Source organism: Panthera pardus, unplaced genomic scaffold (assembly GCF_024362965.1).
Source record: "Panthera pardus isolate Hobbes unplaced genomic scaffold, ASM2436296v1 HiC_scaffold_13, whole genome shotgun sequence".
In the NCBI taxonomy this organism is placed as follows: domain Eukaryota; kingdom Metazoa; phylum Chordata; class Mammalia; order Carnivora; family Felidae; genus Panthera; species Panthera pardus.
Window position 1 is genome coordinate 150,736,377 of NW_026526688.1, and position 72,089 is coordinate 150,808,465.

General features: G+C 35.3%; 2 pseudogenes; both read left to right on the top strand.

Annotated features, from left to right (window-relative positions):
• Positions 1-13,883: 13,883 nt before the first annotated feature.
• Positions 13,884-15,755, top strand: LOC109275115 (actin, clone 302-like; annotated as a pseudogene).
• Positions 15,756-19,842: 4,087 nt separating this feature from the next.
• Positions 19,843-57,708, top strand: LOC109275125 (D-aminoacyl-tRNA deacylase 2-like; annotated as a pseudogene).
• Positions 57,709-72,089: the final 14,381 nt, after the last annotated feature.

The following is a 72,089-nucleotide window of genomic DNA, read 5'->3' on the forward strand; positions in this document are numbered from 1 at the left end:
TCAAGTTGAACTAATGCTGATAGTCTAATCTCATACAAGAGCAAATATCTAGGCTTTAATTAGCATAAAACAAAGTAGCTGTGGCAAATTAATTGTATATAATTTTTTTTAAGTAACTGCCAAAGAATAATGCAACTATGCCTTATGTGGTCTTTTAACATCATGGTGATCCCTATTAAACTTTCAATGTCTCTTTTCAGGAAGAGAACATGTTCAGATAGGGGGCAGAGGATTACTCCCACCTTCATAGGATTTGTCATTGTCTCTAGCCACAACAATTGGTTACTTTTTGCATCCCTAGTTTACCCTTCATATGCCCTTCAGTACTCCATCTCCTACATATCATCATCCTCAATTTAAGAAATGTTTCTGTAGGACTTTCACAGCACATTCTAACTTAGGAGATCTATGCCCCTTGCAACTCCCTAACTTATTATGGTCTTGTGCATTTATGATATGATTTCATAGAAAATATATAGCTCATAGGTCTTAACAGACTTTTGAAAATAATCTCTTTTTTCTCCAGTGTGTGTGAATCTGCCTATAAAACACATTAATGCATCATAAAATGAATCCTAAAACTCCATCTGTGTGTTATTTTGGTGATGTAGCATGTCTTATTCAAGTAAATGGCCATGATATATTCTAAAATGAGGATAAGTGGAAGAAAGATAGAAGCCAATAGTAAACCAAAGTACTTTAGTATTTAGTGTGTGGTTATAGAAGAATATTTGCTGCTGTGAGAATTGTTAAGTATATTCATGGTTTTCCTTCTTTTTGCTAAATTATAAGTCTCCAATATGCAGGCTAAACAGAGTCTCTGTTTATCTCTGAAAATGTGGTATTTAGAGTGATTTTTTAGTAGTTTGTGACTCATGTGCAAATATTCTCCACTTAAATTCTTCTTGAATGTTTTCAGTTGCTTGGAAGAAAAATTAAGAATTTTTCTTTTAAGAAAAGTTTGTGTTATAATCCTTATACTGATATAAGACCATGTTATAATTAATAGATCATAATGTTAAAATTCACAAAGATTTCTCTGATTTAATTTTAAGGTTATTGCTTTTGTGGTCTAGGTAATCAGTCTTCACTCTCATTGATATTAAAAACAAAAACATTGGGTTAAAAAAATCAGATAAAAATAACCTCTAAGAGTAACATGGATTTGGATAAAAATAAAATAGAAATAAATATGATTATATTCTTATTAAGAAGTAAATAATAGTAGCACATCCACCAAATATATTGGTGGTTTCAATAGTAAAAATAATTCATTAGAAGGGGCCAGCTAACATGTTTATTTCCAAAGAATCTGTAGTCTTTAAAAGAAATATTTAAGGAATAACAGCATTATATACTGAAAACACTTTTTTTAACTTTATTTTGAGAGTGAGAGAGAGGGAGAGCATGCATGCAAGTGTAAGTGGGGGAGGGGCAGAGTGAGAGAGAAAGACAGAGAGAGAGAGAGAGAGTGAGAGAGAGAGAGAATATCCTAAGCAGGCTCACAGAGTCCCACGAGGGACTGGGCTCCATCTCATGAACCATGAGATCATGACCTAAGATCATGAATGACCTGAGAAGAAACCAAGAGTTAGCCACTTAACCAACTGAGCCACCCAAGAGCCCTTGAAAACCCTTTTTTAAAAGTCTGGTTTAAGCCTTGCAAAAGGTTTCTGCTACTACCATTAAAATTACAAACTTTAAATTGCCATTGTATTCACCTGATAGGTAATAATGTAATGCAGGGAAGCATTATCTTCATTCTAAATATATTTAAGTCTTTATAAAATAATAAAGACAAAACATATTTAATGGCAACAATAGGTTTTAGGGCTCTGTTAAACGTGAGAATAATTTGATCATTTTTCTGAATTATGTTCCCTTCCTGTTTGGTTTCTCAACAGCATTTTATATGGAGACATTTCTTGCTATGGCTAATAACTCGTTTTGCAAATAGCCCTTTTTTCAAATTATAAAGATTGATTATACAATTGAACAGTACAAATATTCATATATTTAGGTGTCTGTGAAATTGTTTTTCACAATGTTGAGTAATCAAGTTGACAGATTTGAGTGTGTGTGTGTGTGTGTGTGTGTGTGTGTGTGGCAAGCGCGTGTGTGTGTATGGGTATATAGCTGTGTCATGCACCCTGTCAGTTACTGGTATGGACTCCATGAAGGTGAAGACTCTTTGCTCACAATCCATAAACCATATATCCAAGCTATTCTAATTCTTCTCATTTCTTTCCGTTGTCTGGAAGCTTGCATACACTAAGCTAGGGACTCTAAAGCTATACATCTGCTGCATATAGATGTTCTGTTATTAAAATTTACATAAGGAGTATTTTCCAAATTCATGGAGAAGAAAATAAGAAATACCATTTTCTAAATTAAGTGTTATTTCTTAACCCTTTGTCATCTGCTATAAGAGCTTGAAGCTACATAGTGAAGGTTAGGGTAATGAATGCTAACAGAAAAACTGAAGGCATGTTTAGAACTGTAAAGCATTTTGTTAGACCAAGTGTGATTTCCATTTGCCTTTATGTAATATTGGCCCTTTCCGCTGGTAAAAAATGATTTATATTTTGAATCCTAAAATCCAATGTCAATATTTCCTAGTGTTCACCAAAGAATGCTTTGACTTCCAGATGCTCAGCCACATGAACACTGAGAATATCTGCACTGAGCTTTTAATTTGACACTTCCTCAGTCTCTTCATTTTCTCCTGTTTTCCTCTCTCCAGAATGCTGACTTACATTCTTGCTGTTGGGGATTGAAGTGAAGTAATTCTACCTATTGTCTCTACGGCCAGCTCTAACTTAACTGTTCTGCCCAAGGACAAAATGTAAGCATTCGCCCTCATACCCAATTCTCCAGTAAGGAAAACTGTCTGAAAATCACTGCCTGCCCCTCCCCCAATGTCTGCTGCTATTTTCCTCTTCCAACACAGAAGGTATCTTAGATTTTCTGGGAACAGACTCTGAACAGAGATTTGCATGCACAAAGCTTATGAGGGATACTCTCAGGAATAACATCTGTTGGGAAGGAAGCAGGAATGTAGGGAAAGAAGAAAATTACAGTGTGGTTGGAATAATGCTATTGGAATAATGGCCTTAGCATTATTCCTGCATGGAACTCTGGAGTTAGGGTGACCATCAGAAATGTCTCAAATTGAGGCATGAGCCTGGGGTGATTTACTGTCCCTTCTGATGGCTCATTGGATGACTGCCAGTCCAAGGGAAGCATATAACCTTGGGTGAGGTCACTTTCACCTTCCAAGGTATTCTAGCAGTGCAGGCAAGAATGCCTTCTTCCCAAAGGCAGGTTGTATGGGTGATGAACCAAAGCATTCAACTGACTACTGACTAGAGTCAGTCACGAAAATTTGCTGGCCTTTCATTTTCCTAATTGCTATGACACAGCTTTCTGTGGAAAGAAGTGCCATTTTGTTTTTAACCATTAAAGTCTTTTAAGACAAATAGTTTAAGGTATTCAAATAATTAGTTTCAATCATTTGTATGTAAGTATACAGATAAGGATAGATAAATATGTGGAGATAATCTTATGAAATAAATACTGGCATTTTGAAAGTGATTCCCAAATTCAGGTTATAGCCAATAACCAAACAATGCTGCATCGTGTGCAGAATAGGTGAATTTTTTTTTTAATTCTAAATGTTTTATCCTCACAGATTATCTAGATCAACTAAGTGTTATAAATGCATTTTCTTATTCTTCTCTGGCCTGAAGCAAAGGAATATAAGAAAATACCAAATATTACTTATATCTCAATACTAATTATATTGAGCTATAATATGTGTAGGTAACAGGAATCATTGTTTTCTATCTGAGAAATGTTTACTTGGAATCAAAATTGGGGAAAACTACTTAGTATTATAACAGGATACATGGGGTGCCTGCATGTCTTAGTGCTTGAGCATCTGACTCTTGATTTTGGCTCAGGTCATGATCCCAGGGTCTTGGGATTCAGCTCCATGTTGGGCTCTGCACTGAGTGGGAAGCCTGCTTGAGATTCTCTCTCTCTCTCCTCCTGCTCCTCTCCCCTGCCCGCATGCTCTCTAATATGTTTTGTTAAAAAAAAAACCACAGAAAAACAAAATCAGGATAAGTAAACCATAAATTTATTCTTAGAACTTTTATAAACCTTATTGTGAGAATTAAAATTTCGTTATAGCTTTCAATCAAAATTGTTGTTTTGATTGCACTCTGTTTAGATAAAATCTATCGCCACTTGTGTCTATTTTGAGATCTATTGTTATTGAGGAAATCTTATTATATGACCACATTTTGAGGCATAACTTTGATTTGTACCATATTACTTTCTCTTCCTGTACTCCTATAGCCAATTGAGAATTCTATCTCAATATAATAAAGCAGATTCCATCATTTGTAATGAAATAAACCTGCTATGGGTTTTATTGAAGTGAGGATAAATCCTGAATATTCACTTATGATTCTTACATTTATTCGCTCAAAAATATTTATTATTCACCTATTATGCATGTCACATTTGGCCTTAATCTGTTGGAATATTTGGAAGTCTACTGAAAAATTATATATCTCAGAAAGGTCAGTGGAACTGATGATTAATAGATTCACTTTATAGAATATCCAAATTAGCTATTTCTAATGTCCAGAAAATATAGAAATTTAATAAATTGAATTACATATACTTAAGTATTTAGTGTCAAATAATTTCTATTGTTTAGCCACCTATTGTATCATGTATTTGGTTTGTAAAAATTATCTACACTGGAAACACTGGTGAGCAAAGCATTGGATTAATTTGTGGTGGCATCTCATTCATACTGTTTTAGGCAAAAGGTATTCTAAAAAGGTGAACAATTCCAGAAAAACGGTAGTACATTTGCAGTTTAAAGTTTTGCCACAAGTCAAAACTATTGAAGCCTCAGACTGTTCACTCTAGTGTTAAGGTGAAGTTCGAACAGTTACATAGTTTTTCAGGCATTTTGGAGCAATAATCTAGTAGTTCACTGCTTGAATACTGAAGTGTCACTTCTGGGAGTAACAGTCCTACTGAGTCACATCTTATAATTGGAAAAGCCCGACTCCTAAGTCAGAAACACATTTATGTTACATTTTCAATGTGTTTGCACTGGCAGCTATAGAACTTAGGAAATTTTATGTTCTTGTACAATTTATACAGGTAATGGATTTATTCATCCTCTTTTTTTTTCTTTTTATATGTAACGTTGATTTAGGTGATAACATACATTTAGGCGTATTTTTAATTCTATAGCAGTCATTACTCTAGCTTTAAGAAAGAAAGAGCAGACAATTTATGTTCAAAAACTCAGATCATAATAGGTTATCTTTTACATTTTGAAAGACTTTGTGAGTTTTCACCTGCCACAAATATCTACAAATGCTCTGTTTAACACAAGTGTATTCTGCAGTGGGCAAATTTGCACATTCATGGGTTATGCACAAATCTCCTATGAAATACGGAGACTACCTGTCTCTTTCCGAAAAGGCTGCAACCAGTTTTCTCTCCTTGTCATCCCTGGGTCTGAAATAACAAATGGAAATTAATTATTTTCAATGGATTATTACCTTAGAATAATTGATAGAAATTTCAATGTGTGGAAAGAACCCTTGGCTGAGAAACTATCGTGGCTAGGGGCACCTGAGTGGCTCAGTGTGTTAAGCATCCGACTTTGGTTCATATCATGATCTCACAGTTTGTGAGTTTGGGTCCCATGTCAGGCTCTGTGCTGACAGTTCAGAGCCTAGAGCCTGGTTTGGATTCTGTGTCTCCCTCTCTCTCTGCCCCTCCCCTGCTCGTGCTCTGTCTCTCTGTCTCCCTCTGTCAAAAATAAATAAATATTAAAAAATTAAAAAGAAAATATTGTGGCTAGGGAAATATTAATTATTCTAAATATTATGCTTTATCAAAAGCACATCCATAAACAAGTAGACAAATTTAGAGAGGTTAATAAAAATTACTAAAGATATGCTTTGCAAATTTACTTTAGTTAAAAGGGTCCTATCTGAGTTAAGTACCACATCACGTAGAGGACCCTGAATCCGACCTTAATTTAGGATCCTATACTCATGAGCAACTCCTGAAATAGACTACTTATTTTAACTGGTAATTATACACACACACACACACACACACACACACACACACACACACACACAATAGTGATATTCTAGTGAAATAGAATTCTTGTGTACAGGACCTACCTTGCGTTATATAATTAAAGTATGCTGTGTCATCATTCTGACTGTTGTGTTGTAGTTGGGGCTCATTAACACAAAACATTGCTCAAGGTATTTAACTTCTGAGTTTTGAACCTAACTGAAAAGAATAATTACAAATGCAAAGTGTAAATGAGGTAGAATCACGTTCTTCTGAGTTTGCTTTGCTTAATCTATTTAAAATTTCTGTGAGTTGGACTTGCCCAAACATTAACCATAAAAAGGACAAAACACTCTCACAAGCCGAAAAACATTGTAATTTATAAAAAATAATATGATGCCCATAGGGGACTAACCTTAAATCAATGCCAGGTTGGGTTTCGAAATATTTTTAGCGTGTTTAAGTTGTACAAGATTTAGATGCTTTGCAGAGACATAATAAAAGATGACAGGTTAATTAAATATTGGAGATGCGCCAAAACACAGATCCCTCCTCATCACAGGGTTCAGCAGGTGCTTCCTTCTCAAGTGTTATATCTCAGTTGTAGGGAAGTTCACAAACTAATTAGGATCATGCTGGATGACTGGTTATTACTTGAATAACTTGGTATTCAGGGTTTAGGAATATTAACATGATATAACACTGGAGGAGCATGCAAACATTTACTAATAAAGTTTGTATTAACCCACACAAGTGCTATGCTTGTTTCTTTGTGGGTTTTTTGTTTTTTGTGCTTTTTTAGAAATTTCACTTAAAACGAGCAGAAATAGCACATGGGGAAACAAAGATACAAAAATCTGTCTCACAAAAAGCAACCAAAAGTAAATCTAAGAGATCATTATTTCCTAAACTTGTGATGACGTGGTTAAGGGGTTGTTATATTGCAGGGTTAGCTTTGTCTGAATATTATCAGTTCCTTGATGATTTTTTTTGATAGACCAAATAATCTAAATTATAATCTTGCTTACACTAGAGTATCAGAATTCTAGGAACTTCTTAGAATTTTCTAATCAGATTATCTCCGTTTATATTTTCTTTTTTATCTGTTTATACACTCCCACCTTCCACAGATGAAGATCTCTTTGAGGAACTTCATCTTTCATGTTTGCCAAGAAAATCTAGTATCAGAATAATTATAAGAGAAACTCATTAAGTATTTAAGGTAAATTAATAACAGATTACAATGTTAATTATAGATCACTTACTTCAATGTATAATTTTTATATTATTGCAATTTATAATTAGTAACAGATTATATAAATTGAATTTTTAGTAGGTTAACTTTCTATGTTTTGAACTAAATTGCCTGAGGGTATCCAAACACATCTTTATTCCTCATACAGAATCTCTTGTAAATCCTGTATCTGTGGATTTTCAGTGAATCACACATACAAACACATACTATAAACACTGATTACATTTTTATAACCTTTTTCTTTTCATTCTGAAGTGCAATCAAGTCTCATTTCTGTGCACCCAACCCATGCCATATAAATAAATCTATATTAATGGGACACTTTAAAATAGAGTCATAACAAGAAAGAGTAAATCACACAAAAAGTCAGTCATTTATATTTACCATTTAGAATCCCTTCACTCAAAGGCATGCATATTTTATAAGGAAACCATAACTGCACCAGATTTTGGAGAGAAAATTATGACTCTGCTTGACCATGTGGTACCAGACAAATGTACCAGTTTTGGGTCCCAAAATGGTGAAATGCCTTCAAGCCAATCTGAAAGAAATAATAACAATTTGAAATAATGTGTGCTTAGTTTTCATTTGTACACCTCTGAGTACACTATTAATTTTGTGGTTAAAGGGCTATTACAGAAAAGAACAGAATGAAGTAATATTCAGCAGGTGCTAGACAATATGTGCACACGATAAGCATCAGGGAGCCACCTGGGTTTGTCTAACTCCAGCCAAATCAATCTTTTATCCAATAATGAAAGATGATTCAGACATAGAGGGAAAGAGAGCACAGCATTGTATATTATTCCTAATGCAGTGATATACTTTTAGTGCAGATTAACTATTTGAAATCTCTCTTCCTCTCGCTCTCCATATACATATATTTATATACACAGATACATACATATGAAAATATCAATCTGTATAAATATAGATAACTGTATTTCTACAGGCCTTCTTTGAAAGTTGAAATGTCCTAAAAGGAACTGGCTAGGCTGGATACAGCCTTTCTTTTCTCTAGTATTGAATTAAGAAGGAAAATATGTGTCATTCCCCAAGCAATAGCAATCAATAAGCATTTATAGCATGCTTATTAATATTTTTGAGCATTATTAATGGTGGCTAGATCTGTGTAATTAGTGTCAGGTTATAGAATTAATTTATTTGTTCACCAAAGATTTAGGGAGTTTAAGCTGTGTCTAAGAGAGTTGCTACTGTGTGGTACATGGGATTCAGTTAATTGTGTCTTAGTTTCTTTCCTTTCATTTACAAAATAGAGACAATAATAGCTCTATTTATTGAGGTTGTTTAGGAAGATGTAATAAGCTGATACAAAGAAAATTCTTGGAAGAATGTCTATTAGCACTTAGTAAGCACTGAATATATGGTAGAATACAGATAACATGCTATTTTTTTTGTTTTGATTAAAGAGATAAGCTCTAATTTTTTTTATGTTTATTCATTTTTGAAAGACAGAGACAGAGCACAAGCAGGGGTGGGGCGGAGAGAGAGGGGGACACAGAATCTGAAGCAGGCTCCAGACTCTGAGCTGTCAGCACAGAGCCCGACGTGGGTCTCAAACTCACAAACCGCAAGATTATGACCTGAGCTGAAGTCAGATGCTCAACCGACTGAGCCACCCAGGCACTCCAAGAGATAAGCCCTAATTAAATCTTATACCAAATGCTGAGGGTCTGTCCAGACTTCTTCGTTTATTAGATACTATTTAAGTGGGAAAGACAGGTATTTACCAGGGGTTAGAATATTTTTTCCCTGAAATAATATTACTTTGATAGACATGGACTTTTAACTCTGTGAAGGCATTCTTTGCAGTGGGAAAGAAGAGCATGATGATTTTTAAGATTATGGCTTTGCCAATTTTTTTTTTTTTTTTTTTGGTCTTTTCTATGGTCAGCAGCTTTTTTCTCCCTCAGGTTATAGAAGAGGTAGCACACACCTCTGATATTACTTCACAGGTGATAATGCTGTTTATAAACCATCGGTGAGAAATGGTTGAATACCAATGTACAGTTTGCCTTACTTGTAGGAGGTATGAGAAAAGGTTAATACAGGGGATAAAAATGCTGTTTCCAGTATCCCAGTGGGTATTAGAGCCGAGTAGCTGAATGCTCTCATCCTTGGTAAGAAGCATGAGACTTGAGATGTAATAAAGTTTTATGATTTTGGTAAAATCATTAAATTCTCTGGGCCATTGTGTTATTATCTTAATGATGAAGACACTAGTTTAGTAAGGTACCATTGAGTACTAAAATGTTAGTATCTGTTCTGGTACACTTTTTGTAAGCTAAAAGAATGTCTCCTTTTACAGTTTACTGCAGTAGACGTGGAGTGACAATCATTCCTATCATTTTCAGTCTTTGAGTAGACAACCCTTATATAGAATTTTAAAAGAAAACGTGAAATATTCTCCATATTTCCTAGTCATGTCAACTATAAAATACTTTAAACTACTTCAAGGAAGTGGCGGGTGCAAAAGTTTCTGTTACTGTTCAGCTGTAGGACAGAAATGTTTAACTCTTTGGAATATCAGTCTAGTTTTCTGAGTTCATCATAAACAAACTAAATATTTTTATGAAAAGTGTCAATAAAAATCCCAGAAATGGTTGTGTTACCAAACAGTATGGAGCAGATGATATATCAGTATTTAATTTCCTACTGCATTAGATCTCTGCTTCCAAAGAAAATTATAAATTACTATAGATATTTTCTGAATATGTGCAGCTCCATTCTTCACTGAACAAACTAAGTTGAAGAATGTAGCTTGAAGTGTATTGAAAAATTAAAAAAAAATTATTAGGGGAAGAAGAGAATATTTTTTCCTGGTCTAAAAAATGTATTTAGAGAATATGCATCAATTTAATCTTTAAACCAAATTTATTACAAAATGTGCTAAGGCAGTGAACATGTTTTAAATGGTGTTCGTCTTTTTAAGGCGGGAAATAAGTTGCCTTTACAATTTAATTCTAATCCATTTGGTTAGACAAGTTAAATGTGAGAATGTAAATAGAGAACCTGAAGAGAAGAGGAAAAAATCTCTTTGGAAACAGGCTATTTTTTTGTACCACTCTGTTAATTTGTCAAGACAAGGGTGTGAGCAAATTCAGGGTCAGAATGATTTATGGTGATTCATTCATTTTAATTATCTTTCTAAAGTTTTGAATAAACACTACTCAAACTCTTTTGGTCTTCTCTTTTTGGTTAATGGGCCTTTTATAAGAACATTGCATTGTAATTAAGTGATCAAATTCAGGCTGCTACAATAGAAAAAGCCATAAACTGCTTTCAGATTTCAGGAAGTGCAAAATCATCTCATTTCCTCTGACACCATAACTTTTATTGTTTGATTCATGCTTCTTCAACCTTTCTACCTCGTTTCTAAAACAGACCTTAGGTAACACTGAAAAAAAAAAACTAGAATATATAGAAAACTAGAAACAAAGAGAAGATTATTTCTGGGAGGATAATGAGAATCAACTGAGATTCCAAAAGAAAGACACTTGGTCATGGAGAAGAGGACAATAAAGAAAAGCTCAAAAATATTGCTCATTTATTTCAACACTATAGAAGTTTTCAAATCCAGTTTTATTGCTTAGGAATGAGCACTTGAACCATAAATAATGGTCCTTTATTTTTAGAAGGTATCCAGGATTAGATATAACAATGCCTTCATGTGCTTCAAAGTAACTTATTCCCCCAAGCAATCATGATAAATAGAAAAGTCCACTGTCATCTGAAACATTTAACTCTTCTATTGAGTTTCCCAAGTGTGTGCTCATTTTCCCCAAAGTAAGATTAAAAACAATTGTATGCAAACATTTCTGTGTCTTACACTATTCTAGTTTCTCTGAGGTATAAACAATAAATTTCCCCAGTGCCTCACTCATTTCCAGATCTTATTCCAAAAGAGTGCACAAACTAATTAAGAAAAATGCATTTATTAAAAAATCCTGGGAATTTTTTGTTATCTCAGATGAGCACAGTACTTTGCAACAATTAAAAGCCTGCTTCGACCTGCATTAAAAGCTTTGCTAAGGGGCGCCTGGATGGCTCAGTCTGCTAAGAGTCCAACTTTGGCTCAGATCATGATCTCACAGTTCATGAATTTGAGCCCCGGGTCAGGTTCTGTGCTGACAGCTCAGAGCCTGGATCCTGGAGCCTGCTTTCGATTCTGTGTCTCCCTGTCTCTCTGCCCCTCCCCTGCTTGTGCAAGCTTTCTATCTCTTTCTCTCTCTCTCTCTCTCTCAATAATAGATAAACATTTAAAAAAAATTAAAAAAAAACTTTGCCTATAGTAGCATCATATACTTTGTTACTTCCAACTTCTTTGATTTGAGCATATATATTTTAAAAATTGATTCCTGCAAAGTTTGAAAGTCTAGAAGAGGGGAAAACCCATTATTAGCCTTAGAAATTCTATTTCTATCATTTTAAGGGTTAAATGTAAGACCTTTTGCAAAGATAGACTCAAAGTCTAGGAAGTTAACACTGATTCAACTACCAGTAATCCAAAGTGGGGAAGAGCAGAGAAATGCCTTCAAAGACACAGACTAAAATCCCTTAGGGAAAAAGAAACCATTGAGATTTAGCAGTTTAGAAGAACTGCATACCATGACAACTGAAGATACTTGTGGTTCTTCGAAATGAAAAACATTTCTTAGTTTTCTTACTAGACCAATAAGCAGTAGTCTAAACAGAAGTAGCTGAAGCTAACTCATTTGCATTTCCTTACGGACATGTGTGTGTAAGTCTGTTCTTAAGAAAAAAAATCAGAAGATGAAAGAAAAATTAAAATCTCATCTTAACCATGTATCTTCAGATATTGTGCACCGAAAGGTACAAACCTCATGAAATGTTTCTGCGGGATATGTTATGACAAAGAGGTTTTAAACTCCTCAATGTAACTGACAACGAGGCAGGTGATTAAAAGGAAGGAAAGACTATAAGTTACAAGCATGATGAGAGAGATACTCAGATTTCATTAATTTACACATCTTTCTTTCCATGTTTCTCCTTGCCCATGCTGGCTCTAACATGCTGTGCCCAGACAAGGACTAATTTTCTCACCACTCCTTACATATAGGTGAGACCATTTGAATATTTCTCTCTTAATGACATTTGAAGCGAAGGAATATATGACACTTTGAAGCCAATGATTTCAATTATTTTCAAGCCTCTTCTTCTCATTTTAAACTCACCTATGTTGGTGTTGGGAATCCCAGGTGGATACCCTACACTAAAATTATGACGAGTTGCTTATATTGTACATGAGCATTATGTCACTGGGAAAATTATTTCTTGAGTCACTTCAATGAAGTGGCTACTGATGATGACTTCCATGTAGCAAAGCTACAGCCTGAAGATCTGCTGCTTGATCTGACATAAGTTCTGAATTTGGGGGCTTGTGACAACTTTATTTCTCACTGTAATTAATAAAATTGCAATCTGTTTTTTTTTCCTTCAGTCTCCACTCTTTAGTTAGCATAAGACAGTCCCTGAGGGACTGATTATCCCTGAAAATAGAAAGAAGGGCATCCCTGAGCTTCTAAGGCAGAGAGCCAGATGCAGCCAGCCTTCTCTTTGATCATTTTATTATAATTTACATCTTCATTCATCCTAATCATTTTTAAGATGGGATATAAATGTGCTTGTTTCCAAGTAATCCATCTTTAGAACCCTAGTTTAACAATCTCTGCCTTTCTTATAAAATGTTAATGTTTTATTTTAAATCAAATACTAAGTTATATTGAGTACATTTGACCAGAAAGAAATTTGTCATACTGGTACATAGAAATTTTTGAGGTTATTAATAAATACATAAGTTGAATGTGATTCACTTTTTCTTGGAGGTATGTGTGGAATTCTGCATCTGCTTTTTTTTAAAATTTTTTTTTAACGTTTATTTATTTTTGAGACAGAGACAGAGCATGAACGGGAGAGGGCCAGAGAGAGGGAGACACAGAATCTGAAACAGGCTCCAGGCTCTGAGCTGTCAGCACAGAGCCCGACGCGGGGCTTGAACTCACGAACCCGCAAGATCATGACCTGAGCCGAAGTCGGAGGCTTAACTGACTGAGCCACCCAGGCACCCCTGCATCTGCTTTTATATTGAAATCTTACACAGTACATCCCCATATTTGGAAGATGTCATGGTGAAAGTGGTGGGCAGAATAATAAACCCTTAAAAATGTGCTAAACACAATCCCTGGAATGTGTATATTGTTACTTTACATGGCAAAGAGTCAAAGGGCCTTTGCAGAAATGAATAGGGATATGTATTCTGAGATGGGAAATTATCCTGGATTATCCAATTGACCAAATCTAATCACATGAGTCCTTAAAAGCACGAAACTTTCTTGGCAGAGCTTAGAGACAGATGTGATCATGAAGAAGGGTCCAAGAACTGAAATAGTGTTGCCTTTGCAGATTAGGGAAGGAGAGCCCAAGCTAAGGGATGTATAGATCTCTGGAAGCTAGAAAAGGCATGGAAACAGGTTTCCCCTAGAGCATTCTTGGGAGGGGGGAAACACAGCCATCTTGACATCCTGAAATCTGTGGGGGACTTTTGACCTTCAGAAATGTAAAATAACAAATTTGTGTTGTTTTAGCTGCTAAATTTCTGGTAATGTGTTAGTATGGCAGTAGAAAACCAACATAGTAAATAATTTACATAGATTATAAGGAGATACTTGTGAAGGCACCATGTCATCTTGAAGATGAAGGACAAGAATAAAACAGAAGAAGAACTCTCAGAGAACCAACTGCACAAACAGCATATCATGGAGTCTCTTAGGGGAGTCTACATCTCACTAATGACTTTTAAAGGAGCAGTATCATTTGTACACAAAGGACACTCTTAACGGGACAAAGATGGTATGATCTCAAATTTGGGAAAAGCATGAAGTTGAAAGATTTTGGGTGATAATAGAAGATGCACCAAGTATGAAAATATTTAAAATAGGATGCCAGCCTGTTTTTTTTTTTTTTTTTCTCACTGATATTCTTACCAACAGGACAGTAGACTAAGTATCCATGATCCAATTAAAAGAAACCTGGAAGTCTCACTCACTGTAGCCAGCCTGGATTCTGCCTTCTCCCACTGCCTGGTCTCTGCATCCACTGCCGCCACCTCCACCTCCACTAACGGCAATAGTAGAGGAGATTGCTGGGCTCGTCATTGACAATGGCTCTGACAAGCTCAAGGCAGGCTTTGCTGGGGATGATATCCCCTGGCCATTTTCCCGCCCATGGTTGAGTGCCCCGGCAACAGGGCATTATCATGAGCAGGGACCAGAAGGACTCCTACATAGGTGATGAGGCCCAAATCAAACCAGGCATCCTGACCCTCAAGTACCCCACTGAACATGGCATTGTTACCAACTGGGATGACATGGAGAAGATGGCACCATACCTTGTACAATGAGCTGTGTGTGGCTCCTGAGGAGCACCTCGTGCTGCTGACCAAGGCCCCATTGAACCCAAAGGCTAGCCATGAAAAGATGACTCAGATCATGTTCCAGACCTTCAATACCCTAGCCATGTACATGCCCATCCAGGCTGTTCCCTCTTCGTATGCTTCTGGCCATGCCACTGGTATTGTCATGGGCTCTGGGGATGGGGTCACCCACACCATGCCCATCTATGATGGGTACACCCTGCCCCAAGCCATCCTGCATCTGGACCTGGATGGCTGCTACCTGATGGAACCACCTCATGAAGACTCTTGGGTAGCTTGACTACAGCTTCACCACCACCACCGCAGAATGGGAAATTGTGAGTGACATCAGGGAGAAGCTCTGTTATGTTGCCCTGGATTTCGAGCAGGAGATGGCCACTGCCACCCCTTCATCCTTCCTGGAGAAGATCTATGAGCTGCCTATGTGCAGGTGATTACCATTGGCAGTGAGTGGTTCTGCTGTCCTGAGTGCTCCTCCAGCTCTTCTTTCTGTGTATGGAGTCCTGTGGTATCCACAAGACCACCTTCAACTCTATCTTGAAGTGTGACGTTGATATCTGAAAGGACTGCTATGCTAACATGGTGCTGTCTGGTGGGACCATCATATACCCGGGCATTGCCAACAGGATGCAGAAGGAGATGACAGCCCAGCCTGATGAAAATCAAGATAATGTCTGGTGCTGTCTGGTGGGACCATCATATACCCGGGCATTGCCAACAGGATGCAGAAGGAGATCGCAGCCCAGCCTGATGAAAATCAAGATAATCTCTTCTCCTGTACTTAAGTACTCTGTGTGGATTGGGGGCTACATTCTGCTGCCTATCTTCCAGCAGATGCAGATCAGCAAGCAGGATTGTGATGGGTCTGGCCTCTCCATCATCCATCACAAATGCTTCTAAACGGAGGACATGTGTAACATTTGCTACATGAGTGAATTCTGAGGTATACATTTGCCCAAATGTATACACCTCATGCTAGCCCCATGAAACTGGAATAAGCCTTTGAAAATAAACTTGTCTTTGAAGCTTGTATCTGATATCTGCACTGGATTGTAGGACTTACTTACTTACTTATTTATTTATTTATTTATTTATTTATTTTGCATGTGAAATTCCAGTTTTCCTAATACCATTTAATGAAGATACTATCCTTTCCCCACTGAGTATTCTTGGCTCCCCTGTCCACTATTAATTGCCCATAATTACTCTTGGGCTTTTCATTCTGTTCCATAAAGTCTATGTCTGTTTTTATTCCTATACCATACTGTTTTGATTACTATAGTAATTATTGTAGAAAATTTGAAACCAAGAAGTGTGATGTCTACAACTTTATTCTTAATATTGCTTAACATTTCAAGATCTTTGCTGGTACCATTTGAATTTCTGTGAAAAATTCATTGGGATTTTGATAGAGATTGCATTAAATCTATAGACTGGGGTAGTATTTTTTTTAAAAATAATATTAACACTTCTGATCCATGAACACAAAATATCTATTTGTGTTTTCTTCTATTTCTTTCATCATCTTATATTTTTCAGAGTTGAGATCTTTCTCCTCATAGGGTAAATGTATTCCTAAATATTTCATTATTTTTTGATGCTCTGGTAAATGGAATTTGATAGATAACAGATAGATAGCAGATATTTTTTTCAGACATTGTTGTTGTATAGATACGTGTTTTTTGTCTGTTGATTTTGTATCCTAAACCTATACTGAGTTTATTATTCTATCAGTTTTTCTGGTGACATTTTTAGTATTATCTACATTAAAGATCATGTCATCAACAAACATACAAGGTAACTTTTTTCTTTCTAATTTGGATGTCTTTTATTTCTTTTTCTTGCCTAATCATTCTGGTTAGGACTTATGATACTATGTTGAATAAAAGTGGCAAGAGTGGGCATCCTTGTCTTGTTCCTAATCTCAGACGGAAAGCCTACAACCTACCGTCATTGAGTATATTAGTTGTGGACTTGTCATGTGTGGTTTTCAATATGTTGAGATATGTTTATTCTATACCCAATTTTTTTGAGAGTTTTTATCAAGACAGGATGTTGAATGTTATCTTTTAGCGTATCTACCTAGATGATCTTATGATTTTTGTCTTTCATTCTATTAATGTGGTATATCACACTTATTGATTTGCGTATGTGAAACTGTTCTTGCATCACAGGGATAAGTCCCCTTTGATCATGACATGACCTTTTTCATGTGCTGTTGAATTTGGTTTGCTACTATTTTGTTGAGAATTTTACATCTATATTTATCAGGGATATTGGTCCATAGCTTTATTTTCTTGTAGTGCCCTTACCTGGCTTTGGTATTAGGGTAATGCTAACCTCATAAATGATTTTGAAAGTGTTCCCTCTTTAAATTTTTGGAAGATTTTGAGAAGGATTAGCGTTAATTCCTTAAATGTTTAGAATTGACCAGTGAAGCCACTTGGTTCTGAGCTTTTCTTTGTTGGGAAATTTTTGATTGCTGATTCAATTTCTTTACTTGTTTATTGATATGTTCAAATTTATATTTTTTTTCATTATGCAGATGTGGTAAGTTGCATGATTCAAATGTGGAAAGTTGTTTCTAGAAATTTATCAATTTATTCTAAGTAATACCATTTGTTGTCATAATTATTCATAGTAGGTTGTTAGGATTTTTTGCATTTCTTTTATCAGTTGTAGCATCTTTCATTTCTGATTTTACATATGAAAGTACTCCTTTTATTTTTTCTTGGCAAGTCCAACTGAAGGTTTGTCAATTTTTGTTTATCTTTTCAAAAAAACACCTCTTATCATCTTTTATATATTTTTTCTCTAATTATTCTCTGATCTTCTTCCTTTTGCTAACTTTGGGTTTATTTATTTATTTATTTTTTTAGTTGCTTGAGGTTTAAACCTAGGTTATTTGAGATCTTTCTCTTTTTTTAATGTAGTCATTTATTGGTGTGAAAGTCCCTGTTAACACTGTGTCTGGTGCATCTCATAACTTTTGTTATGTTTTGCTTTCATTTTTTTGTTGCAAGATATTTTTTGGTTTCCCTTTTGATTTCTTCTTTGACCCATTGGTTGTTTAGGAGTGTGTGTAATTTTCACATATTGTAGATTTTCCAGAGCTCTTTTTGTTATTAATTTCCAGTTTCACACCATTTTGGTCAGAAAAGAGAACTTTGTATGATTTGTTAAATTTGTTAAGATTTGTTTTGTTACCTAACATATAATCTCTCTTTGAAAATGTTTTATGTGCACTTAAGAAGAGTATATATTCTGCTTCTGTTAGATGCAAACTTTTGTATATATCTGTTAGGTCTATTTGGTCTAAAATATGGTTCAATTAAAACATTTCCTTTGTTGATTTACCCATTGTCGGGAGTGGGGAATTGAAGTGTCTTACTGTTATTGTATTGCTATCTACTACTCCCTTCACATCTGTTAGTACTTGCTTACTATATTTAGGTGCTTCTGTGTTGGGTGTGTGTGTGTGTGTGTGTGTGTGTGTGTGTGTGTGTGTGTATGTGTGTGTGTGTATGTGTGTCCTCACAGCTGAAGTGAGTCTTTTATAGTTAGGTCTTGTGTTTTTGTTGTTGTTGTTATTTGTTGGTTGGTTTGTTTGTGTTTTTTGTTTGTTTTAATCCATTCAGCATACTATGCCTTTTGTAAGAACTTTCTCTCTCTTGCCATCTTGTTCATTGTTTTCTAGCTCATATGTGGTTCCTTTGTTTCTTGCCTCTTGCTGTCTTCCTTTGTAAATTGATGATTTTCTTTAGTGTGGTATACTTTGATTCCTATGTCTTCTTTTGGTTATCCCAGGGCTTACTTGAAACCTGATAGAGATATAAAGGTTTACTTTCAGCTGATGACAACTTAAGTTTGATCACACATAAAAACTCTACCCTTTTACTCCCCCCTACATTTGTTGTCAAAAATTACATCTTTTATATCGTGTATTTATTAATATTTTGTAGTTATTGCTCTTTTAATTTTTAATGTTTATTTTTTGAAAGAGGGAGCATGATCGTGGGTGGGGCAGAGAGAGAGGGGGGGACAGAAGATCTGAAGCAGACTCGATGCTGATAGCAGAGTGCCTGACGTAGGGCTTGAACTCACAAATCTTGAGATCATTACCTGAGCTGAAATCAGATGCTTAACCAACTGGGCCACCCAGGTGTCCTTATAGTTATTGTTCTTTTAAATACCTTTGTTTTTTAATTTTTATACTCGAGGTATGTGGCTAACACACCACCATATTTCACAATTAAAGTATTCTGAATCTAACTATATACTTGGCTTTACCAGTGTGTTGTATATTTTACACGTTTTTATGGTACTAATTACTGTCCTTTTGTTTCAGCTTGAAGAACTCTCTTCAGCATTTCTTGTAAGGAAAGTCTAGTGGTGTGAAATCCTTTAACTGTTGTGTGTTTAGGGATGTCTTTATATTGCCTTCATTTCTGAAAAACAACTTTGCTGAGTATTCTTGGTTGGCAATTTTTTTTCTTTCTTTCTTTTTTTTTTTGTCTTTTAGCACTTTGAATATATCATTGTACTCACCTGGCCTGCAAAGTCTTTGCTGAGAAACTGATAGCTTTATAAAGGTTCATGCAGGTGTAAAGATGGAATGGCTAACATGTGTGAATCCAGTGGTGCAGGCCACTAACTGGAGATAGGGCCGAATTCAGGCCCACAAACAGTTGTGAGGGTTTTTCTGTCTATGTCCACTTCTAAGGCTGCAGGATGTAACCATGAATGTGTATACAAGTGGTGGAGGCCAGTGACAGAATTCAGGCCAGTGGTATACTGAGCTATGGCTGGAGGACTAGTGCCAAAAGTGTGCACATGATGGTAGGGGTCCACCCTTGGGGTCTAGACTGGCATTTAGCACTTGTGCAGTGGCAGAAGCCTGGGCTATCTGCCTGCCTGTTTGGATCCCAGGTTTTGGGAGGGGTTGGGGGAGGGACTGGGAAAGATTTAGATGGTAGTGTCTGCAAACATGTATACCTGTGAGCCTAAAACTGGTGGAATCTGTAGGGGCTCTGTAGAGGCTGTGCTGGCTATTGGTTTCTTCAGTGGCAAAAGACCCTGGGGTCCTCTGAAGAGCAAGTCACTGGAAATTGTGGTTACTTCCACTGCATGGTTGTTACTGGTAGCCCCTGTTCTTCCTTATTTCCAGCTATCTCTGTATATCTGATAGTTGCTGGTCTCTGGGTGGGGTGAAAACTAAATGGGTTTTTCCTATAGTGCCCTGAATGGCTACAGAAGCTAGTCATTCACCCTGCATTCACTTTTCCAGTGGTGGGAGGGAAATCTTTCTAGCTGGCTTGTTCCTTCTTGGTGCTAAGCAGTGTGAGTCTGGGTGATGTGATGATGCAAGCAAAATGAATCTGTTCTGCCTTTTTTTGTGTAATTATTATCAGGTTTTTTGTTCTATCATTCCTTTTTTTAAAATTTTTTTAATGTTTATTTTTGAGAGAGAAGCAGAATGTGAGTGGGGGAAGGGGAGAGAGAGAGAGAGAGAGAGAGAGAGAGAGAGAGAGAGAGAGAGAGAGAAAGACACAATCCAAAGCAGGCTCTAGGCTCCAAGCTGTCAGTATAAGGCCCCAAATTCCAACATGGGACTCATACCCACAAACCATGAGATCATGACCTGATCTGGAGTTGGATGCTTAACCAACTGAGCCACCCAGGTGCCCCTGTTTTTTATTCTTAAGTGGACACCTTTGCTCTCCCAGAGCTGTTTTTTTTTTATAGAAAGCTATCTTAAATTTTTATCTTTGGGTGGGAGTAACAGAGGCTGGGGTTTCCTAATTCACCATCTGGTGATGTCATACTTCTTGATTATGTTTTTTTTCTTTCATGCAGTTTTTACCTACCCATGTGCCAGTGCAAGTTGCTCAAATATAGTGGCTTTATCACGTACTTTAATATTTACTAAAATAAATGACCCTGATCATCATTCCAAAAGATTACTACCTGTCTTTTCTTTTAGGAGGTTTATGGCTTCAGGTCTTTAATCCATTTTGAGTTTATTTTTGTGTATGGTATAGGAAAGTGGTCCAGTTTCATTCTTTTGCATGTAGATGTCCAGTTTTTCCCAACACCATTTATTAAAAATACTATATTTTCCCTGTTGGATATTTTTGCCTCCTTCATTATAGATGAATTGACCATATAGGTGTGGGTTTATTTCTGGGCTCTCTATCCTGTTTTATTGATCTGTGTGTCTATTTTTATGGCAGTACCATACCATTTTTGTGGTTAATTGGAGCCTTTTGTGATTCCATAGAAATTTTAGTATTATTTGTTCTAATTCTGTGAAGAATGCTGTTTGTTTTTTTTGAGAATGATTGCATTGAATCTGTAGATTGTTTTGGGAAGCATAGATTTTTTAATATTACTTGTTCCAATCCATGAACATGGAATATCCATTTGTTTGTGTTGGCTTCAGTTTCTCTCATCAGGGTTTTACAGTTTTCAGAGTTAGTTCTTTTACTTCTTTAAGTTTATTTCCTAGATATTTTATACTTTTTGGTGCAATTATAAATGGATTATTCTCTTAATTTCTTTCTGCTAATTGTTGTTAGTGTATAGAAACACAACCAATTTCCATGTGTTAATTTTGTATCCTGAAACTTTATCTAATTTATTTATTGTAGTAGATTTTTGGTAGAGTCTTTAGGGTTTCCTATGTATAGTAGGTCATCTGCAAATAGTGACAGTTTTACATCTTCTTTACCAATTTAGATGCCTTTTATATCTTTTCCTTTTCTGATTACTATGGCTAGGACATGCAGTACCATGTTGAATAAAAATGGCAAGAATAGGCATCTTTGTCTTGTTTCTGATCTTAGAGGAAAATACTTTCTGTATTTCACCACAGGGTATGATGTTGGCCCTAGGTTTACATGTATGGCCTTTATTATGTTGAAGTATGTTCCCTTTAAAACCATTTTGTTGAAAGTTTTTATCATGAAGGGATGTTTTATTTTGTCGGGGCTTTTTCTGTATCTATGAGATGAACATATGGTTTTTATCCTTTCTCTTGTTAACATGATGTATCATATTGATTTGCAAGTGTTGAACCACCCTTGCATCCTTGGAATGAATCCCATTAGATCATGGTGAATTATTTTTTTTAATGCATTATTGAAGTGGTCTACTAAGATTTTGTTGAGGATTTTTGCATCTATGTTCATCAGAGATATCAGCCTATAGTTTTGGGTTTTTTTTTCTGTTTTTTCCTTTCTTGTCTTTCTTTTTAGTGTCTTTGATTTTGGAATCTGGCTAATTCTGGCCTTGTAGAATGAATTTGAAAGTTTTCCTCCCTCTTCTGTTTTCTGGAATAGTTTAAGAAGAATAAGTATGATCTCTTCAAATGTTTGGAATAATTCACCTTCAAAGCTATCTATTCCTGGACTTTTGTTTGTTGGGAGTTTTTGATTACCAATTCGATTTCATTACTTGTAATTGCTCTGCTCAAATTTTCTATTTATGATTCAGTTATGGAAGATTACATGTTTCCAGGAATTTATCAATTTCTTCTAGGTTGTCTAATCTGTTAGCATATAATTCTTGTTAATATTCTTTTATAGTTCCTTGTATTTCTGTGGTGTCAGTTGTTATTTCTCCTTGATTTCTGATTTTGTGTCCTCTCCTTTTTTTCTCTTTTCTTCTTGATGAGGCAGCTAAAGATTTATCAAGTTTATCTCTTCAAAGAACCAGCTCTTTGCTTCATTGATTTTTTTTTGTTGTCTTTTTGAGTCTTTGTTTCATTTATTTCTGCTCTAATCTTTACCATTTCCTTCCCTCTACTTCCTTTGGGCTTTGTTGTTTTTCTAGCTCCTTTAGGTGTAGGGTTAGGTTGTTTATTTGGAGATCTTTCTTGTTTTTTGACACTGGTGTGTATTACTATAAACTTCCCTCTTAGAACTGCTTTGGCTATTTCTCACAGATTTTAGACCATTGTGTTTTCTTTTTCCTTCATGTATTTTTATATTTCCTTTTTATTTCTTCAAATGTGTTTAGTAGTATGTTGTTTAGCTTTTACATGTTTGTGGGATTTTTTCAGTTTTTTTTCCTTGTATCTAGCTATTCTTATGTGTTATTCTGCATAAGACATTTTAGAATAATTTTGACATCTTCAAATAATTTTGAAAATTATAATTACTCTTGGGGTTTTGATATTCTTCAAAATACAAATGTGCATCCTATGTGTATGAAGGAGGATTAATTCTAATTGTATACTGTGACATTAGAATTAGCTATCATACATTCATTTATTCATTTAACTATTGTTAAGTGCCTACCACATACCATTTCCTGTGCTATGCATTGGGAATACAAAATAATGTAAACCTGTGTTTATGGAAGAAACAGAGAGGAAGAGAGATAGGAAATAAAACAGATAAATATATTCCACATATATTTGTCAGCTATTCCCACAATAATAATTTATGAGTTGCCATAAGTCCTGGTGGCTTATAACAATAAATAATTGTTTTTCTTGGTGTTTGGTCTGTCAGTGGATTCAGATGATTTTTCTTCAGGGTTCGTGTAGCCTGGGCTTGACTTGAGGCTGCAGATTGGATTCTGTCCCACAGGTTTCCTCATTCTCTTTTGACCAGCAACTGCTCAGACATGTCCTCCTCCCAGAATTTGGGAGTCCTAGGGACAAATCGAACCTCAGACTTGTGCAAAGCTTCTGTTTACATCACATCTATTTACATCCCACTGGCCATGTTAGGTCAGATGGTCAGAGAAGGATATTTTGCCTTAAGATACTTGACAAGAAAGTAATCCATTGAAATGTGTTAGAAGATGATAAACTGTATGGTTAAAAAAAACTGAGCAGGGGAAATGATATTGAAGGCTTTGAGGGATTAAGTTGCAATTTAAATCATGTTGTCTGAATAGTCCTCACTGAGATGGCATTTAAACATAGATCTGAGGAAGGTGAGGGAGTTCTCTATGTGGATACCTCAAAGAATAGCAATCTAGACACAGGGATCACCCTACGCATAGTCCTAAGGTGTGTATTTGTATACCATTTCAAAAAACAAAAAGTACATAGAATGATTGGAGTAAAGAAAGGGAGGTAGAATGAAGTAGGATAGGAATTAGAGACTTAAGTGGAAGCCACATCTTTAGAGCTATGTAGGTTGTTGTGAGGGCTTTGGCTTCTACTGAGTTGAGGAACCATGGCAGGATTTGATCAGAGGAGTTACATGATCTGATTCATTCTGACTTAAGTGCCAAGATGAGACTGTAGGGGAGTACGGGTAGAAGTAGGAAGACCAATTAGGACACTATTGCTGGAGTCTAAGTGAGAGATGATGGTGGCTTGGACCAAGGTTGTAGCAGTGGAGATGAAACTATATTTTGACAATTTTTATGTTTAAAGGTATGCTAAAAAGTTGCAATGATTGAAATATGTAAGAAAATGGTTTGGAAACACTAAAGAGTATTACTGAAACTACCTACAGTATGATAGACTGTATGGAATACATTTTGGCTTTCTCTGCAATTGATCTCTTATTGGGTTCTCACCAATTCACAACTGCCAACCCTCTATATTTTAGTATCAAACTACTTACAGCTAATTGAAAATCTTTTATGCAACACATTTCCTTATGCCAATCCCTATGATATTACATGCCTCAGTGAATGTAATACACATGGTTTCCACATTCTGTAAATTTATCCTCTAATCTGGGAAAGAAACAATACACAAATATACAAACTTTTATGTAAACGTGAGTTTAGAGGAATTCTCTGAAAGAAATTAATGGAGTGATAGTCAAATGTGTGCAAAGTATGTGCAAAGGGACATCAAGAGAGCCAATATCTATGCCAGGGCCTAAAATTTGAAAAAAACGGCCAACTTTGCAAGGAACAGGAGGAATAGATTCACCATTTACACAGAGCCAACAGCTCTGGCCCTGATAAATGTGCTAAAGTATATGCCTGATTTTTTATAAATGATAATGCATAAGTGTATTTTATTACTGGTTTAAACTTGTACTTCATACACTAACCAATTTGGTACCTATTAAGAGAAGAATAAAGAATCACTAGACCATTTTTTTGCACATTAAAAATAATCACTATAGTCACATTTGTCTCAGAATTTAACAAAGCTATGTTCTCTTCATGAAATATTATATCCAGGATATATCTTTAAAATTGGGAAAAATTAACTATTGAAACTCACAATTACTTCATATGATATTGCCATAAATAAAGCCAGTTTTATATGGTATTTATGAGCATAGGCTTGGAAGCTAACCAGACTGAGTGGAAAGCAGGCTCTGCTCCTTATTAGTGGGGTGACCTGGAACATGTTACTTAATCTCTAGGTGTCTCAGTTTCCTCATCAACAAAATGAGGGTTGTTGTGAGCATTATATTTATACATCTCAAATCTGTCATCATGCCTGGCATATGGAAAATAATTCATGAGTTATTTTTATAGCTCGTATTATTATTACGTAGCCCCATATCTAATTAATTTTAATAATGTAAACTTTATAGCATGTGAGAGAACCCAATGGGAAATTATTTTAGAATATTAACACATTGTGAATGATAGCATAAAAAGTATTCTCTAGAGAGTTATCTAGGGAGTGCTATAGCAATAACCATAGTTTGCTTGAACTATTCAAGTTTCTCTTCGATTTTGGGGTAATCCTAGATATTTAATAGTAATTATTTTTTTATTTTTTATTTTTTATTATTTTTTTATTTATCATAGTAATTATTGAAGTTAACTAATAGAAAATAATTCTTGCATATAACCCATTAAATATTAAATGAATGTATCAAATATTTCTGGGTCAATTAACACATAAGTCTCTATTTCAACTATAGGCAGAGGTAAAGTTACTTCTAAAAAAAATACGATGCAATCATAAAATGTCTCATCCAGGGTGAAAGAGAATTTTAAAAATGTCATTCTATATCTTACTCCACTTTCAAATTATGAGCTGTATTTGGCAAGTCAAAGAGAGTCTTTTTTTAAGTTTATTGATTTATTTTGAGAGAGAGCATGCACACACCTGTGAACAGGTAGGGACAGAGAGAGAGGGAAAGAGAGAATCCCAAGCAGGCTCCTTACTCTCAGTATGGAGCCCGATGTGATACTCAAACTCACAAACCGTGAGATCATAACCTTAGCCAAAATCAGGTCAGGCACTTAACTGACCAAGCCACCCAGGTGCCCCAAATCAAGAAGAATCTTGAGCAAAAGTCCTAGTGGACAAAACTACAGTAAAGAAGGTCTATATATAACACTGCTTTATTAATTGTATTTAAAGAAAGGAGAGATATAATTATTAACTCCAGTAGTGGGCAAACTCATCTAGATGCTAGAACTTTTTTGGATAGTAATCCTTCAATGTACCTTGCCATTTAAATGTGGTATTTCTTAAAATAAATAAATAAATAAATAAATAAATAAATAAATAAATAAATGTGGTATTTCTTAACTAGTTTCATTTTCACACATTAGTTCTAATAAAAAAATTGTTAAAGTTATTTAACAGTGTTAAACCAAGTGTTTTAGGGGCTACGAAATAGAAGTATGGCATGAGGCTTGTCTTCAAAGATCCCTGAGTCTGTTAAGAGGGAAGAGGCATATCCATGGTGAAGTACAATGTAGGTTTCATGAGAAATGCTTTAGAGGTTCACAGGAAAGAGATTAACATTCTAACAAGGATTTAAAAGCATTGAAATATGAATGCCTTGTGGGACAGAGAGGTGAAAGAGTAGTCTATGTGGAAGATAGAGGTGCATATATTATATTACACTTAGATGCATTCTTTTTTTTTTTTAGACGCATTCTTCATATGCACAAGGAAGTATGCTCTGCTATGCTTTTGAACTGGAAGACTCTTATACACATTTCCAATGTTTGATACAGATAAGGATATAGAGTAAAACAATTTAAGAACAAAAAAACAACCAGAAAAAAATAATTTTAAAAAATAGGGCAAGAGTGACAATAGATGGCAAAGAGGTTTTGTCTCATTGTAAGTAAGACCACAGGGAAGATGGAGAAGTACTGGGTTGGAAAAGGCTGGCCATAGGGCTCAGTCTTGGCAGTGTTCCACCTGATAGATCACAATTGATATGGTGGGTAGTAGTAGCTGGTAGAAGCTGATCTTCTGACTTCCAAGGGAAGCTGGAATTCAGACTTGGAATATAAAACATCTCAATTTTTACATTTTTTATAGTGTATTTATCTTGAGAGAGAATGAGAGAGAGAGACAGAGAGAGAACAAGCGGAGGAGTTCCAGGGAGAGAAAGAGAATCCCAAGCAGGCTCCTCACTGACAGAACGGAGCCCGATGCAGGGCTCGAATTCACGATCCGTGAGATCATGACCTGAACAGAAACCAAGAGTCAGATGCTTCACCAACTAGCCACCCAGGCTCTCCAAAGCATCTCCATTTTTAACAGTTGGATCAAGCTATTAAAAATTGGAGAAAAAAAAAGTCTGAGCCACACAAAATGCCTATGCTGGTTGAATTCAGCTAGAGGGGGAAGCGATTTGCAGTGCTCCCCGAAGTAATGTTTTATTTGGTTTTGAAAGAACAGTAAGAATTTTTACCTCAGTGATCATTTCTAAAAATCTGAATTTGGCTCAGGTTCACCATAAATACAATATAAGACAAGAACTGTCAAGGTAGTGCACATTTATATAATTTATTCTTTCCTTAAAACCCTTCTTTGCTATGGAACTAAGAAAGTGCAGACAATGACATGGATACGTTTGCAAATGTGAGAATATATGATTCTAAATTTGTGCTCTAATACCTTTACCAAAACCATCAGCGCCCTATGTAACAAATTTATGAATCCATTAGTGGGTGCCATTGCCTCCCAGAAAGAATTTCTGGGAGTTATTAGATATAAAACTTTGCTGTTGCACAAAAGGTGATAAAACATTTACTTTCTAAACCGTGAGGATAGTCTACTCACGACAAATTGAAGCATACGGAGACTCAGAAGTATTAACTCTGTAAGTTGCACTATTTTCTTTATAGACTTCTTTCCATAAGCCCTAGTTTGAAATCTCCTAAGTAGCTGGAGATGAGATCAACAAGAAATCCCAAGGTTCTCCAATAATCAATCATTTTATATGTTTTCTCTTCCATATTTCCATTTTTAAACACTGTTTGGTTGAGAATATAATTTAAAGAAATCCTATTTTCTCATTCTCAAGGAACGAACATGGAAATAAGTGAAAACATAATTTTGAAATCTTTGCCTGGAATATCTAATTGACAGAAGGCAAAATTTTCTTTCACAAAATGTCTTTTCTCTGGTGGCATTGTATCATGATTTCTTATTTAAAACTGTTTTCCAAGGAACATTTTTCATATGAGCCATCACCATAATTCTGTTTCAATGCCTCAGCATCATTTTCAAACACTGATACATAATTTAAGGATGGTTTTACTTAATTTACTGGGTCTTTTTTTCATTTCCTAAAAAATATATTTTTTATTTTTTCTTCTTAACTTCCCCTTTTACTCTTATGCCTTTTCTGTCTCCTCCTTTCATTGTATGGGAGCATGTTCCCTTAACCTCACCAAACCCTTGAATTTAATAGATCCCCCAGAAACCTTCCCCTTTTACTTCTCGCTCTCCCGGGACCGTATTTCATGGCAAAACCCTATTAGCTTATTTTGATGTTTTTATCTTTCTGTGATTAGGAACCAGTCCATGCGGCCAAAACAGACAATTTTCTGAGGGCACTAAGTGGGTTTTCAGATCTCCTGTGAGGAGGAATGAGCTTCAATAAAACATTAGGCCACTACCAAAGTTGACTGGCTTGAGCAATGTAACATCTTATGTGGTTCCTGCCTTTTACTGTAAGTTTACACTCCTATGAACATTAACTCTGCCCAGCTGTAGTGCTTTAAGTGAAGGTTTGCACGCAAATATGGCCTCCACGAAAGTTACCTCAGGCTAAAGTACTTCCATCATCGACAAAATTAAGCGTCACACTATGTCTCTGGTGGTTTAGTTGGCCTCAGATTCAGTTGTGGCTCATGTTTTATTAATGTGGTGAGATTGTCCTTTATTTTCAGCCTCCCACAGCAGGTGAGCTTGTCATATTCACTAAGAGAGAACGAGAGAAGATTTCCAACCACTTGCGTGAATTGTTTCCACAGCTCTTAATTTCTGTCGAGAGGCACGCAATATAAACAAAGTTTTACTTAACTGCTGGAACATTTGTCAAGGATTTGATACACGCAAACCTCCATTTCTATACTATACTATGAAAACACTGCAGAGTTGCTCCTCTGAGTAACCCTGTGCATGCCAAGAGGAATCCCAGAACTAAGGTCTTTGAACACATCCTCTGGCAGTAGCTAGTGGAAAGAAATCTGACTACCCAGAAAACTAGACAGGTGGCCTGGAAATAAGTTAAAAATCACAGTCGGTAGTGTAGAGAGGTTCTGGTCCCTACAGAGATTTAACTTGTCTCCAGCTGAGTTTTTTGTGGTGGATGTGTGTACGTGCGTGTGTGTGTATATATGTGTGCATGTGTATTGGGTATAGAAAATAGAAAATCCTTAAAGTTATAAAGGTGTTAAAAGCTAAGATTTTTAAGTTTCCAATGTGCTAGACAAATCCTCAAATTTTATTTTATTCTCTGTAACCAACATATCAGTGAATGCAAAGATTATCTTTCCTGTCGACTAATAGAAATTAAAAAAATTTGCAGGGAGCCTGGGTGGCTCAGTTGGTTAAGTGTCTGACTTTGGTTCAGGTCATGATCTCATGGCTGGTGAGTTAGAGCCCCGTCTGCTAACAGCTCAGAGCCTGGAGCCTGCCTTCAGATTTTCAGATTCTGTGTCTTCCTCTCTCTCTGCTCCTCCCCCCCTCATGCGCTCTCTCTCTCTCTCTCTCTCTCTCTCTGTCAAAAATAAACATTAAAAAATTTTTTAAAAAGAAAAAAATTTTTAAAATTTTCAATAATTATGAGGAGAATCCTTACTGTGTTTAATCCCTATTGGTATAAGCATTCATCTTTTAAAAATATTTACTGTGATTGCAATTTTTTTCTTAAATTTGAGAAGACCTATAGTTTAAAAGAGCAAGGTTACAGATTCTATATTACAAGTAATGACAATTGGCTGATCAATGTATTCTGTATATTAATCTAATTAGCTAGGTAATATGAGTTGAGAAAATGACCCAAGTGCATCATTTCTTTTTTCTTGAAATTACAATACAATAAAAGACTTTTGTGAAAAACATAGCATTGAATTTAAAATTTAAACAGTATGTTTACTTTCTGTTCACTTTATTTTCTCTGAAAAATGTTGCAGTCTTGGAACTCAAACTATTCTAAAGGTTGTATGGATACAACCGTAATCCATAATGTAAGTCAGGGAATGCTTTCTTCAGTATCTAGTATATTAATCTATTCATTGAATAATGGAAAAATAGTTACTATTAGTGCTTTTAAAATATTCTGCCCTCAAATTATCTAGTTTGGCTGCAAATGCAAGTATGTTTACAACTTTTTTAGTCTGACTATAAATTAAATGAGTATTGCCAAACTCGCCTCCTTTTTTTTTTTTTTTTAATTTGCACTTGGAAATCCTTATCTATGATTTCTAATTGTGTTTTGATTTACTTACATTTAGTCAAAATTTCTAGAATAAACAAATGATATGTAGAAGCTGAAGTTCATGTCTGAAACTTATAAATATGAAACGCTGCTGTATATATATATACACATATATACATATATATGTATATATATACGTATATATGTGTATATATATATTAGTGATCTAGAACTGATGTTAAAAATCTCATTACTATTTTCACAACATTAGAGTGGTTATCTTTTTAATTGTCACTTGATTATTAAAATAACATATGCCTTTTAAAGAATCATGACATAATTCTAGTATTGGGATATACATATTTTGTATTCTAATTAATGCTTTAATCTATTTCCTTTATATTTAAATATAAAATTATTCTTTTAAATGGAGAGGTGATTGTTTTAACTCATGAGTTAAAATAATGTGAACAAAATTATCTAAAGAAACAAACAAACAAAAAGAATACTGTACTTTTAAAAGGACCATCAGTAGTTTCAAATGCAATGCATTTCCAGGTAGAAGATTACTATTTACTGTGCTACAGAGAAGTCTTTCAGGTACCTAATCCATAATCTGACCTCAAAGTAGTTGCTTAATCAAGCTTAATTTAGAACCATTGTGTCGATTCCTGCTCATCAAGGTGTTTCTGACATCGCCATTCATTGTTTGAAGAAGAGCATGTCATTCTTTGAGGAAGAACATGTGCTCTGGAATCACACAGACATAGATTTAATTCCTGTTCCAGGTCTCACTGGGTAAAGAACATTGGGTAAGTTACTTAAATTGCATTCATTTTCTCCATCTATAGCGTAAAGATATTAGTAGTTACCAGCTTTAACAGCTGCTCTTTTTATGACAACACATACTAAAATAAGGTGCTAGCACTTTACGGTAGATTAACTTCTGAAGGTGTTCCCCCAAGATTTCTGTTCTTAAACACTAATTTAGTTTCTGTTGTGAAGGGACTTTGCAGATGGAATCAAAATTGCCAATCAACTGGGGCACCTGGGTGGCTCAGGCAGTTAAACATATGACTCTTGATATCGACTCAGGTCCTGATCTCCTAGTTGTTAGATTGAGCCCTGCGTTGGGCTCTGAGCTGAGCTTGGAGCCTGCTTAGGGTTCTCTCTATCCCTATTTCTCTCCCTGCCCCTGCCCTGCACTCTCTCTCTTTCTCTCAAAATCAGTAAGTGGACATTAAAAAAAATTATTAATTGACCTTAAAATAGGGAGATTATACTTGATTATCCAGGTAGACCCAATATAAACACCTAGGTCCTTTAAAGTAGAGAAGTTTCTCTGGCTGGACTCAGAGAAAGACTACATTTTTGGGTGGGGTGGCAGAAGAGAGATAATAGTGCCAAAGAGGTTAGTGATTCCGAACGTGTGGGCCAGCCTTGCTGTTGCAGGAAGGGCCACATGTAAAACATAACGAGGAATGTGGGCAGCCTCTAACAGGAAAGTCAGGCCCTGGGGCTGACAGGGATGAAACAGGGACCTCTCTCCCCTAGCTGCAAAGAAGTGAATTTAGCCAACAACTTAAATGAGCTTGGAAGCAAATTCATCCCTACAGTCTTGGGATAAGAAGGCAGCCTTACTGACATGTTGACTTCAGCCTTGTGAGACTCTATGCACAGCTGAGCTGTGCTTCTCCTGGACTTCTGACCCACACAGAATGTGAGATAATAAATAGCTGTTGTTGTAAGCCACCAAGTTTATAGTAATTTGTTACAAATGCAGTAGAAAACTAACATGTACTTATTTGCTAAGAAGAAGTAATGACAATGTGCAGTTGTTGGGAAGCAAGGATGTCTTTATTGATTGATTTGAATACACACGTAGTGAAGAAACAAAGGCATTAACAGATGACATACAAATATCAAGGAAGCTAATGCACGATAAGGTAGAAAACATTAAAACCAACTTTCAGAGAAAGTAGGTGAATTTCTTCTCTCTTTCAAGCCTACCATGGTTACACAGACAAAATCAGGCAGGAATAAGGATGCAGTTGTTGAAGCTATTTGATGTGTCCTGACAGTAGTTAAGCAGATTGCGCACAGGGCCTCGTGTGAGGAAAGCCACGGTGAGAGTTGAAGCTGGCTCAGAAAGAAAAGGGAAGGAAATGAAGATAGATGTGGTGCTGTGTTGAATAAAGCTTTCAACGAATTGATGACTCAAGAAACAATTCTAGTGCACATTGCTGTTTATGGAGTCATAGCTGATTTTGGCTTAATACAGAACTAGACTGCCGATGTTGATAGTTTTTCTCCCTGGTGATCCATGTGGTTAACTCCCTCACTTGCCCTTGGTTTCTGTTCAAATATCACATCATGAGTGAGACCTGCTCTGATACTCTAAAGAAGCGTACCGTCTGTACCCCACTTCTGACCTCTCTTTATAACTTTATTTTTCTCCATGGAACTCATGAAGAAAACATTTACTTGTTTATCTCTTTCTTCCATTTGAATGTCTGCTTCAGACACACAGGAAGCATATTGGTGCACTGCTCTATATCTAGCATGTAGACAATTATATAATTTGCTCAATGATTGAGTGGATGAAAGAGAAATCTAAACTCTCGATTTCGGTTTGAAATACTCTCCTCCATGTTGTCAAAGTACTTCCCTGCATCATTCTGCTTGAAGCTTTCCAAAATGAAAATAAGTGAATCTGGATCAAAATCAATTAAAATTAAAACTCATTAAAATATTTCTAGAGAAATTTTGTCCAACAGTCTAATTAGTGAGAATGTTTTCATTATTTTTTTTTGGTATTAGTAATTTTAGCCATCTGTTTAGAGAATGCTTTTCTTTATTTTGTCCACTGTAAATTTAATTATAAGGACAAATGGTTCTATCCTAATACACTAGTGTGTTTCATGCCTCGTGTTATCATCAGCACCATTTGCAAATTATGTGTTTTTTAAATGCAAATTCTAATCCAATTGAGCTAGGTGGTAATGGTGGATCCACACTTTTATTTAAGAGAAGAGTTTATTTAGAAACAATGGAGTTTAAAGAGCTACTCCGTGTCAAGCAGTAGGATTAGCATTTAGTGCACCAAACTAAGGAAAATAGCAAGGGACTAATGTTTACTGAGTAATGAGAAGGCAGGTAAGTTCTCAACTTTCTACTAAAAGAGCTAGTCTACATATTTCATTTTTTGTCCTATAGCATTGTTTATTAGCACTGTCTAATTTTTCTTATTGTTATGTGGCTAAACAATTTTAGCCACATCAAAACAGAGAGAAGAATTCAGATGTTGACATATCTGGGAAGTTTATCATGTCACATTTTTGAACCTTAACATTGTGGTCTTTTTTACTACATAGTTTCACATTTTCTTTGAAATATAAGGCTAAATAGCAACAAGAATTATTTGCATGAAATGAGTCCCCTCTGCACAGTACCATCCATAAACAATGCATATGGTTCAATAATGCAAGTTGAAAATCAGGGTCCCATTTTTTTTTAATTTTTTTTTAACATTTATTTATTTTTGAGACAGAGAGAGAGCATGAACGGGGGAGGGTCAGAGAGAGGGAGACACAGAATCCGAAACAGGCTCCAGGCTCTGAGCTGTCAGCACAGAGCCCGACGCGGGGCTCGAACTCACGGACTGCAAGATCATGACCTGAGCTGAAGTCAGCCGCCTAACCGACTGAGCCACCCAGGCGCCCCCAGGGTCCCATTTTAAGATGATGGCACGGTAACATAGGCTAAAATCAGTTCCTGCCATTTAATTAGATTTATTTTTATGAAAAGATGCTCAAGATTATTTCACTGGAGATATTATTTTAAGTTTTCTTCTCGAGTGCCATAATTATTGACACTATTTTCAGCTAACCACAGCATTTTGACTGAGAAGTAATTCTACCATCACATTTCTGTCACGTGGTATAACTAATAGGCTCAATTTTTCCAGCAAAGCGAGTTAGATGTGTAAAAACAATTCAAAGCCAGTAAATGCAGTTCCTTGGAAACATTATAAGGAAATGTCACACAATAACATTTACCTGCTATGTTTTATTCTTTAACCCTCAAGCACTTTTGTTGTTTCCTGAGCTGAGATTAGTAACTTAAAAAGCTTTTATTAAACATGTACAATCTAAATGAAACACTCAACCAACTGTAAATTCTCTCAATTAGACTTCCTGCAAATGACAAGCGAGTGTGAATGTGCAATAAACCTTTGAATACCGGTGATTTAGGGCCAAGCAGCACTAGAGGATTTCTAGCAACAGATTGAATGCAATTGATTGTGTGGTAAGAGGCAAGAAAAGTGTGTGGTGGTTCCTTGTTTGCCCTTTCATTCCTTAAATCAAGAGAGGATACTTGAAATGCAAAATTTATATTAATGTGCTTTGAGCAACAACTTAGGGCACAGAAAAGACACAACCACTCCTAGGTTAACAGTTGCATTATTTCAAGTCACCAGACCTCAACTCCTTTTGAGCAATATAAGAATTACTTGTAGATAAGAAAAATTCATCCAACGTGTCATTTATTTGCTTTTTGTTTGTATGGAAGAACAATTTATGGTATTTCTTTATGGACCATAATAGACTTGCTTTAGACTTTCTGATGATAGAAGCTTACTGTATGTAAAGGAACTGCTTTGGTCCACATTAGCAGTTTTAAAATTTGATGGTGACAGCCAAACATATCTGCCTAAATATCCTATTTGACATTTATATTTATTTTCTGGAGTTCTGTATTTAATCTCCCGTGGAGAAAATTTTGGGACCTGTAAAATTTGTAGCTCAGTGATATGGTCTTGAAAAGTAAACAATATTTGCCTTTTAAATAGGAAGACCACAACAACTTTTAAAAGTATTCTATTTTATTTTGCAATATGTATATTTATCTTTAAAATACAGCACTTAAAATACAGCACTAAATTTTACTATTTATGTATGCACACATCATACCAGGTTACATGGTGACAGCAAACAGTCCCAAATCTATGCGACTAAACAGTTTTCATTCTGTTTAATTCCTGTACTAAAAAACTATGAGTTTATCTGAGCAAAAATCATGATCTGGCAGTGCTGAACTAGAAATGGTTAGGAGCTCACTACTGGCAGGAGCTCTGAGAGACCTTTATAGAAAAGTGATGGAAGCAGAACCAGGAAATTATGATTGGCTGTAGTTTAAGCATTTGCCTTATATGGAAAAACTTAGCTGGCTATTTGAGATTGGTTGTCCTTAGGTTTTGATTTCTTAACCTTGCAGGATATACTGGCTTAGATTTTGGTTTGCTTATGTAGGCTACAGAGGCATTAAAGCCACCTCAGTCTAATGGCCTCTTTGTTTAATTAAGTTAACAATTCTCATTCATGCTGGATGTCCATTAGCAGACAGAAATGGGGCATCTCAAACATGGTCACTTAAGGACCCAGGCTGATTGATCTTAAAAGCTGGTCATTACAGTTTCAGAAGGAAAGGAGGAAAGTGAGCTCTGGCAATTCTCAGTCCAAAGGTAATAAATAGATGCTGTGTTCACTTTCAACCAACAAAATAGCTGGTTTGCTTGTTTTCAATTTCCAGAAGACAGGCGAAATATTTCAAAATACTACCTGACTTTATGTTTCTTTCTTAGCACAGTTTTCAAATCAACCACAACTGACATTGTGCTACTACATGCAAAGGTGATAAGTTGCCAAAATCGCGTACACATATTGATAAGAATGTTTATACACTGACAATCTTCGGCTATTCTGTACTGAAGTTGTATCAATTTGCTGTTAGTAAAATAACTCTAAATTACAAAAATTTACCAACTTCAGTGACATGTAAAAGTAAACAATAAGCTCAAGTATATTTATTTCAATAGTAAATGAATAAACAAAGTAACACAGGGGTTGGCAAGCTACTGCCTAATGGCCAAATAAGGCTTGAAAACTATTTTTGTATATCTCATTAAAACTAAGAATGGGTTTTACATTTTTAAATGGTTGAAAAAAACAAGGGAAAATACTGTGCAACCCATGAAAATAATAAAAAATTCAAATTTCAGTCTCTAGGAGTAAAATTTTATTAGAATTTAGCTATGGCTGTTGGTTTATGTTATCTAAGACTATGTTGTACAACAGCAGAGTTGATAGTTGGTATTGAGACCATATGGCCCCGAAGCTGAAGATATTTACTGCCTTTTCCTTTATGGAAGAAAGTTCCTTGGCCCCTGAACTAAAAAAATATATATATATCAGCTGACTTAGCTTGAGCTTGCCTGAGATGGCTCTCCTCCACATGTCTCTCTCCTTGTAGAACGGGCACATTCCTCTCATGGCAGTGATGACAGGCACGACTATATTTCGTAAAGATATCCTGGAATATCTTCACGAACATATAGAGAAAATTTGGCAATAGAAAAATTTGAAATATCTTATGTCTGACAGAATTTAGATCAAAGATGCCAAAAGAAAAAATAGATCTCCTGGAATAACTACCATATTTTGAATGATTAATGTGTCACAGACACCTGGTGCATATTTTCGGGTTTAATTCTATGCATTGAGATACAAGATGTATTATAAAATTTCCACAAATTTTTATACCTAGTTAGGTAAAAAAAAAAATAGGGTTAGAACTTCAGGTCTGTGTGCAATAGGCATGACCCTATGTCGTGGAAAGCACAGGAGAGTTCGAGATTTTGTGTATTGTCCAGCCTAATGATCAGTAATTCCTCTTTTGTTCACAAAATTGCCTGGTTTGGATGATAAATTAGATGGTCACTCTAGTCTGAGTTCAATGCTTTCAATTGTGTCTCCTTGTATTAAAACAGAATAGGAGTCTAAATGTAAAAGCCCTGCACAATCTACCAACCTTCCTTTTGTCCTTAGCCAAAATGAATTTATAAAAAAACTTATTTTAGAAATAAAATCCCTCATGCTCAGGATTTAGGCCCTTTATTTCCATTTTTAGAAGGGAGGGACTTTTCACCACAGTGATCTCAGCATTGTGGGATTCCTTTGAGTTCCTGCACATGTTGAAGCATTATTTTCTTATTCCTTTGGCTTCTGGATATGATCAATCTTGTGTTTTGGAACATTTTTTATATACTTCTTTGTGTTTGTGTTTTGACATTATTAGAGTTGGTCGTATGTGGTTTATAGAACATACATTCAGTAATAGGAAATAATTTGGGGAGACTTTCATACTAAATCTGATTTTGACTATTATCTCGTTAGAACAACTGATCTCTCATTTTTCTATATAAATCAAAGTGGGATATACATAACGCAACAAATGTATAGTCATAACCAAATATTGTTAAATGTAAGACAATGGAGAAATATGGGGTTTGTTTACCTGATTTTCAGTAATAGAAGTTAGAGCTTGAATTACTTACTAATTTAAAGTGTTAATTAAGTCCTTAAGCTTAAGAGTTTACAATTACAGTAAGTGTAGAAATTTCACTACTTTACTGCCTTCTTTGAATGTGTGTTAGTGTTAGTTTTTCTGGCCCCAAACCTAATCATATGCAGAGACCGGTTCTCAATTAACATTTATTGACTAACTGACTGACTGATTGATTGACTTAATGCACAAACTCAGTGAACTTGGAAGGTAAATTTGAGTTCTTTTATTAGAATTCAGTGATTAATCTGTTTATATATAACATTTTGTTCCAACTTTTTGAGAAGGAAGTTTTACCAATAAAACCATAGTGATAGATCATATAAATTAACATAAGCAAACAGAAAATATAGTCAATAAAATTGAAAGATTTCTTTAAAAAGTCATGGGAATATAAACAAGAAAGCTTCTCAAGTGGATGCTGTACAGAGAAATAACAGGTTCTATGTTTTAAATTTTTTAAATGTTTATTTACTTTTGAGAGAGATGGAACACAAGTAGGGGAGGGACAGAGAGAGAGAGAGGGAGACACAGAATCAAAAGCAGGCTCCAGGCTCTGAGCTGTCAGTACTGTGAGATCATGACCTGACCCTAAGTTGGACACTTAACCCACGGAGCCACCCAGGAGCCCCTCAGGTTCTATTTTTTTAAATAAAATATTTGTGTCTCATATTTAAGAAAGGATATAATGTTTTCCCCTTAGCAATTATGGCTAATAATGAACTCAAATTTGGAAAAATAGCCAAACATAAATTTGAAAAAAACTTATATTTCCCATTTGAATTATGTATAAGCGTAGCCACTCTGCTCTTACAGGGTTATAATCTTGAAAACACCAGTGGTTGGAAATCTTCAGGTGAAGAACAGGTCTTATGTTAACTAGGAATGGGAGGGGCTACAAGGTAAAACTATGTAGGTGTAGGCACTTAAAGCATATACTGGAAGAACTGAAAGGCTATTTCTGTGTATTTACTAGATTAATGTGTTTTTTTCAATCACGGACAATGCATTCTCCAATGCATTCTCCATTGTCTCTTTCTTGATTGCACAATCATAATGGGAAACAATATATTAGGTTCTCTTTGATGAAAGGAATCTGAGGTGAAAATAGATTCCCTTGGATAAAACGTGCATGTGAGAGTGTACGCATATAACCATTTGTAGCATCCCTCAGTCACATTCATCTTGAGGCAGTTCAGGGAGTTGTCGCTGCTTAAATTTGTAATTTTCAATATCACATAGAGAGTGATTGCAAACACTTTTTTTTAAATGTTTATTTATTTTGAGAGAGACAAAGTGCAAGTGGTGGAAGGGTGGAGAAAGAGGGAAAGAGAAAATCCCAAGCAGGTTCTACACGTAGTGTGGGTGTGATATGGGGCTCGATTCCATGAACCATGAGATTATGACCAGAGCCAAAATCAAGAGCCATTTGACTGATGGCTGATCATTGACTGATGCCTGCACGCAGGCATCCCCATTATAAAACCTTTTTAATGGGTCATTAAGAAAATATAAATCATATCCATAATTCTCAAATAAGGCAAGGCTGGAGATAATGAGCTTTAGTGATGTTTCTTTTTGTTATCTTCAGATCATTTTGTCATTTTTTGAGCAGGTGATCCAGGTAGCTCCCAAGTCACTGATTGTCAAATTGACTGTATGTGAGAATTCTGATGTCCCTTCCCACATCAACTTTATTAGGTTTTTTTCTGTGGCGGCTTGGTCATGATGTTTGAAGTTTTCTAGGGGATTCCCATGTAAACCAGGGTGGAGAACCACTGAAGTAGAGTTCTGTTAGAGAACATTATTTTTCTTAATCTTTAGTTATCCTCCCCAAAAGGATGATAGAACTAAAACTTAAATTCAAGCCCTTGAGAGAGAAGTACAATAAAGAGAAGGGTGATGGCATGCATGCTGGCACATATCTTCTACATTTGATAAAGCAGTCTGGTTGGTCTCCTTACGATATAAACCACTGGGGAAGAACACACCAGTGAGGACTCCTGAACCTTGGCTTCCTTGCTCTATAAATCTGGGGCCTTGGCAAGACCAGAGTTAGTGCCATATAGAGAGGAGACTGAGAAGGAGCCAGAATGGAGACCAACACTGAGAGTGAGGGTATATTTTTGTTTGCTTGGTTTTCCTAATTCAGAAAGAATTAAACTTCAGGAAATAAAAAAAGAGTTTAAAGATATATGAGATTCTTTTCTCTTTTTTCTTATCCTTGAAACTGACCCTGGGGCACCTGGGGGGCTCAGTTGGTTGAGTGTCTGACTTTGGTTCAGGTCATGATATCACAGTTGGTGGGTTTGAGCCTCACAACGGGCTTTGTGCTGACAGCGTGGAGCCTGCTTCGGATTCTCTGTCTTCTTCTCTCTCTGCCCCTCTCCCACTCATGCTCTTTCAAAAGTAAACATTACAAAATAAAAAATAAAAAAAAAAAACTTACCCTGCAAGAGAAGCAAGCAATAGAAATTAATTACATCATTTATTAAGCATACATTCATGCATGTCATGAGTGAGATATGAATCAGATATACTGCCTTTTTCTTAGAGTATATAAAAAATGCACATAAATAACTTTAATACTAGAAAGAAAATACTGTTACAAAAGTATTATATTTTTCTATTTTCTCTCTAAATACTATTAATATTTTAATATTTCCCTAATGATCAGCAATTCTAGATCTGTCCTATCCATATTCTCCAACACTACTTTCAGACAAAAATGAGGGCAGTAATAACTAATATTCTAAAAAGAAATAGCCAAAAAAAACCCCAAAACTATCCCAATATTTTGATACCTAAGTCAAAAAAACAGAAGCATTTGGTTTCAAGTCCTTTGTGGAGTAACCACTACAAAAGTCTGAAAAACCATCAATAAGTAGGGATAGAGGGAACATATCTCAACATTATAAAGGTCATATACAAAAAACCCACAGCTAATATCATCATCATCAATGGAGAAAAACTGAACTTTTCATCTACAGTCTGGAACAAAACAGGGATGTCAAGTCTTACCATTTTTATTTTTAAAAACTTGTTTTAATATTTATTTTTTTTTTGAGAGACAGAGACAGAGTGTGAGTGGGGAGGGACAGAGAGAGAGGGAGACACAGAATCCGAAGCAAACTGCAGGCTCTGAGTTGTCAGCACAGAGCCCCACGTGGGGCTCAAACTCATAAGCTGTGAGATCATGACCTGAGCTGAAGTCAGAAGCTTAACTGAGCCACTTGGGAGCCCCAAGTCTCACCATTTTTATTTAACATAGGCCTGGAAATCCTAATCTCAGCAGTCAGAAAACAAAAAGAAACAAAGGGCATCCAAATTGGCAAGGAAGAAATCAAACTTTCACTATTTGCCAATGACATGATAATATATGTAGATATGTACTTCTATACACCAACAATGAAGAAGGATAAAGAGAAATCAGGGATCAATCTCATTTACAATTGTACCAAAATCCATAAGATACCTAGGAATAAACCTAACCAAAGTAAAAGATCTGTACTCTGAAAACTATAAAACAATTTCGAAAGAAATTGAAGATGACACAAAGAAATGGAAAAACATTCCATGCTCATGGATTGGAAAAGCAAATATTGTTAAAATGTCTATATTACCCAAAGCAATCTCCACATTTAATGCAATCACTATCAAAATACCAACATCGATTTTTCGTAACTAGAACAAAAAATCCCAGAATTTGTATGGAACCATAAAAGACCCCAAATAACCAAAGCAATCTTGAAAAAGAAAAACAAAGCTGGACGCATCACAAACAGACTTCAAATTATATTACAAATATAGATGAGTTGGTATTCTTAGAATCTTATGTGTAGAATCACTCAGTGTTCTCTCTCTCTCTCCCCCTCTCTCTCTCCCCCCGTAATCTGGCTTATTTTCAAGTAGAATAATGATTTTTAGATTGTTCCATATGGTTGCTTATTTATCCATTCACTGTTGATAGATATTTTGACTGCTTCCATTTATGGCTCTTACTAATAAACCTATGACATTTGTGAAAGAAAAAACAACAAATAAGTAGTGATCAAGACAATAGGGCACTGGCACAAAAACAGACACATAGATCAATGGAATAGAAGAGAAACCCCAGAAATGGATCCACAACTATATGGTTAACTAATCTTTGACAAAAAAGGAAAGAATACACAATGGAAAAGTCTTTTTAACAAATGGTGTTGGAAAAACTGGACAGCAGCCTGCAAAAGAATAAAACTGGACCAATTTCTTACATACAAAAGAAACTCAAAATGGATGAAAAACCTTAATGTGAGATAGGAAATCATCAAAATCCTAGAGGAGAGCATAGGCAGTAACTTCCTTGACATCAGCCATAGCAACTTCTTATTAGAAATGTCTCCTTTAGTAAAGGAAACAAAAGAAAAAATAAACTATTGGGGCTTCATCAAGATAAAAAGCTTCTGTAAAGGGAAAGAAATAATCAACAAAACTGAAAGTCAACTTATGGAATGGGAGAAAATACTTGCAAATGACATATCTGGTAAAAGGCTAGTATTCAAAATATATAAAGAACTTATAAAAGTCAACACCTCAAAAAACAAGCCATCCAATTAAAAAATGAACAGAAGACACGAATAAACAATTTTTCAAAAACATGAAGTTAGATGACAGACACATGAAAAGATGCTCAACATCACTATCAGGGAAATACAATTGAAGGCTACAATGCACTATCACTTCCCACCTGTCAGAATGGCTAAAATTAACAGCACAGGAAACAGGTGTTGGGGAGAATGCAGAGAAAGGGGAACCCTCTTACACTGTTGGTGGGAATGCAAACTGGTACAGCCACTCTGAAAAACAGTATGAAAGTCCCTCAAAAAGTTAAAAATAGAACTACCCTGATTCAGCAATTGCACCTCTAGGTATTTACCCAAATGTTACAAAAATTCTGATTTGAAGGGTCACATGCACCCTGATGTTTATAGCAGTATTATTAATAATAGCCAAATCATGGAAAGAGCCCAAATGTCCACTGACTGATGAATGGATAAAGAAGATATGGTATTTATATAGAATGGAATATTACTCAACCATCAAAAAGAATCAAATCTTGCCATTTGCAATGACATGTGTGGGGCTAGAGAGTGTACAGCTAAGTGAAATAAATCTGTCAGAGAAAGGCAAATACCATATGATTTCACTCATGTAGAATTTAAGAAACAAAACAGACATAAGGGAAAAAGAGTAAAAAGGTGGGGGGCAAACCAGAAAACAGACACTGAACTACAGAGAGCACGGGGATTATTATCAGAGAGGAGGTGGATGGGGGCATGGATTAAATGGGAGATGGGGATTAAGGAATTCACCTGTCATGATGAGCACAGGGTGATGTATGGAAGTGTTGAATTGCTATATTGCACACCTGAAATTAATATTACACTGTAGGTTAACTGGAATTTACATAAAAACTTGAAGCTAAAAAAAAATTAAAATGTCCAATTTTAATATTCACTCAGCATTATATATATAATGTATACATGAAATAATATAAATATATATAATTATATATATAGGTCATATCAACAAAATTGTAACTTTCTAGAATTTTTAAACTCCAAAGAACTTAGAAATTATTTAGGAAATCTTTTTATTATTTATTTGTTTTATTCCACTCACGTTGGAAAAGTATGACTTTTGTGATATTAATTCCTGGCACAGAGTTAAAAACTCAGGGTCTTAGCATTCAGTTTTGTCTTATTTTAATTATCTCATGATTGTTTTCTTTGAACTGTAAGAGAAAGATCAACTAGATTATTGTTTATTATCTCAACATAAATGTCAGAAACCTATCTGTTTCAGACCTCAACATACAAATTGACGTATTCACAAAAGTAAACATTGTTAAGGGAAAATTCTAGAATATGAAAAATTTGTCAAGTAAATATTTAAGAAAAGTTTACCCTTTATAAACATTGAGATTCATGGATTTATTAGAAATTAGAGCTATATGAATACAAACGGTTTAAAATATTTTAACGAAAAGAACACAGCTGCATCAATAGACTAAAAATACAGCATCACAGCTTATAAAAAATTTAATAGTAATAAATATAGCTAAGATAACTATTTTTCAAATAATTTAACATTTTTGTTAAATACTCTGGGAGGTTTTACAAGCAATTTTTAGAAAACAAGAAAAATAGTAGGTAGTATTGCCACATGGTACATTCAAGGAAATAATACAGGGAGACAAAATAGAAATCCCAAAAGATCATACACAGACAAAATCAAACTCATTTAACAATATTGAGAATAAAACTATTTTGTTATGTAAAATTGATTAGTTTGAAATGTATATATTAAGTATATTTTTATAGTTTGAAATTCTGGAAGGCAGAAGTTGGAAAATTTTGGGAAGGAGTTTCGAGAGAAAGCATGAGACGAAGTAAAATTATCATTGTTTTCCAAGTCTAGCAGATGATACATTAAAAATTATGTCCAAATTAACCTTTCCAGATTTATAGTAATTATAATATGCAGATTTTCATGTTTACCTGACTAAAAGTCTAGACGAATTTGAGATTAACACAGACTCTAATATACATTATTTTTGTCAGCTGGGAAAGATATATGGACAAAGGGAAACTAATTCATAAAACAAAAAGACTTCTCTTTTTATATTTGTAAGTGAAATAAAGTAAATTTATGTTGTGTCAAGTCATTTTAGACAAAGTGAATTGGGAAAGAAGTGAAAGTAAATGATCACTTCACAGATGCCTGAAGTTCACATGAAGTACTAAGATTGTGTGAGAGCATACTGAAAATCACCCTGAGTTCTGTTAAATGTTTTTGCTAGCATATTAAAAATAAATAAAAACCTGTCAAGAATGTTTGTTAAGTGGAACTCTGATATTCATGATCTTCCCACTGGGTTTAAATATCACTCTCTATTTCTGAGGTGCTCAGTTATTATATAAGCAGCACATTAATAGAAAGACATTTCTTTAACCAATTTTTGTGCCTGAAATCTTACATTTAAAAAAAAAAATCTTAAAGATAATGTTTTAGTAGTAAACACCACAGGTTTTTTCTAAATTAAGATAAATAAATCTAATCTAAATAAACCATGGCCATGGTGTTCTGTGTATAATAATAACATACAAAATAATGCCATGCAAATATATAGGTTTTTGAAAGCCCAGAAAAGAAATATTGCTTCCCAGAAAAGAAATATTAACATAATGTATTTCTTTAAAAAACTAAAAACAACAACCAACTAAACTGGAACTTAAAAAGAAATCCCGAATAGATCATAAATAATTACATCCATTGCTTACGGATTACCTTTATGAATTACCTTTTGCTCATCCAAATCTGAAAATGTTGAGTAACACTTGCCTAAGAATTTTATTTTTGTAAGTGTTTATTTTTGAGAGCGAGAGAGAGAGAGAGAGAGAGAGGTGCGCAGGCACAGAATCCAAAGCAGGCTCCAGGCTCCGAGCTATCAGCATAGAGACAGAAGTGGGGCTCAAACTCATGAACTGTGAGATCATGACCTGAGGCAGTCAGACACCTAACCGACTGAGTCACCCAGGCGCCCCTTCCCTGAGAATTTTAAAAGAAGTAGTTTCTTTAGTTTTTATTTTCATTCTATTTAGTTAACTTACAGTGTTATGTTAGTTTCAGGTGTACAATATAGTGATCCAATGATTCCATACATTACTCAGTGTTCATCACAGTAAGTGCCCTCCTTAATCCCTATTACGCTTTATCCCATCTGCCCACCTAACTTCCCTCTAGTAACCACCAAAGTGTTCTTTAGAGGTTACAACTCTGTTTTTGATTTGTTTCTTTCTCTTTTTTCCCTTTGCTCATTTGTTTTGTTTCTTAAATTCCACATATGAGTGAAAGCCCATGGTATTTGTCTTTCTCTAACTTATTTCACTTAGCATTATACTTTCTAGCTCCATCCATGTCATTGCAAATGGCAAGGCTTCATTCTTTTATATGGCCGAATAATATTCTGTGTGTGTGTGTGTGTATGTATATACACCTAATTATACACATACACACACACATACACACACACACACACACACACACACACACACACACACTCCTTCCTTATCCATTCAGCAGCTGATGTATACTGGGGCTGCTTCCATATCTTGGCTATTGTATACAATCTGCTATAAATGTAGGGGTGAATGTATCCCTTTGAATTAGTGTTTTTGCATTCTTTAGGAAAATACCCAGTAGTGTGATTACTGGATCATAGGTAGTTCTATTTTTAACTTTTTGAGAAACCTCCATACTGTTTTCCAGAGTGGCTGCATCAATTTGTATTTCCACTAACAGTGCAAGAGGGTTTCCCTTTCTCCACATCCTCGCCAATACTTGTCATTGCTTGTGTTGTTGATTTTACCCATTTTGACAGGTATGAGGTGATATCTCATTGTAGTTTTGATTTACATTTTCCTGATGGCTAGTGATGATGAACATCTTTTCATGTGTCTTTTGGTCATCTGTATATTTTCTTTGGAGAAATGTCTGTTCATATCCTCTGCCCATTTTTAATTGGATTATTTGGTTTTGGGGTGTTGAGTTGTATAATTTTTTTATATATTTTGGATACTAACTCTTTATTGGATATGTCATTTGCAAATATCTTCTCCCATTCCATAGATTGCCCTTTAGTTTTGTTGGTTGTTTCCTTTGCTATGCAAAAGGTGTTTTTGTTTGTTTGTTTTCCTTTTTTTTCCTGATATAGTCCCAAGAGCTTATATTTGCTTTTGTTTCCCTGGCCTCAGGAGACATATCTACAAAAAAGTTACTTTGGCTGATGTCAAAGAAATTACTGCCTGTGTTCTCTTCTAAGATTTTATGGTTTATTTATTTATGGTTTCAGGTCTCACATTTAGTTCTTTCATCCATTTTGAGTGTACTTTTGCATATGGTATAAGAAAGTGTCCCAGTTTCTTTCTTTTTTTAGGCTGCTGTCCAGTTTTCCCATCACCATTTATTGAAGAGATTGTCTTTTTCCGGTTAGATATTCTTTCCTGCTTTGCCAAAGAATAATTGACCATATAGATTTGGGTTCATTTCTGAGTCTTCTCTTCTGTTCCATCGTTTTTGTGCAAGTTCCATATTCTCTTCATGACTATAGCTTTGCAATATAACTTGAAGTCTGGAATTGTGATGTCTCCAGCTTTGCTTTTCATTTTCAAGATTGCTTTGGCTATTCAGGGTCTTTTGTGGTCCCATACAAATTTTAGGATTCTTTGTTCTAGTTCTGTGAAAAAGGATGTTCATATTTTGTTAGGGATTGCAGTACATGTGTAGGTTGCTTTGGGTAGTATAAACGTTTTGACAATATTTGTTCTCCCAGTGCATGAGCATGGAATGTTTTTCTACTTTTTTGTGTCTTTAATTTCTTTCATCAATGTTTTCTAGTTTTCAGAGTATACCTCTTTCACCTCTTTGGTTAGGTTTATTCTGTGTATCTTATGTTTGGTACAATTGTAAATGGGATTTTTTCTTTTTTTTTTTTCAACGTTTTTTTTTTGGGGGGGGGGGACAGAGAGAGACAGAGCAGAGAGAGACAGAGCATGAACGGGGGAGGGGCAGAGAGAGAGGGAGACACAGAATTGGAAACAGGCTCCGGGCTCCGAGCCATCAGCCCAGAGCCTGACACCGGGCTCTCGAACTCACGGACCGCGAGATCGTGACCTGGCTGAAGTCGGACGCTTAACCGACTGCGCCACCCAGGCGCCCCGGGATTTTTTCTTAATTTAACAGAACTAACTTTGAAGCTAGTCACAGGATTCTTTGTTTACAAAAATCTAATTTGACCTAAAAGCGTTTGTTCAGTCAATGATTTCAGCAATATTTTACTGGTTTATATGGCAGAAAAATTATTTTATGACAGTGTTTTTGAAATTTTTACATTAAACTTTAAAGTCGCTTCAGTATTTCTAAGTATGAATATTGAATACTCTGAATTTCAAAGAATTCTTTTGTTATTTCTCTTGATTGTTCATCTGGAGTTTCTTACTCTTTCTTGTCATTCACAACATGGCTGTTTTTGAAGATACAAACCTTTCTTTAGATAGAAAAATGTAGTTTTCCTAAGAAAAATTATAGGTTTATCATATTTCAGACTCAATTTTAACATTATAAAATTTAAACTGGTTGGATCTTGATCTCATTCTTTTTTACTGAAATATTTGGTTTATAACATTAAGGTAAAACACAGTTGTGTTATTCTACACAATAAGTTTAAATTCGTATTATTGATTACACCCCAAATTTAAACTGCTAAATAGGGGCGCCTGGGTGGCTCAGTCGGTTAAGCGTCCGACTTCAGCTCAGGTCACGATCTCACGGTCCGTGAGTTCGAGCCCCGTGTCGGGCTCTGGGCTGATGATGGCCCAAAGCCTGGAGCCTGCTTCCCATTCTGTGTCTCCCTCTCTCTCTGACCCTCCCCCATTCATGCTCTGCCTCTCTCTGTCTCAAAAATAAATAAACGTTAAAAAAAATATTAAACTGCTAAATAACATTTACTATTTCTTTGTGCTTCTAATTTATTTCAAAGTCATTTAAAGTAATTTACTTCTGTATGTGGCTATGTCTCCACCTTGATATAAAGTTGAGTTTCTTTACTTACTTTTTTCAATTTTTTTTTTGGTGAAGGGGGCTTTTGTAAATTAAAATTTTCTTTGTGAATATGTAAAATATTTATATATTTTCTAAACCAAAACTACAGTAACAGGGTGTGTTTCGAAAAGGCACCCTTCCATCATTGCCTCTTCACCCTGTTCCTTTTCTTATCCATAGATAACAATTTTTATTAAATTACAAGTTCAGTGAAAGGTTTTTATCTCTTAGTTTCAATTTACTTATGTTTTTCTTGGGATTTTACAGAGGAATAAATTTAATATTAGCCTGAGTTGGTGAAGAAATTGTTAGGACTAAACAAACCCCTTTTACTGAAGTTGAAAGTTTTCAGATGAAATGGTTTCCATATAGGCCAGTGTTTTTCTTTTTTTCTCCTCTCCCTGCTTGTCCATCAGGCCTTTCTAGATTAGATGAGTGGTTTTTTTGCTTCTCTTCTTCTTCATATATATTAGCTGTTGCTACTGGAAGGTGTTCACTTCATTTATATTAGGGACAGAAATCCTTTCAACAGGAAACATGACTGAGAATAGCTGTGTGATTCCATTTACCATGTGAGTATAACCCCACAAACTAGACTTCACCTTGCTATTCTTCTCACCATTGGTCATGATGGTACCTTGATCAACAAATTTCTCTTAGTTTGTGTTTTAGAGTCCTCCAGAGAAATAAAGCCATAGTGGATTTATATAAAGAGATTTTAATAATTTAGCTCATGCTTTTATGGAGCCTGAGAAGTCCCATGATCTGTTATCTGCAAGATGGAAACCCCACAAAGCCATTGGTGTAATCCCAGTCCTATTCTCAAGGCCTAAAAACCAGGGGAGCTGATGGTGCAAATCTCAGTTCAAGGGCAGGAGACTGATATCCTGGCTCAGGAAGGCATGAAGGAAGCAAAAAGGGTTGAATTCCTCCTTCATAAACCTTTTTGTTCTATTGGAGCCCTCACAGATTGGATGATACTCACCCACATTAGGGAAGACTATCTATTTTAATAAGTCTACTCATTCAAATGGTAATCTTACTCAGAAATACTCAAAGTCACAACCAAGAATATTGTTTAATCTGGACATCCATTTCCCTTGTCAGAGTTGACACATAAAATTAACCATCACAATTTATCTGCTTCCTCACTCTAGACTCAGCTTTATAAATGCAGGGGCCATGTTTAATGTCTTCCTCATTCTGTTCCTTTTGTCATACAACGATCTCCTTCACACTGAAATTCAAATACTTTCTTGGGAGTAAGCAGCTAATATTAAATATACAAACTCCTTATGAAGAAGTATGAAGATATAGGAGATGAACAATATAGCAAAAATATGATTTTTATGTTACTCTTATATGCATCATTTTACCTTAAGTATATATATACCTGAGGCATACCCATATCCCTATACTTTTGGCAACAATCACACTTTCATAAAACTTACTCATTTCTTTTCTAAAAATCTATTTCTTTCCCAGTTTTTGAAATTTTGCTTATTAGAATCATGAGTTTCTCAAGTTAGAGTTTCCCACATCCAGTTATTTACCAAGTGATACTGATTCTATTTTCAGATTATCTCTTCAATCATTTTTTTTCTTTATGTATGCCTGTTTCCCCTGACTTAGTTTGGATATCAATTCTCTTTCCAAATCTTTTGTCCAATCTCCCTGTAGTGGCCTGTTTTGTTCTTCCATACACCATAATGAAGCTTGGATTTCTTTGTATAAAATATATCTTTCATATCACTCGTTGGTTAAGAAAAAGTATGCTTTTTAACACATAGGATTATGTCTAATATCTTTAAATTGGAAGTTAAATCTTTCAGATTTTGTCCCTATCTACTTGTTCAGTTATTTTCTATTTTGTAACCTATGTTCCAAGCTTTGTTAATCTCTATTAATTTCCTCTATATATGATGATCTTACCTGATTCTTTGCCTTTAAGTCTATACTTTCTTCTGTTTGAAAAACCCTATGTTGCTCTCTGCCTAAAAGATATCTACTTATTTTTCAATTTCAAAGTAAATTATTATATTCTACTTTGATGATGTCAGATCCTATAGAGAATTAGTTGCCTCATTTTCTCTAACAATGATATAAACAAGAATGATTAGACTTTTATGTGCCATTTTCTTTCCATCGTGTTTTTATCAAATTCTTAAAACCACTCTTTTTCAGGTGATAAAGCTGAGGTTCAGAACCATTACTTAATTCAGCCAAGAGAATATAAGCTCAGTCCCTACTACTTAATGAACCCTTTAAAAAGCACCTCAATGAGTGTATTTGTAAATAATTCTTCATATTTAGATACACATTAATTCTCACCATACTGTTCATTTAACTCTCTTGCTTCTCATCTATTTGCTTATCTCCCTGAGAAGACCTTCATCCTCATTACTTTTTTTACTTTATTTCCACTCTAATTTCTCTGAGATAACCTGAAAAGGAACAGACCTTCTCCTTTTATCTATTTATTACTCTTAAGCATATCCAGCATGAGTTCTTTGTGTCCATAAGCAGTATATGTTTCCCAGTCTGTAGTTGTCATTAATTACCCTGTCCAATTCTTGGTCTTCTATTTTCCACCTTCTCTTGGCTTCCAGGATCTGAGTTCTGATCTCTTGCTTGAGTTAGAGTTACATCCCTTCTGTCTCTCTTGATTTCTTATTTACTTTATATTAGTAAGTGTATAGGCTACATACATATGGCTAAGGATGTAGTAAGAATGAGACCTAGACATCCTGGGTGACTCGGTTAAGCTTCTGACTTTGGCTCAGGTTATGATCTCACAGTTCATGAGTTCAAGCCCTACTTTAGGCTCTCTGATGTTAGCACAGAGCCAAATGAACCCACTTCGGATCCTTTTCCCCCTCTCTCACTGTCCCTTCCCCGCTTGCATGCATGTGTGCTCTCTCTCTCTCTCTCTCTCTCTCTCTCTCTCAAAAATAAATAAACATTTTTAAAAATATCATTCAGTACCCAAGATCCTTTATAAATCTGCCCATACTCCAAGGTATTGTCCTGATCTGCACGGTCCAAGACAAAGTACTACCAGGTCTGTGTTCTAACATTTTTTTCCAGGGGAAATAGTGCAATGCAATGATACATCAAAAGTTGCACATACCGCCTCTGTTCATATACCATTAGTGTGGACACAGTCATATGACCATATCAAACTGAAAGAGAGGTTGTAAAATACAGTCAACAGGTAGAGCGTCTGAAGGAGGAAAAGGGAATAGAAACTTAAAATTGGTTACTAGTGTGCACTACATTTATCTATTATTTATTCTGAAACCGTGCTAATTTAACATATATATACGTTTATTTCATAGAAAATTCTACACTTGAACTAGAAAGTCCTCAGTTTGAATCCTAGCACAACCATGAAACTTTTTGTACTTTGGAAATGACATTTTCTGCGCTATATTTTTTATGACTGAAACTAGTTTGTAGAAATGTTATCCATATACATTAAGTTAATCTTAATGTATTATCCACTGCATACTTCAGAAACATCATGCATGGTGACCAGAGAAACTACCCTTAACGTTATGTTCATTCATTTTCCCAACAACTCATTTTTATTAAAGAGACTATCCTTTATCGTTAAAAGGGAAAGTGATTGAAAATAATAATGAGAAGTATTTTCTTACTAAAAAGAAGAAAGAATGGATATTGCAATAACGTTTAAAGAAAAAAACCCAAAATTACCGCTATTCGCATGACCATATAATCTCTCCCATAGACTTGTTCTGTGATCTTGAGCTTTTTTGTCTGTCCTCTCTTGGCCTCAGTTTTCTTATTTACAAAAACTTGATCTCCAAGTTTCTTTCCTTTACTAATGTTGCTGATTCTCTTTAGTTAAAAATAAGTATTTATTAAACATTTTATATGTGTAACAGACTATATGGCATTTTTATTGCAAGGCAGTTTGAGGATGATGATGAACTGTTGAACAAAACAAGCCTATATTCCTCTCCTGAGAAGCTTACATTCTAATAAGATTGGTAATAAAAATTAAGGGAAAATAATGATGGGGTAATTAATATCAGAAGACATGAAAGCCAGGCTTAGAAGAAAGAAAATGGATATATTTTTACAAATCTATGGTTTTCAGTAACATAAACTGTTATATACATAGTTTCTCATATAGTTATATATATTTATGTATATAGTTTATTAGGTATATATTATCTTGGGATAATGTATAATTAAAACACAGCTTACATGTATCCCTAATGAATTTACTCAGCCTACTTTATCCCACTTCTACTCCTTCACCTACCTAAAAAACACATTACATAATTTATGTGGAGTAGTATAGAACTCAAACATAATCTTGCATCTTCTTACTCTAGATGACTTTCTATAAAAGTGCTCAATGACACCCAGACAGATATTACATTTAAGTTTATTTTTTTAAATTTTTTCTTTTTTTTTACATTTAAGTTTATTAATGATGATATTAAGCAGTCTTTTGATACTGAATGATACTAGAAATAAAATAATTATTCTCTATTGAGGCTACATTCTGCCTATAAAAGTATTTCATCTATGAAAACACTTTGCCTCTATAGCATCATTGGAGGATATTAGTCATGTGTGCCAGTAAAAAGGTCATAGCACAATAAATTTTAAGTACACGTTAAGTATAATTTGACACGGTTCAATATCTTAAAATATGCATTTTGTTATATCTTTATTCCAAGGCACATCTCCAGCTTTGAATTACTAACTGAATAAGTGAAAAATTATTAACTGCCAAGTAGTCCTTTTCAATTAATCCACATTAACTTTCTAACCTTAACGTCCATTGAGAGGTACCCAGGTATACGTTTTCTGTTTGTCACTTAATCTTAGTATCTCATCTCTAAATTTGTTTATCATAATCACAAAAACTAATCTTTATGGAACTCCATGTGTGCGTGCTAGCTACAGTGATAAATTATTTTTTAATCCTCATCTAACTCGATGAGCTAGGTTGTTGTATTATAGTCACTTAATTATGACCAGAAAGTTAACCCAAATTAATGGTTATCATTATACAGAATAACTATTTCTAAGTCTATTTGACAATGCTTAAAATGCAAGATTTCTCTAAGAAGCATAGTGCTAACATTATTCTGTTTTTTTTTTTTCTAAGTATAGAGGACCTTCTGCTAATTCAACAAGGCTGTTATATATTACCTTTCCCCCAATTCTGTTATATTCATGTATATATGAATATACACACAAAAGCATTCATTTAAAGTCAGTATACTACATCTATTACTTACATATAGAATATTTTCTAGTGATAAGTCCTAAGAAATTCTTAAGCACCCAAATAGCTTAGAGTTAAGACCACCAGCTTTAGCAGTAAAACACCAGTTGAGTGAATTCTGTCCAGTTTTATTTTTGGTTACTTTCTTCTTTTAAATGTTGACTTGTGTTATCTGTGTAGATATTCATTGTAGATTATTGGGAAAGTACAGAAAACTATTAGTTAAGACGTGGTCAATGCTCTTTGAGAACTGATAGTGGTGTCTTAAACAATGTAATAATCATACTCGTCTTTTCTAAAAATTCTGAAATGCCAGATGAGTCGGAGGGAAAGAGGTATCTTCTATACTGTTAGGCTACCATCCCCTAGGTTGTTGCTGTCACCATGTCTCATCTAAATAAGACTGAATGTCAGAAAACATACTTGAATGGGTAGCATTTTCTTTTCAGAAATTATTACACAGTGACTTTCACCATCTGCTGCTATCTTACTGGACAAAATATGGCAATTTTGAACTTACCAGAGACTTGCTAATGTGGTGTTTAAGTAGATGGTCATGCATCCAGCTAAAATTATCAATGTTCTAGTATTAAAAAAAAGAAAAAGAGAGTGGGTATTGGGATCAGTAACCACTAAAGAAAAGTATCTCTCTGAGATTTTTAATGTTAATTTTGGATTAGTGTGATTAATGACGAAATAAATGTATGGAACATTAATTATTCCACAGTGTGGAGGTTTTAAGCTAGATCCCCAAAAATGCAAATTCTGGGTCAAAATATGGCAAACAAACCAAAAAAGTTAAAATCATTCCTAAATATGTCTCATAAAGATAGTACTAGTTTATGCTTAAACATAATTTATGCCTGAAAACTATGATATATTCCAGGATTTATTTATAACTTTGCAAGTGTGATAGACAAAATACTTTAAAACTGCACATTAGTTTCACTTTTAAGCATGATATATTTCTAAGTGAATTGGCCAATTTCGTTTGCTCTACACATTGTCTCCTTATGCATCTTCTTATTTTATGTAGAATCTAATGTTTCTTATGGAAACTTCATATATATCGCGGATAGTAACACTTCACTAATAATGTTATTTTTAAATATTTTCCTAGTTTGATCTTTACTTCTTGTTTATTAACTTACTGCTTTTCTATGTTTTAGAACTTTAAAAGCTATATGTTTTCAGTACTCAAATCCATCAATAATATTTTTCAAGTGTCTTATCCTCAGTTATATTGAGATGTAATTGACATATCACCACATAAGTAAAGTGTACAGCATAATGATTTCACTTACCATTTCACATACCATGAAATGATTACTACAGTAAGTTAACTCTGATCACCTCATATAGATACAGGGAAAAAAAAAGAAAATACATTTATTTTTCCTGGTGATGAGAACATTGAGGATTTACTCTCAACAACTTTTATATATGCTGAATAACTTTTACATATGCCAAACAGCAGTGTTAACTATAGTCATCATGTTGTACATTACATCCCTAGTACTTGTAACTGAAAATTTGACCACCTTCCTCCATTTCCCCCTTCCCCACCCCTATTTCTGGTAATCACAGATCTGATGTTTTCTATGAATTTGTGTTATCTGTTTATTTATTTATTTTTAAATTTCTAACACAGAAGTGAGAGCATACAGTATTGGTCCCATCCTCTCTCTCTCTCTCTCTCTCTCTCTCTCTCTCTCTCTCTTTCTTTTCTAGAAGTTTGTACCTCTTAGTCCCCTTCACATATTTTGCTCACCTTCAGCATCTCCCAGCTGTGGTAACCAACCAACACTTTGTTCTCTATAAGTTTGCTTTATTTTGGTTGTTTGTCTTGTTTAGATTCCACATATAAGTATTTGTCTTTTTCAGATTTATTTCACTTAGCATAATACTGTGTAAGTCCATCCATGATGTCACAAATGGCAACATTTCTTTCTTCTTTAATGCTGAGTAATATTCTGAGGCACAGGAATCCCTTGAAGATGCTACAAGTTCAGTTCCAGACCACAGCAATAAAGTGATCTTTACAACAAATATTTTTTCTGGTTCCCAATACATATATGAAAGTTCTGTTTCTACTGTAGACTAGTAAGTGTGCAATATCATTATGTCAAAAAAAATGTACGTACCTTAATGAAAAAATACTTTATTGCTAAAAAATGGTAACCATCATCTGAACTTTCAGCAAATCATAATCATTGATCATAGATCACCATTACAAATATAACAATGAAAAAGTTTGAAATATTACAAGAATTATCAAAATATGACAGACATGGAGTGAGCAAATGCTGAGAACAAAATGGGACTGATAGACTTGCTTGAGAGTTGCCATAAATCTTCAATTCGTAGAGAAGGCAGTATCTACAAAGTGCAATAAAGTGAGTACAATAAAATGAAGTATGTCCAGTGAAGGAATGCATATATACATACATAAATACATACATACGTACATCATCTTTATTCACTTATCAATGGACACTTAGGTTACTTTTATGTCTTAGCTATTGTAAATAATGCTGCAATATATATAGATATAGATATAGATATAGATATAGATATAGATATAGATATAGATATAGATTGATATATATATATAGATATATATATTGATATATATTGATATATATATATTGATATATATTGAATTGATATTTTTGTTTTCTTCAGATAAATACCCAAAAGTAGAATTGCTTGAACATATGATAGTTGGCTCACGTCATTTCATGGCTTGTAAGTTCGAGCCCCACATTGGGCTCTGTGCTGAGAGCTCACAGCCAGGAGCCTCTTTCAGATTCTGTGTCTCCCTCACTCGCTGCCCCTCCCCCACTCACTCTCTTGTCTCTCTTTGTCTCTCTCTCTCAAATTTACTTTATTAATAAAATTTAAAAAATTTGATTCACTAAAACAGCAGACCTTTGGAAATCTCTATTTACAAGTCATAGAAGAATCGAAATCCAATACAGTGTCTTAGCACAGGCTGCTATAACAAAATGCCATGGACTAAGTGTCCTAAATAGCAGACATTTATTTCTTACAGTTCTGGATGTAAGTCTGACCTGAGATCAGAATGCCAACATCATTAAATTATGGTGAAGTCATCTGTCTTGCAGATGGCTGCTTTCTTGGTGTATCCTCAAATGGTGCGGAAATAGAAGAGAGAAGAAAGAAAGCAGGTTATCTGGTTTATTCTTTTTGGGCACTAATCTCATCCTGAGGACTGTATCCTCATGACCTCATCTAAACCTTATTACCTTCCAAAGGTCCCACCTCCAAATACTATCACATTGGGAGTTAAGACTTCACCATGTGAATTTTTGGGAAACACAGTCATTAAACTACCAGAAAATGTACTCAAAATATAATTCTTCCAAAGATTACATATCAGTTACTATGGATAAAAATGTAAATGGCCTCAAGCCCAGGACCTGGACGTGTTAGATTGCCAGGGTTTGAGCCCAGGCTGAGGGTGGCCGGATACCTCAGGCCCGGGGAGTTCTGGATCAGTGCCTGCGGGGCTGGCTGTAAGTACACCCAGCCGAGGGGCTCACCGAGACCCAGGAGGTTCAGGGAGCATTAGTGATCTATGTGTGTTTTTCCAAGGCACCTAATAAAAAACTTCTTCACAAAATGGTTAATATGATTAAGTGAAACAGAAAATGGCAAGCACGTGTCTGTATTAGAGCTCCTTGGCAACATTCTTATCATCCCTCAAGCCACCCTTGGTGGGAGAATAAAAGGCAGAAACATGCAGTATCACTCTAACTCTGGAAAAGCAGAAGGGTTAAAACTTTATCCACAATTTGTGACTCTGTGTGAAAAGGAATTAGCTGCTAACAGCAAGACAGCTGAAGCCACAGTTGTGGCGGGAACAGGATACTTACCCGAACAAACAGGAGTTATAAAGCTGGATACCAGTGGACCATATACACACCTAGTTTAGTTTTGAAAAACTAAGTTAGCTTCTGCAATTTTTGTTTTAATTTTTTTTAACGTTTATTTATTTTTGAGACAGAGAGAGACAGAGCATGAACAAGGGAGGGTCAGAGAGAGAGGGAGACACAGAATCTGAAACAGGCTCCAGGCTCCAAGCAGTCAGCACAGAGCCTGACGCCGCAGGGCTTGAACTCACGTACTGCGAGATCATGACCTGAGCCGAAGTCGGACGCTCAACCGACTGAGCCACCCAGGCGCCCCTGCAATTGTTTTGTGGTAGAAAATGATCTCAACTTTAATTATTTTCTTCCCCTTCTTTTTTTTTTTTTTAATGTTTATTTTTGAGATAGTGAGAGAGAGTGTGAGAAGGGGAGGGGCAGAGAGCGAGGGAGACACACAATCCGAAGCAGGCTCCAGGCTCTGAGCTGTCAGCACAGAGCCGGTTGCAGAGCTTGAACTCACAAACCGCGAGATCATGACCTGAGCTGAAGTCAGACGTTTAACCCCCTAAGTGACCCAAGTGCCCCATTCTTCCTCTGCTTCTTGAATATGCTAACCTGCAGCAATTTTAGATAAGAAAATCCTGGGTCCTATCCATAACTCTGTAACCTGCTAATTGGATGACCTTGTCAAGTCGCAAAACACTGTGTTAGGTAGACATGAGCAAGGAAGGATAAAGCAGGTGCTGGCCACACCTTTGGAGCCACCCTGAAAGTTAACAGTCACACTTTCAGAGCTACCTCTAAGGGCTAACAGAACAGGAAAGGCCTTGCCACAGAGCTGGCTCAAAAGCTACAAGGGGACTTATAAGAGCTGAGCATGTGCTCAAAATGTGCACCTTGCCCTTAAGTACTTTTAAGGTCACAACAAAAGCTCATAAGACACTCGTAAATACACAATACATAAATAAATGCAAATAGAATGCATCATGGGTAGGTGCATGCTGAGAAGCCATAATGTCATATAACCACCAGGTGTCAATCAAAAATATCAATAAAGCCAAATTCACATGTACACAAAACAGGCTTAAAATGTTGTAGGTAGAGCTTCTTGGAGCCATTGCCATCCTTCTTCTTCTGGCAGTGGTCTGCTTTTACTCTTGCAAGTGTATTCTACTTACCTACTTGATAAACTCTATCTCCCCATTCTATTTTTTTTTTTAACATTTATTTATTTTTGAGACAGAGAGAGACAGAGCATGAATGGGGTAGGGTCAGAGAGAGAGGGAGACACAGAATCGGAAGCAGGCTCCAGGCTCTGAGCTGTCAGCACAGAGCCCGACGCGGGGCTCGAACTCACGGACCGTGAGATCATGACCTGAGCCGAAGTCGGACGCTTAACCGACCAAGCCACCCAGGCGCCCCTCTATCTCCCCATTCTGATCTGGGGTCTCCAATTCTTTGGTACATCTGGGACAAGAACTGAGTGACCCAATGACAGCTGGATCTCAGTCACCTTTCGTCCTGCTTTCTCTACACTTTCATTTGATAATTTGAACACTGCTTTCTATTCACTTTACAGTCATTGTGGGAATATTCTTAGGTGTATTTAAGTATTTTGCAGTGAATAATTTTGTTCAGTCAAGAAAAAATATATTTCTTAGACCCTCAAGTGTGTGTAGTATATAATAAAAATAACTATTTGCCTTAAAATTAGGTAAAATCCTGCACAAACTGAAAAAAAAATTCAACGGCCTTTGTTCTCACAAAATGCACAGACAATACTTTAGGTCTTGTGTAATACTGTAGAAGCATCTTTATTACTGCCTAAGTGATTTACAGTCTTGTGATATAACCACCACTGCTTCAGTAAACAAAAGAAAGCCATTTCAAATTCAATTATTAAAATGCTAACATTAGTTTGGGATGGAACCAAACAGAAAATCATTTGTGTCCATGGCTTAAAAGTAACATTATCCACAGTATGAAGTAACTTGAAACCAATATGGAGCCAAATGTAATGAAATTGAATAACTTTATTTTTTCTTGATGGGTTCCAAGAGTCATATTTTACCAAATTCAAAACTAAACTAGTCCCACCTGAGGCTTTTCCAGGAAGTGTCCCCTTATAAGCTCTTATTTTGGATAGAAATAGAAGGGTGAACTATTCATTTCTACAGTTAATGAGTAAATGTTGTTGAGCGCCTCCTATGTACTATTCTAAACACATGTGTAGCTTGTCTTATACACAGTTCTTTCTCTTCCATCTTTTCCTCCTCTTCCTTTTATACAGTGAATTCAGTGTGCTTTAGTCTTTCATTTCTTAATTTCTTTCTCCCCATTACTGCACTCTTGGTATCCTTTTGAACACCAAGTTCAAAGACAACAAAAAAAGTTCCACTGGTGTGTGCTGCCTATATAGAAAAGAAAAAGTAGAGTAAAATAATTTTCCATTAAAAGTGATTCAACTAATAACTCATTTTCCATTAAAGAGGACCCAAGCAGGTCTAAAGTCTGAGGTCTACTTGTCATCTGTTTTTCTATCTACAGTTGATTTGTAGGGAAATGTTTTCTAGCCCAAGACTTGTCTACACATTGAGAACTCCTCAATTAAGTCATTAGTCTACATTTTTTCCCTGACATTTACATTTAAATATCTAACTACCTACCTAGTGTATCTATATGGATTCTAACAGATACCTCAAGTCTGCATGTCTGAAAGTTCAGTTTTTGGTATTCATACCTCTCCCCGCAATAGAAACAAACAGTGTGCCCCTCCCATGGTGATTCCTATCCCCTTAATGGAATTCCAACTTCATCATTCTAAGTGAACAGGTAAAAGTCTTAGAGTCATTCTTGACTTTTCTTTATCTCTCACATATAATCCGTGAGCAGATCGTGTTAGCTCTCCCTTCAAAATGAATCCAGACCCCTGCTTCTGACAATGACTGAGATAAGGTGGTCTAGTCCTATAGCAGTATGTAAAGCATTAGAAAAGTGAACAAAATATGACATAACTATTTTCAGATATCAGAAAATAGGAATTATAGGAATGTATCCCTTATTGAAAAAGAAAAATGTATGAGACTTATGTTTGCTCAGGATGTTGGCCTAGAAGGGATTTCTATACAATATGGCAACAGAAAATACAAGCAGAACATATGAGTCTTACTGAGATGTGAAAACAAAGATAGGCTATTGGGGAGGCTGAGGAAGCTGAAATTATCAGTAAGATGTACTGGATAAGAGAAAGCTATTGAGGAAAAATTCTCCATACATCTGCAGAAGAGTACCTGGAGTCTTTGGCTGTATATGTATCTAATATACAAGTACAGAAAAACATCAAATACTGGAGAAATGTAATCTCAAAAACCTACAGAACTCAAACAGAACAGGCGATGTTAGACTTCCATGAACCAGAGTGGGGAGACCTCACTGAATATTCAGGGCAGTCAGTTGAGACCTAGAAAATTCCTGCTTTATATAGACAGCTAAATCTAGATACTCCACAATATATCATTCACAATAGCTAGCATTCAGTAAAAATTGCTAGCGATATAAAAAGCAGAATACTATGGACAGAATATGTAAAATAGCTAAAGGTTAATGAAGTGAGGAAAACTTGATTGAACATGCTGGCTGCATGAAGTTGATGAAAACTGAAAATACCTGAATGCTACAAAAGTTAGAGTGCTATTTATATAGGTTTCTCTACCTTAATGTGGGAGGTAGGGTGGGGAGCAATGGGTTAAATTTTTTTCTTCTTTTTAGTTAAATAAGTTGAGAGAAAAATCACCACTTAACAATCTCCAAAAACTTAAGAGATAGAAGCATTAAGAATCAAAGCCTACTAATATTACAAAGAAGGAAGACAACAATGTTTCCTATAGTCTGGCCAAAGGGACCTAACCTGAGTCTGAACCAGTCTATGGATCGAACTTCAAATTTTCAGGAAATACAGGGACAAAGGAACATAATAAACTTTACCATAAGTGTGCAATTAGCAAAGATCAGACAGTGGGAAATTTTACAGAGCAAGATCCCTTAACCCACAAGCTGTAAGTAAACAAAAGGGATGGAGGAGGAATCTAGAGATTATAGGAAACTTAAAAGATAAATTTTAAAATGTCTTAATATAAGACTAGGGTTGTGATATAATAAAAGAATATTCATTTGGTCTTTGCCCTGTTTCCTGGCACAGAGCTTTTAAGACCCTTGAAGTCTCCTGAGTGCTGGAAGGGTCTTTAGTATGTTACTGAGAAGATTCTTAGCTGAGAGGTCTATAGACAACTTTAGGATGGGGGCTGGTCACCAGAGGAACCAGCCATGTAATCACCAGTGGATTGGAACTTTTGGCTCCACACCCCACCCCAACACACATTAACACACTCCACGGAAGACCAAAAAATGCTAGCAACTGATTTAATCACTAATGGCCGATGATTTAAGCAATCATGCTTAAACCCTAAATTCTGCGGTTTGGAGAGTTTCTAGGTTGGTGAACATATACACATATGAGGAAACTGACATATCCCAAACTCCAAGGGGATGGAAGCTGCTATGCTTGAGAGACTCCCAGACCTTACACACTTTATGTCTTCATCTGGCTCTTTATCTTTATCATTCATATAAACAAGTAATAGTAAATTTAAAAAACCCATAGGACTCAAATATTTTTTAGATCTTAAGTTTATAGGTATTTTATTTGTTTGCAAAATAGACTTTAGTTTTTCTCATAATTACCTTCAATGTTAGTATCCTCCAAATTGTTTTCACAATAAATAAGACTGTCAGACTTATTCACAAAAAATAAGACTATTAACAGCATTTAGTTCAAAGACTTCCAGGCATACTTTGTCAAAACATTTTTAAGATGGAGCAGGAACATGGCTGTAAGCTAACACATGCCATCAGGAATATCCACACTATTTAAAAATGCCATGAGGCACCAACATAGTTGTGTTGAATGGATACTGAGTAATTGATTGAATGGTGCGGTGTAAGCTTAGCAGAAGAACTGTGCAAAAGCCATAGAATCAACTCTTGTTCCTATACATACTTTCTGACCAAATTGGAATCAATTATATGTGGAATTGGCTGCCACCCATAGTCTTTCTTTCCCTGTGCTCTTTTCTCATAGTTATATTCTCCTCGCATGCACTTGAATTTATCACTATATAAATCTAATTTTGGTTTATGTGTGTATTTAACACGTACTTATGAATGCTTAATAGATAAGAACCATCGCATAGTTGCCTCTGTGCTCCTGGAGACTTGCACATGAAATGAACTCATAAAAACTTCATGGAATGAACAAATCATAGGGCTTCACAGGTAACTTGGCGTGGTGTAAAAAGGGCCTTCCTTCCCTGATCTACTGGTTGATGGTAGAATTTCGATGTGCTCTTTAAGCTTTTATTCTAAAACCTAGACATCTGTTGAAATATAAAGACATTTAGATACGTTAAGCTGAAGGTAGGACAAAGCTAGAAACAGAATATATTAATTAAAATTTTGTATGGAGATTGTAGAGTCTCGTGCAGTTCTAAGAAAGAATATAGAAAGATCCCAAGTACAGTTTACCTAGTCTCCCCCGATGGTAACCTCTTCTAAAACTGTAACATGGTTTTTCTGTTGGTGTTTCACTGGACTAGTGCAGGTATTGACAGAAAGATGTTTCTGCTGTTAGGCTATCTTGATCTGGTCTTTTGCTAGAGAAAACAGGCTTTTCTTGGAGCTTTATTGATCTGTGTGTGTCCAGTTTGGCAGTTCCTGCAGTCCTCATCTGGGGTATATGGAGTAAGAAGGAGACCCAGGGGACTCACTGCTACATGTGCCTCGTTCCCTGTCTCTAGGCAGTCTTCCCATTTCTTTCCACCTTTTAGAATTTACCTGTGCTTGTTTGTTCTGTTATGTCTGGGGTAATTATGACTGGAAGGAATGGAGTTATTGCATATTGGTGAACCAGAATATGCTTTTATTTTATTTCATTTTTGTCCTATTTATTTTTGAGAGAGAGAGAGAGAGAGCATGAGCAGGGGAGGGGCAGAGAGAGGGGGACAGAGGATCCAAAGTGGAATCTGTGCTGACAGCAGCAAGCCCAATGCAGGGCTCAAACTCACGAACTGCAAGACCATGACCTGAGCTGAAGTCAGGCGTTCAACCAAGAAAACCACCCAGGGGCCCCTTTATTTCATGTTTTTATTTATGAAAATGAGAGAGTGCAAGCAGGGGAGGGGCAGAGAAAGAGGGAGACAGAGAATCCGAAGCAGGCTCTGTGCTGTCAGCAGAGAGCTCAACGTGGGGCTTGAACTCATGAAACATGAGATGATGACCTCAGCTGAAGTCTGATGCCTAATTGACTGAGCCACCCAGATGCCCTGGATATATTTTTAATATGTGTCAGTAAAATGGGTTTTGTAACCTATGGGGATGAAAAAGCTACAGATGGGATTAACCTAGGTTTGAGGAAAGAGAACATGTAGGCTATGCACCTATGAGTGTAGAAGAGGGATTGCTTATGGAAAGCATACAGTATGAGGAATAAAGAAAAACAAAAGACAAATTTGGATCACCATGCACCTTTTCCCTGAGGGATAGGCACAAGATGCTAATATTTCTGAACACTCAGAGGTTCTTGGGAGCACTGAATATACAGACAGTAATTAAGAGACCTACTATAGGGACATAATTTAATCCAAATGAACTGAAGAAACATCATATCTGTCTTCAAAATAGAAGTGAGATTATAATTTGGGTATCTATAAAAAACACTTAGCATTAAATGTATTTGTAGAATATAATGTGGAAAAGGAAGGGAGAAAAAGAAAGAAACATTTGTTAGAAATTTCTAAGTATTGAGTCCTGATATAAATACGTTCTTGTCATTTTGAGAATACTGCATTGATATTTACTAAAAGCTTTTCTTAATCCTTTTTTTTGTTTGTTTGTTTTTTTTTGTAAAAAGTTACACTCAGGGGCCTTTTATTTAGGCATGCTGAGGCAATATATCTCATTGCCTTGCCTACCAAAATATGCCTTCAATGACCTAAAAAATGATATCAATATTAACTGACACATCTTAAAAGCTTGAAAGAGACATTGCCATTCATAACACACAGCACTGTAATACTTTATTTATTTATTTCTAGAGAAAGAGAGATAGCGTGTGAGGCAGGGAGGAGCAGGAGAGGGAGAAAGAGAGAATCTTAAGCAGGTTCCACACCCAGTGGGAGCCTGATCTCAGGACCCTGGGATCGTGACCTGAGCAGAAATCAAGAGTCTGATGCTTAACTAACTGAGCCATCCAGGCACCTCACAGAGCAATACTTTTAAAGTGTATTTCTTATCCATTTTTCTGTTCCAAGCTGCACTGGTGACATTGTGGCATTGTTTCCTGTCCTTTCTCTATAACCCTGCAGTCAGGCTCAGTCTCTGCCAGATCTCACCTTTCTTCTCCAATTAGCTCATTACTCTCTCCATTTTTAAATCAATCAAGCCCATTCTTAGATGCTTTCAAATCCCAAACCCCCAACCCAAACCCATTATGTATTATCAGATAACTAACCTGAAATTTAGCTAAAAGAGATTTATTTCTGGTTGTCAGACTGAGGGCCAACAATATGAAATAAATTTTGGGTTGTATCTTTTCTTACCAAATTGGAAAATATATGCTGCTTTTCTTTTAGATTTTGTAAGAATTGGAAGGTTGTTAGTCATGATGAGGTGTGAATGTGTAAATCAAATAGAAAAATGCATATTTGTTATTTCAGGCAATTAAACTGGCATGACTGCGGATATAATCAGATTGGCAAATCCACATTAAGGAAGATCACTCATCTATCACGATCAGAGACTTAATTACTATTTTTTAAAAGTGCTAGGGCATCTCTGATGTTTTGAGGCTGCTTAGTGAACCGATGATCCTGACAATTTTTTCCCATTTTTAGAAAAAAAAATGTTGAAGCCTCTTTGCAATGCCTTTCCAGTCTCATCATCGGAGAAGTGTAAGACCTGACTTCCCCAGTGAGGACAGGGATGATTCAGTGTTTATGGGAGTTCAATCAAGTTGCTTTATATAGCAGTGGTAGAAAACTTGGATGAATTATGAACTGTGGCTGTCTAATCTGATTATTCCACACTCCAAAATTTTGTAATTGATGGGATGTTATGATTTTGTTTATAGGCAAGATTTTGATATTTGATTCACAAAAGCTCTTGTGCTGTCATTTATAAAGGAAATATTCATAAAAATAATAGCAGAACCAAACTTTAGTATTCTCAAAGGCATAGTATTTTAGTGAATAAACCATATTGAAAAAGGGAAGGAAAATAAATCAGTTTATATGTGATTTGGAATGGCTATTTTATTGAGATAAGTATAGATGGAAAAATAGTGTATTATAGCTATGTAGAAAAATTATCTTCTTCAAAATAGAATTTTTAAATATGAAAATAGTGATATAGCAAATGTTTATTGTGACTTTTCCAAGTAGTGGACAAATCTTGAAATTTGACATCAAAACAATATTTGTTTGAGGGTTGTCTTGCTTAATACTTCTTTCAGATTCAACATTTCATATATAAGATAAATATACTTAATTCACCCATTATTGTGGGAAATGAGGTAATGGATGACAAATTCCTGAAATAAAATACTTTTAATATATTTTAATAAGCTTTCCCCAGCATAAACTGTTCATGCACTAAATTTTCAATCCTTATTATGTCACCTGAAATTTTTTACCCTTAGTTTCTAAATCCCATGAGAAACTGAGATTCACAGATGAATAATGATATTGCTAAGATCACAAATGGATGACAGAGGTGGGATGTGAAGTCCTGTCATATGAGTTCTTGTCAAAAACTGATACCATTACTCAAAATCTGCTTCTAGTAAATTCAGGTCACGTCATCATCCTTGATGATGTTTCTCCTAAATACGGCTGCCACATGCTTTATCAATGGATCTTACCTCATAGCTTCTTTTACTTTTTAGCTTGTCATTGTGCATCTTCTTAAACCTTTGAGTTTCCATGTTGAATCTGAAGTATAAAGCAAGATAACACTCAAATACTGTTTTTGTGCCACATTCCAAGATTTGTCTGCTATTTGTCTGTCTTATAGTTTCTATCGGGATTGCTTTCGATACCTCAGTATCGAGGCTGCAGCAGGCTGTACAGCCATACTTTGCACAATAGAAACTTACGCTGAATATTTACTAAATTGGACTGGATTTGATTTTTCAGGAAGCAATACGTACATTAGCTAAGAACCCAGGCTCTGTAGTCACATTTCCAGCTTTCAGAGCTTATCTCACTTTATCATATCTCTTGTATTACTAAAGATAAGTCACTTAACACCTTGGTGCCTCAGTTTCCCATCTGTGTCGTGATGATAATAATTATACAATAATATACCTAACTTGTAGACTTAATGGAGGATTTAAATGAGAGAATAGATGAAAAGAGCTTAGAACAATACCTGCCACATAAAAAGTGTTCCTTAATCTCTCTATTATTACAATTGTTTTTACTGCTTATCAACAGAAACCAAATGTTGTTAAGCATGCATGCCAACTTGTATAAGGAGTAGGAATAATATTTTCTCCTTTAGATGGAATTATAAGAGTGAAAGGGAAAACGTATACTTAGGAACTTAGGCACATGTCTAATGAATCAAATCGAAACAAATGCCCACTGCGTGTAGATGTTAAAGAGGGCATTGTGTTCCTCCTGAGACATTTAGCTCCTGCTCTGATGATGTCTCTGTTCTACTAACTACTCAAGAGTAGCATGGTTAAATAGCACAGTTGTCTTCATGAAATAAAGGGGTGGACACATACTTTTAAAAGTGACAAAGAAATCACTTGTAAATCACAGCTAAAACTCCAGAAGATTTGGAAAACACGAATTGTAGCTTAAAATATCATAATGACTAAAACCAGCTTTTGTTGTATCCACAAAGTATACCTTCCTCAAAGTTTTGCCACCTATATTTTTGAAATTCATGGACATTGGTTTCTAGAAAGAAAGAAAAAAAACATAACACAGTGTTCCCAACTGTAAAACTTTTGAAAATTGCAGTTATTTAAAAATTAGACTAATGACAACATAAAAATCAGATTTGAGTAGGGACATCTAAGTTTACCCTTTAAGATGATAATGTAGTGTGAGAGAAAATAGATCTTATTTATTGAATATATTATGTAGTAAACAATAAGATCACTGAAGAATACATACAAAAAAGTTCAAAAATGAAGTATAAGCTTAATGGTATTCTCCTACAAACATTAAAATAAATTGTAGTAGTATACATTTAAGGGTTTTTTTTTTTGTTTTCCTCTTTCTTGGTAGTAATTGAATATGTACTGTAGGTCGGTAATGTTTCCAAATGGATCGTGACTATTTCCTGTTGGCCTTTTGGCTGAGATCAAGTGTTATATGTTGTCTCTAGGGACTCTAGCCTGCACAACCCAAGAAATAGACTGTTATTTAATAAGCATTTAGCATCTTTTAACTAAAATGATGGTAACCAATATTACACTAAGTGCTCGATTATTTATGAGGAATCTGCTCAGTAAAGATGCTCAAGGCATTAGCTTCGATGAATCTTCATCATTTCCAACTATGTCAGATAGTAATCACACTCTATTTCTTTTCATCCTTTTACCTCTTGATCATTTTGCTCCTTGACACCTGATTTGATAACAAAACCCAGCTAAATATACCTTAAAGCCTAAGTCCTACTGGTTTGGAAATACTTCACTCTTTTTCCTTTATGCTATCAAGATATTAATGGAACACCTATTGTATTCACTATAACACTTTTTACAGACTGCTTGTGAGAGAGGTAACTCTATAGTGCATAGTAAATGGATACATCAGCCGTGTGTGTGTGTGTGTGTGTGTGTGTGTGTGTGTGTGTGTGTCCCTACAGAGTGCCAGAGAAAACTGAGAGGATAATGAACTTTTAGGTTCCCATATTTCAGCAAATGATTTTCTTGCCCTCCTCCAACTATCAATACTCAGGTATATTCATTTAAGATCTACTCTTCTATGTGATGCAGAGACTGATAACTCCTTACCCATTGTTTATTATCCTTTCATTGCTAAGAGAAATCAGATATTGTTGGAAAGAGGAAATTGGCCCCAAAAATGGAATATATCTGCTATCCTCCTATGTAGTTAAGATTACTATTTGACACTGTCTTCACCAAAGTGTTGTATATACCAAGCTGTTTCCTGGGGCTTCTGGGGAAGCACTTTAAAAGAGAATATAGCTGACCAATGTTGACTATTGGCCACTCATAGTTCTGCTTCCTTCTGTTGGGAAGACAGCTGCCACACTCCTAGCTGTCAGAGTGTGATTGCTAGGATTTTCCCTGAGGATGGAAGAGCAGAAAAACAAAAGGAGTTTGGGTGTTTCTGGAATCATGGAGACCCCACTGGCCCAGGGTTATCTGTCTCCAGATTTACCATTATGTGGCGTATTCATCATCAATTTTGTTTAAGTCACTCCTTCAACCAAGAAATATCATTCTTAATATACACCTTCCTAAGAGATTTATATTTTAGAAAGCACTTTGGAAGAACATAACACATTAGTATCTGAAGAACTTGATTAACCTAAACTTTAGATTTCAGGTTATGATATATGAAACTTAACATATTTTGCAGTTCCACTAGTTGCCCTTATTAAACATATTTAAATACATGGAAAACCTTATCCTTGAAACATTGACTATTACTGTTTGAGGATTAATCAATTCCTGGATTACTAACCCTGACAAACTATATGATTCCATGAGAGTAGAATCCATTCCTATCTTGTCCAAAATATCCCTAGGGCCTATCAAACAAGTTAACACATAGAAGATTCTGAATAAATATTTTTAAATGGATGAATAAATTAATGAAAAAGTGAACAAACTCATATTGTTCCCAAACATGAACAACACTTATCAAACTCAAGTCATTCTTTGATGTTAAAGAAATTTCGTGCATGATTTTCTGCTCTTTAACTAGTAAAGCCCTGCAGCAGCCACCTTCCAGATACAGACTTTTTGTTTTCTGAGGTGTCTTCCTCCCTTCTTGTCTCTCTTTTCTCACTTCTTTTTCTCCCTCTTACCACGTCTTCCATTTTTGTCTCTCTCCAGTTTATTTTGTTGATGTCCCTCACCAGCCCATTCGCTTAATGCTCCCAGCCTCTATCTTTTCAGCGAGGTCTGTAATCAAGATTCTGATTTTTTGAACCATGAAGATAGAGTGAATGTCGACGTGTATTGACTCTTTTCGCCAGAAAAATAAATCCACTGAATTGTTTCCCATGAAAAGTTGCCTACCTCCCCCCCATCTGAACGCTAGTTTTCTTTCCCACAAAAGCAGAATTAGTTTGCTGATTAGTTGGTGTAATCTAGCCCTCATATGAGCTTAGAGGCATAATCAAAGCATCTTTTCATACTCGAATATTGCATTTTAAACCCACTTAACACATAACAACATGCAAAGATATAAAAAATGATCTTACATAGCCCCTTAAATATTAGATTGCACATCTCACTGAAATTGATTTTCAATACCTTTTAAGTTCATGAAAAGTGGATAAACTACTGTGGCCTGTTTAAAAAAAAAAGTCAGAAAAACTGACTAAATTCACTGATCCTAAGTAGATTAATTTGGACTATTCCTCTTTATATTTTTAGCTTGATCTTGAGTTTTATATATATAGATACACATATATGTGTATCTATATATATATACAACCCCTCCTTACTCTGGCCCTGGTCAACTAGATAAAGTACTGAATTAAAATTTTTATATAATTTTTTACTGCATTTATTAGGGTCTCTTAGATGGAAGTACTGTCCAGATAGGGAAATAAAAGACTTTCTGTTCTTTGGATTCACTGGAAATCTTTGCTCATATAAACATTTCTGAGATGCAGGTTATCACCTGACCTTAGTTAATCCTTGAGACATACCAACATCCTAACTGCAGAGTTTATGCAGAGAAGGGAGACCACCTGATTTTTTAAAAAATGTGTTTCAAGTGTCAGCTTTTGGCTTAATATCTTTGAGTGACTCCCAGGTTAAAGGGACATTTCTGTATTTAGATTATGTATGGCATATGGGTTTGAGGAGATTGTTTAAAATTATATCCATCACATAACTCTCAGAAATTAACAAAGTGAAAAAAATTATAATACCTTGGATGGCACCAACTGTGACCTTATCAACTATAACAACAAGGTAACCTTCTCTGAGAGGCCAAGTCCTAGAGAAACTGCCAGAGCCCAGGCCTAAGGATAAAGTGAGTACAAAGTATATTAATTATGGAGGCATTTGATGTTTCCCCAAGCTTCTATAGGTGTTCAACAAAATGTGAATACCACCCTTCTGTTTTGATGTTTAAAATCTTCTTTCAAGTATCTAAATGCATAGTTTTATCTTTCTCATGAAGTAAATTAAAATTTGAATATTAACTATAAAATTCATTTTGGTGTTTTTATACATATAAACTACATAAAATGGAGGAATAAAAAATATTACAGAAAGTAAATTCAAGTGGAAAGAGTATGATAGTAGTCAAGAAAGTTCCAGTGCTATGTGCTTTTTTGCACATTTTATTATATTGAGGTCTATACATTTTTTTAAATTCAGTTTGTAAATAAAATATGATTATAATACAATTATGTCTCAGAACTAGAAGGGAGTTTAGAGATAATTTTTAGCATATCTGTGACAGAAAATTCCCATTTTTGATAGATAGCACTAGAGTTGAAACTAGAATTCAAACCATTATAGTAATAATTCTCTGCTTTAAAAATTTAAAAATTTCACATTCAGCCAATTACTGTAAATCAAACTCTAGTTTACCACCATAAATAAAAAAGAAAACATTGTTGAAGAAAGATTTACTTTTAAAAGTTTTTAGGGGTCACATGATGGCTCAGTTGGCTAAGCAACCAACTCTTAATTTTGGCTCAGGTCATGATCTCAAAGTTTGTGGGATCGAGTCCTGCTTCCAGTTCTGTGCTGACAGCTTGAGATTCTCCCTCTCCCTGTCTCTCTGTCCTTCCCCTGCTCACACACACAAGCTCTCTTTCTCTCTCAAAATAAATACACATTATAAAAAGGGATTTTAGTAAGTAAAAAACACAGCAACATGAGGATGGCTTAAATCTTTTATTATTTTGCTTTATTAATGGCAAATAGAAATAAAATGACTGTATTCTAACATTGCTCAAATTGTTTTCTCTTTATGATCTTTTTATCATTAAAATAGAGCTTTACATTTATATACCACTTTGCAGTTTATTAAAATAAGAATTTGCAAATCTTTTTCACATTGTTATTGTTTGTTAAATGAGATTATATATCTGACAAATACTAATACAGTAAAACCTTGAATTGCAAGTAACTTGTTCATTTTGTGTTGCACAAGACAAG